Source organism: Eleginops maclovinus, chromosome 12 (assembly GCF_036324505.1).
Source record: "Eleginops maclovinus isolate JMC-PN-2008 ecotype Puerto Natales chromosome 12, JC_Emac_rtc_rv5, whole genome shotgun sequence".
Lineage (NCBI taxonomy): Eukaryota > Metazoa > Chordata > Actinopteri > Perciformes > Eleginopidae > Eleginops > Eleginops maclovinus.
In genome coordinates, this window is record NC_086360.1 from 16,789,750 (window position 1) to 16,861,838 (window position 72,089).

At 39.2% G+C, this 72,089-nt stretch overlaps 4 protein-coding genes across 6 annotated transcripts in view; 3 read left to right on the forward strand and 1 right to left on the reverse strand.

Annotated features, from left to right (window-relative positions):
* The first annotated feature begins 26,201 nt into the window (after positions 1-26,201).
* Positions 26,202-31,183, forward strand: bri3bp (bri3 binding protein). Its single transcript, XM_063898187.1, has 3 exons — positions 26,202-26,543; positions 27,662-27,764; positions 27,859-31,183. Exons 1-3 carry the CDS (start codon positions 26,367-26,369, stop codon positions 28,278-28,280), a joined length of 702 nt encoding a protein of 233 aa, XP_063754257.1. The 5' UTR covers positions 26,202-26,366; the 3' UTR covers positions 28,281-31,183.
* Positions 31,184-32,191: 1,008 nt separating this feature from the next.
* On the reverse strand, positions 32,192-42,539 carry wdr31 (WD repeat domain 31). 3 transcript variants are annotated; one of them, XM_063898185.1, is made up of 11 exons: positions 42,271-42,539; positions 40,428-40,511; positions 36,923-36,993; positions 36,428-36,560; positions 36,127-36,201; positions 35,889-36,033; positions 35,477-35,577; positions 35,204-35,271; positions 34,351-34,492; positions 33,799-33,961; positions 32,192-33,707 (listed from the first exon to the last, which is right to left on the reverse strand). In XM_063898185.1, the coding sequence occupies exons 3-11, from the start codon at positions 36,967-36,969 to the stop codon at positions 33,505-33,507; spliced, it is 1,077 nt and encodes a 358-aa protein (XP_063754255.1). In that variant the 5' UTR covers positions 36,970-36,993; positions 40,428-40,511; positions 42,271-42,539; the 3' UTR covers positions 32,192-33,504. The 3 variants fall into 3 exon arrangements, with proteins under 3 accessions (XP_063754255.1, XP_063754253.1, XP_063754254.1); XM_063898183.1 differs by lacking the exon at positions 40,428-40,511; XM_063898184.1 differs by lacking the exons at positions 40,428-40,511; positions 42,271-42,539 and adding an exon at positions 37,647-38,093.
* Positions 40,388-54,905, forward strand: LOC134874159 (guanine nucleotide-binding protein G(q) subunit alpha). Its single transcript, XM_063898186.1, has 7 exons — positions 40,388-41,480; positions 48,092-48,276; positions 50,045-50,199; positions 50,457-50,585; positions 51,215-51,344; positions 52,288-52,441; positions 53,250-54,905. Exons 1-7 carry the CDS (start codon positions 41,345-41,347, stop codon positions 53,438-53,440), a joined length of 1,080 nt encoding a protein of 359 aa, XP_063754256.1. The 5' UTR covers positions 40,388-41,344; the 3' UTR covers positions 53,441-54,905.
* A 7,729-nt stretch (positions 54,906-62,634) lies between these two features.
* gna14a (guanine nucleotide binding protein (G protein), alpha 14a) overlaps positions 62,635-72,089 on the forward strand; it is a 9,624-nt gene continuing 169 nt past the window's right edge. Inside the window, exons 1-7 of the mRNA XM_063898132.1 lie at positions 62,635-63,043; positions 68,841-69,025; positions 69,268-69,422; positions 70,335-70,463; positions 70,544-70,673; positions 70,775-70,928; positions 71,460-72,089. The exon at positions 71,460-72,089 is cut by the window's right edge and continues 169 nt beyond it. Of these exons, the coding sequence (XP_063754202.1) occupies positions 62,923-63,043; positions 68,841-69,025; positions 69,268-69,422; positions 70,335-70,463; positions 70,544-70,673; positions 70,775-70,928; positions 71,460-71,650 (1,065 nt within the window). The 5' untranslated portion in view covers positions 62,635-62,922 and the 3' untranslated portion in view covers positions 71,651-72,089. The remainder of the gene's footprint in view (positions 63,044-68,840; positions 69,026-69,267; positions 69,423-70,334; positions 70,464-70,543; positions 70,674-70,774; positions 70,929-71,459) is intronic.

Genomic DNA, 72,089 nt, shown 5'->3' on the forward strand with positions numbered 1-72,089 from the left:
CGTATGTGATCTTTTCCTCGAAGCAATAACTTAGAGAGCATCATAAAATCTGAAAGTGCTACAAAGACAAGTTCTCCATCTGTGCCCTATCACACATTTTAAGACTCACTTGTTCGGCTCTCTCCTTTCTCCGTCTTTCCCTCTGTTGCTCATGCATGCATGCTCATTTTTCACATTTATTACGGTCGCTCAAGCTGTCCTTTTACTGTCTACGTGGTTATCTACTTTCACTTATCTTTCATTTTACCGCCCCTACCTCTGCCAATGGTGTTGTTGTAAATCAAGAATGATTTGAGATAATGCACCAGTGTTATTAAAATATTTCATTAACATTAGATATGTATCACTTAATAGGTATCCATCCCTTTAAAGTCAGGAAATTAAGCTTACAATAACTCAATTAGAGAGCAGGTGAGGCCAGAACTTAATGTCAGTCTGTTTAGCGAATGATAAATGAAAACATATTGTAAAAGATTATAATTCAAACCATATAATAGACAGTTCTTCTCACAAAACACATATAGGGAAGCTTGGATATCTACATCACCAGCTCTACAGCACTGCATTGTATTGTTGTTGTTTATTAAGTGTTGATTTTTTTTTGTCGTTTTCAAAATGACAATTTGCTGACATAATGGTTCTGCATATTTCTTAATTCCAGCCTATATTATTCTTTTCCAGCTTCCAAAAACAATATTTTTGTTTAACAGTTTTTTGGACATTAGACATTTGTTTATATTATTGTTTTTGGTAACTCCCTGGGGGTTTTACACTCCAAATAGCCACCGGGCTAAGTGAGCTGCTGGCTTGGGCTGGAAAGATATCACACTGGCACAATCTATAGGAGTGCAGTGCAAACCATAATAGCCCTGGGTTTAGGTTAACCCTGGGTTAACAACGTGTGTGTGAAAAGGGGCTAAATGATCCCAAGGTCAACTCTTGGCTCAGAGCTATCCTTAGTGTGAAAAGTCGAGCAGACCTTTTCTCTGGTATCACTGAAAGGTAACAATTGATTAACTGAGCACATTCGTTCACAAACAAATATTGTTTTGGGGCATTTACAAAAAAAAACTGAGCTGCTGTTGTTTTTGCAAGGACGGCCCCCAAATTGCTGTTCAATTTGTTGAGAATAGTCATGCTCCTAGGGGGATAAACTTTGGGTTTAATGACCCCATGGCCCTCCCGGAGCACCCAAAGATGTTACGAGTCGAAAAATAATTTGTGTGTTAGCCTCGTGCAACTCTTAAATCTTTATATTTCATGGTTCATGAAAAATGCAGCCTCTAGTCTCGGACAAAACTTCAAACTTTTAGTCCTGCCCTTTTATCTGTGGGTTGATTGGGCTATTATATCATCCAGTATCAGATTTCACTTAGACGCAGCAAACTGTATGAATTAAAGACTTTCTTATTTAACCAGCCAGAGACTTACATCTTTTAATGGACAGCAATCTCACATCTATTTCATTGAAAAAAATGAAGCAGAAAAGAGAACAAAAGCCCAGACATAGGCGCTTAAAAAGCCAGACAATGGCCTCATAGAGTCAAGTAGGATTTGCTTGTGAGTAATAGGGAGACATACAGTATACCTCAGGTCAAAAAACTGCAGCTTTTACTTTAGACAAGGGATGGACCAATATCATTCTTCCGGGCTGATACTAACACCAATTACTTGTAATCAAAGAGTCAGATCATTCATTTTTGTAACCAATACACATTTGTAGTAATTGTTATTACAACTAAAATCTTAGTGTCAAAATATAGAATAAAACACACCTCCAACACAAAACTAAGATAAATGATTAAATGTAGCATATGTTGGAGTGATTTGCTGCAAAAGAGAAATTCAACATTATCTTCCAAAAGACAAAGAACCGTTGCTCTTCCCATGCTGAAATGTTCTATGCTGTATAGAAAACAAGCTGCCCTGGTGTTGGTTGAGGATAATACTCCCATATTGACTTGTAGACATTTTCTGTGGATGAATTCTTAGGACAGTAAATCAGAAGAGTGCATGAATTACACTGCAGAAGGGATTCTCTTCTGTGGCACATTAGCTTTTAAGTACAGGCTATTACTTGGGACGTTTCACAGACCAGAAAATGCATGAATTTTTATTTAAAACTATTTCGATAATCGTAAAAATGCTGCATATCACAGCGGATAATAAGTCAGACTGATGATTTGTCATAGTCTACTTCAGACTCTTGTAGTAACTGTAAAGGGACATTAATTTCAGACCCTGAATGGAGACACATGGTGCACAATATGCAGAACAAAGCTGTAAATACAGGAACATTACTAAGCCCTGTAATAAGTCAGCCAGCACCTGTTGGCTTTTTTACATCAGTAGCATTTTGTTTTCCTCAACCTCTGCATCAAGAGATGTGCAAGAGACCTGCTTATGGTGGTACTGATGGTGTCAGTGTCATATGAGGGAATAGATTTATTTTGTTGATTTGACCCAAATACCCATAGATTATAAAGTGCTTGTTACTGATTGTAACTTTGGCTAAATGTCGAAAGGTGGAGCCCTCACTGACCTTGTTGCTCCGTAAATTGCCCAAAACGTACTGTGTTTAGAACGTGAAGAAAACTTTTAGAGACTGCAGTGTGGTAGCAGTAGAGATTGCTGCCAGAGTCGATAGAAAGATGTAATTAGGCACAAATTAGCCCAGGGCTAAATGTATCTACTTCATAAACAAACAGAGACAACTGACACAAAAGGAGAGACAGGAGGGAAATAACGAAACTAACTGGAGTTCTACAGCGTACAGCTGGCATTCAGTTTGCACATTGGCTGTTTGGAGTGAATAGATACAACAGTGGTTCAGTGGTTGAATCAACATTAACGAAACGCACAGCCTTTAAAGCCACGTTAAGATGGACACCAGAAGTACAGTCATGATATTTATATAACATGGCCTCTGCTCTCACAAACCTACAAAACTCTAGCACTCCTATCCACTAAAGCAAAAACGTTCAGTTCTATTTTACCCACTATGGCAACACTTGGACAAAAACTTAACTACAGGAACATGAAGGAACAGTCAACGAAAAAAACAGGTAAAGAGAAGGACAGACAAAGAGTGCTGCTGTGTGCAAACAGCTGTTTTTTAGTGCTCTGATAGTGATATAATATTTAGTGAGGGCTCTGATTAAATATATTCTATGATAAGGAAACAGTAGCCTTATGTTGTTATTTAGTCTTTCTGACCTAGGTGCTGCTACGATGGTCCCTCAAATATAGAAAGTGCCACTCCTCACTACAGAGGTGTCCCTGAGCAAGGCACCATTCCCTACACTGCTCCCCGAGTGCCGTACATATGGCAGCAAACTGCTCCTAACACTAGGATGGGTCAAATGCGGAATGTAAATTTCCCCTCTGTGGGACGATTAAGGGTTCCTTCTTCTTCTAAATGGTGATTTCCACATGCACAAGGAGGAGATTGATGAAAACGACTAAGAAATGTCAAATCCGTTACTCACAGTATTATTAATAGGCTAATATTAATAACAAATTCAGCGCCCCCATAGCAGAAATAGAATAATCCTAGATTCCTATGTTGTTGTTTTTTGCTACAGCGTAGATAAAATTTACAATCGAACCAGCATCATTTCATCAAATTTAGTCAACTGTTTTGAAATCACTTAGTATTGACCAATCGAATACGTACAAGCGCAAAGTCCTGTTCAAGCAGATTTCTACTGTTTATCTCCATTTCAATGAAGGAACAAACAATTGTCTGTCAACTCTCCAGAGCCATTATTTTGGTTTATTGCTGAGAGCAAATGAAGGGGTGTGTAAGTCTCCGGTGTTTGTGGTACTACAATATGTGTATATATTCATAAATGCATGTGCCTATATGTATATTGTATGCACAATACGTGTATAGTTGCATACATTTTTGGTTATCTATGTGTTCATGGGCATTTTTTGAGTGAGTCCATTTTTCAGCATGTGCACTATGTATGTGGGCGCGCTTGAATTCTCAAAGGCACTCACATCATCATCATTACCCTGACAGCTGACAGTAAAATCCATATCAAATCTATAACTTAATTTTCCTGTTTTTGTTCCTTTCTTTCATCTCCCGACTCCCCTGTCTGCCATAAATAGAGGCTGCACCATGAAATGCCATTAGCTGTCCATGGATATATCAAAATAATGTAATGAAACACAGAGACAAAAAGTCAATAAGTGACAAACCGTGGGTCGCTGTATATTCTACTATTCCAGATACTTCAAAATATCTTGTCTATGGAATTATTGTCCATGCTACACTCTTTGTCTATCTCACTAAACCCACAAACATCAATGCCTCATCGCTTCTGCATTTCCATCATTCTTTGTTTTCAGGTTTCAAGCTTTTTTTTCTATCACTCCCTCTTTTTTGTTAATTACTTCATCCGTATTTCATCTCACTCCCCATTTCATTTTTAGTTTAGTTTCACATCCTGTATTTTTGTTGTTTGGCTCATTCTACAAAGCAGGGGGGCAACGCTGTGCTGCAGTTTGATAAATGTATGTTCAGCAAACACACACAACCAAAGCTAATAGGATAGATGATTACACGTTACACACAGAGGCTCTCTCTCTTCCACTTAGTCTTTCCTTTACTCCCTCCAACTGTTTCTAACAATCAGTATAATTTCTCTTGTCTTTCTCAATCGATTTTAGGGATCATTGACGTGTTTCCATGTTGTTATTGACATTAATGAGGTTTTCTATTGTGAATAGTCTTATTCTGTGTCAATGGACCATAAATACAATATAGCTATGAATATGATGATATATTGATTTCCACATAACTCCCTCTGAAGTACAATGAAGATACCTTGGCCATTTATGCTTCAAAGTTAACTACTTCTTCCACTAAATGAATGTATTCACATTTTACCTGTCATCCTGGTAATAACTGTTCAAAATGAGAAAGAAAAAAGAAAGGGCACAACGAGTGACTGTGAAAAGACAGTGTGTTACCTCCCGAAAGCAGCAGCACAAGTGTTCTTGCGAAGGATGTGTGAAGTTTTCCTTTCTTTATTTGTTTTTCATTATTATTTTCCCTCTGTTGCTGTATTATGAAACCTGGAATAATCACTGCCAGTGATACCTGTAATACAAGCCATGTATTAATATTGTCTGACTGATTCCATCCAGCCAGTTACACACTGTGGAAGTGGATTTATGAATGGTGGCCCGTTCATTGTCAGTGTAACAGATATTATTGCAGATAAACTAAATGTGTTTGACTGGCAGAGACATTATTGCTTTGTGACATCAGTTTATGAGTCGACTAAAATGCTTTTAGTTTGTTTTTCAGAAGTTACTATCAGAGCTTTTTAAAAAAGAGTTGATGTCATGATCCTTGTTTTCTGTCTGTTTCCTGTTTTATTTTGAAATGTTTTCCCTCTGTTGTGTCATGTGTAGTTTTACTTCCTGTCTTTTGGTCTTCCTTCCTTCCTTGATTGTTTCATTGTTGTCACCTGTTGCCCTCTTGTTTCTGACTCCCCTCCCCAGCTGTGGCTTGTGTTGTGATTAGTGTCTTTGTATTTAGTCCTGCTTTCCCTTGTGTTCTCTGTCAGTTCGTTAGCGTCTTTCATGTGTTCAAGTCAAGTGTTTTTCATGCCCTGGATTGTCGTCTTTCATGTGCTCAAGTCAAGTGTTTTTCATGCCCTGGATTGTCGTCTTGCACGTACCACGTCAAGCGTTTTTCATGTCCTGGATTTTTTCCTAACTTCGTATTTTTGTAAAACAGCTTTTGGAATAAAGCTTGCCTTTTGTTCGTACCCATACCTGCCTCCCTTTGTTGCTGCACTTGGGTCCTATTTCCCCAAACCCTGACAGTTGAAAGTCATTTTGGAAGACTAAGCACACTAAGAAGCTATGAAGGAAATCCATATATCAATTTGATCAATTTACCATGGGTCAAGAACACTTTTACATCAATAATAATAAATATATTAATCATTTCTGCACTTCCACTTTGGTCAATTCCACTTAATGACATGTTATCAGGTGTACGTAAATATCTAGCAAACTATGTTAATGAACATGTTACTTTTCAGTACTTGCCTGTGACCATGTATTTATGGGGAACATACATGTTTTGCAATGGCAATGAATTAATGCACTCCCAGAAGCCTACTCATCTCATAACATGGATCAAAAAAGCTTTTATTGACTAATGTAATTAACCCAATTTATGTGAAAGCATGAAAAGTCACACTTCATGCTGATGTTAATTTTGGACAGTTTATGTAGATTAAAATCAATGTTCAAGTATACTTCAGAAAATTATGCTGCCTGAAAAAAATTGCTCCTGCATTCATTTCCTGAGGTTTTTCCATTGCCATGGTTACACAGCAGGTAGCAGTAAAAAAAGAAAAATCATCAGCGCTCACGTCAAAGTAATGTTTGAACAAAGTGTCCTCGGAAACCTCTATCTGTCTTAAAAGTACTTTGATATAGATATATACAGTATATTGTTTTGCTTGTGTATCAAAGTATCTAAGATCATCAACAGGTAATGAATTCCCTATTAGTGAAAGTGCACTTCTCATTAAAGCCATTGCTAACACCTCATTATTGAACCAGTGCACTTGCCATTGACATTCCCTCACTCTCACTGAGTATAACAATAACCATCCATCAGATTCTAGACCTCTATTCATCTCAACGTCATTTGAAAAAGAACAGATTGACAGAGGCAGACACGTATTGGTAAAAACCGACTGACAGACCGACAATACACCATGTCAAAACTCCCTCTATCACTTCAAGGGACAGGGTAATATTTCACTTATCTATAGGAAAGGAATTCCACTGCCTTGGGGTAAAACATAGGCCCAAATTAAATTCCACACTTATTCTCTCCCAGCGCAGCCTCGGGGTATCCCACGACCTTAGCAACAGAAAGGTCATTATCAAGAAGGGTTGGGTAGGAGGAAGGAAATGAGAGCAAGAGATTGAAAGCTGCGCATGTGGAAAGTGGGGTAGGAGGAGGAAAGAGGGTTAAAAGGAAAACAGGAGAAAGAGAAGAGGGAGGAGAGATCAGAACAAGAGAGAGAAAGATGAGGATAAAGGGAAATAACACTGAATATCAAACCCTCACTTAAGATATGCTCCACTCATAAACATCTCTCCCTGGATATCTGACATTTCTCAACCACATGTCTGGTTCTTTCTTCTCCACAGACAGGTAATCAACTCCTATCAGATTCAGACCTGCAGATAAAGTACATTTCCAATAAAGCTTCAAATATTTGAACTAGCTGAGTTGTGTTTGATGTAGACTGTCAGAAATATAAGTATTCTTTGAATGAGGGTGCACCACAAGATAAGAAAATCTACTTCAATAAATCATGCCATGTCTTTTATTGAATGTGTTTTTAACCACTATTCGGATAGATGGTTGCAATTGAATAAATAAACTGCAACTGAATAAACTGCACTATTCCTCAAAACATAACAAACACACAAAAGATCTGGATAATAAAAAGCAAAGCAGCTATTATTAGAGACAAAGGGAAGACTGTAATAAATGTATTGCGGTCTGATAGCAGGTCTCCCCGTAGTGTTTAATGCTCCACACAAGACAGCTTCTGTAATTTCAACTCATGATACGTCTTTCATATTTCAGATTGCAAGCCACAGACTGTGAATCATTTATCCCATGAAATGTCTACCTTTACCACTAGATGAAGCTTTTAAGTACAACAAACCTAAACTCCCAAACATGAAACAGATATCAAAGACATACATTTAGCCTTTATTCTTCTTTCCCCTTTCTTTCTTGTCTTTCTCCCTTTACATGATCATGATTGTTTTCCGATTAAACACTTTTAATATCCGACCCAGTGGGAGAGGGGGCGTTACCAGGGATACAGCTTAGTCTGCAGCGCGGCATGTGGCTAACTCTTAAAGCTAAAGACATCCCCGGGTGATTTTTCATTAACTGGTCATTATGGAGGCGCTGTGTGAAGTCGTAACAAGTGGCCTCAGAGCTTCTCTACAGAGCACTCAGAGAAACTTTTTTTTTTAAAGCAAGGAGAGAAATATGGATGTTATATTGTGTATCTAAAGAAAAGAGAATATTCTGGGGGTTTTTTGTTGCATTTTTTGTCAGATCTGTCCCAATTTAGAAGGTCTCAACCCTGTCCCCTACAGTCCCTGTCACAGCTAACCCTGCTGTTTGCCAAGGGGTGCTGCAGACAGACATGTGCTGCGTCTGTGTCACATTGTGCTGCCAGCCGTTTCTCTTCACCTTGACCTTGCTAGCTCAACCTGCAATAGCAACCAATTATGTTTGTCAGAATACAAAACCAAGCTGAAGGTGATGCCACTGGGAATTGAACAAAGTTTTAACCATTGTTAAATATTGAATCCCCTGTGTGTCCGGCAACAATGAGAGCACCACTGCTCATTTAAAAAATAGCAGACCTTTGATATCCAGATCTACAGATATACTGTAGCTGCACAGCCTTGGTAGATGACAATGTGAAACACAGACATTATGTGGACTGTGTATCGTATGGCTGTCAAGTTTTGCTGTCTAATGTCGAGCACACCAAGGATTCTGGGTGAGCTGGATCATCCATCAGCACAATATACTGCAGCCTGACAGAACACTATGCAGAGCCATTGTCATGAAGAATGGCAAAAGTCATAGTCAGATAAATGATGAAAAAGAAGAAGTACTTTTATTTATCCCTTACAGGGAAATTGATTTGTTGTGTTTACATACACAGGGAGGATATACATGCATAAACACAACCACACACAAGCAGGGAGGCTGCCAGGTACCCGGCACCAGGTGACTTGCTCAAGGGCACCTCGGCAGTGGCTCAGGGGGCACCTCTCCAGCTACCAGCTCACTCTGTTTTTTTGGTCCAATTGGGACATGAACCGTCGACCCTTTGGACCCAAGTCCAAGCCCTTACAGACTAAGCCACTGCCGCCCTTAAAGGCGATCGGCACCAGCGTTTCTATTGGATCTTTTGAGTCTCACCTCATTTGCTTAAGTTAAATTGCCAATGTGAGTGTTCCTCATTACACAATAAAACAATAGGACATTACATTAATGTACATTTATAAATACAGACAAGTTGGGGAGTCTTTCTACACTTGCATACAAACTTCCAACAGTGTACATTATACACTGAAACTGTAACAAATGCCATGCTCTGCACAGTGGTTTATTAGTTGCAGAAAGAACTCAAAGAAATATTCCCTACCATGAAGATACTATCAAGAATCTACTGTGTTGGGCACAGCAGGGTGGCACTAGGGACCATCAAAGCTGCCCTCTTCCTCTCCCAGTGGCAAACGCTGATGTATAACATAGGAATGCTCATTTATAAAGCAGATGTATTTAGTGATATATTCAAATGTAACACCTGTATATTCCTATCTCAATCGTTGTGGCACTAGTTCTCAATCCTGATGCTTTGGACACAGATTCCTGCTGGTTTTTGTCCTACCAGGTAACTAATTGCATACACTTGTCCGCGGTAGAAATAACTCCCTGATTGAACAGAAGGAACAAAAACCAGCAGGGGCACTGTTTCCTGACGATGAGGGTTGATAACTACTGGGCCCAGGTGACGTAATATAAAGAAAAGAAAATGTTTTTCATGATTGCCCTAGTGGAGAGAAGAAATCTGATTTGCATGTAACTGGGATTCTAAAAAGGGTGTTGTGCCAACCTACTTAGAGTGCGTGGAAACGTTCTGATTGAGGATACCCCCTGCTGTGATATCACTGTAAGGAAGTTAGTCATATCAACGTATAAAACTGAGATGATGAATCTAAACCAATGGATGTTGAGCAGTAAACCTACAATGTTTATCCTTCTGTAAGTTCGGATTTACCCTTTAAACTCAGTCTTTCTGGAGACCTTTGCCTTGCGATTCAGACAACACTTACTCTGAGTTAATCAGAGTAAACACCAGATGGTACCCAAAAGGGTACTTACAAATACAAATTGTGTATTTTGAATATTTATATGCTCTAGTATACACTTTAGCAGGAAATTAACATAGTTTTCTCCTAGAACACTTTTTCAGTACTAAAGCAAGTAAGTAACTGCCCTCACGTCCAGCTGTTTCTCTATGTGTCTTCATTAGCATACTATTAAAATGCAAGTAAACACCTTCCTGTGTCATACAGGGCAAAGACATACAGCCTGCACAATACAAATGTTTGTCACATTTTCAAAAGTACAATCATTCACTTTGGCTGCAACTGTCTCATAGAAGCTAAAGATAGTTAAACATTGTCTTAAGATAGGTGCCCAGTGGTAAGATTGATACTACAATAACACAAATATTCAAAAGGAAATATGAGTAGTAAAAGCATGATCTCCTTTTATTTTAGATTCAGGAGAGATTCATGAAAGATCCTAAACAAATGCAAAAACAACATTATTTAAATACAACTAAATAAAGTTATAATTCAAAGTAAAAGGAGTCACATATCTAATCTGTATTACATTAGGTGGATGGAAAGTGGGTTAAAGTGGAACAAGGAGGATTGCATCAAATTGCAAGGAGCATTGCAGAGGAACAAGAAAATAATTATCACCAATGTTGACCTGTTTTATTCAGCATCAATGAGCATGAGGAGGAAGTGGAACAGATGAAAAGAGGCAGTCAAACACAATTAACTGCTGGAAAACAAAACCCTGGGCGTAGTGGGTCCTGTAGTTCTTGACCAGGTTTAGACACACTGCAGCAGGGATTTTGGCCCACTCCTTCATCCAGATCTTCTCCAGATCCTTCAGGTTTCGGGGCTGTCGCTGGGCAATACGGACTTTCAGCTCCCTCCAAAGATTTTCTATTGGGTTCAGGTCTGGAGACTGGCTAGGCCACTCCAGGACCTTGAGATGCTTCTTACGGAGCCACTCCTTAGTTGCCCTGGCTGTTTGTTTCAGGTCGTTGTCATGCTGGAAGACCGAGCCACGACCCATCTTCACTGCTCTTACTGAGGGAAGGAGGTTGTTGGCCAAGATCTCGCGATACATGGCCCCATCCATCCTCCCCTCAATGCGGTGCAGTCGTCCTGTCCCCTTTGCAGAAAAGCATCCCCAAAGAATGATGTTTCCACCTCCATGCTTCACGGTTGGGATGGTGTTCTTGGGGTTGTACTCATCCTTTTTCTTACTCCAAACACGGCGAGTGGAGTTTAGACCAAAAAGCTCTATTTTTGTCTCATCAGATCACATGACCTTCACCCATTCCTCCACTGGATCATCCAGATGGTCACTGGCAAACTTCAGATGGGCCAGGACATGCGCTGGCTTGAACAGGGGGACTTTGCGTGCGCTGCAGGATTTTAATCCATGACGGCGTAGTGTGTTACTAATGGTTTTCTTTGAGACTGTGGTCCCAGCTCTCTTCAGGTCATTGACCAGGTCCTGCTGTGTAGTTCTGGGCTGATCCCTCACCTTCCTCATGATCAATGACGCCCCACGAGGTGAGATCTTGCATGGAGCCCCAGACGGAGGGAGATTGACCGTCATCTTGAACTTCTTCCATTTTCTAATAATTGCGCCAACAGTTGTTGCCTTCTCACCAAGCTGCTTGCCTATTGTCCTGTAGCCCATCCCAGCCTTGTGCAGGTCTACAATTTTATCCCTGATGTCCTTACACAGCTTTCTGGTCTTGGCCATTGTGGAGAGGTTGGAGTCTGTTTGATTGAGTGTGTGGACAGGTCTCTTTAATACAGGTAACGATTTCAAACAGGTGCAGTTAATACAGGTAATGAGTGGAGAACAGGAGGGCTTCTTAAAGAAAAACTAACAGGTCTGTGAGAGCCGGAATTCTTACTGGTTGGTAGGTGATCAAATACTTATGTCATGCAATAAAATGCTAATTAATTATTTAAAAATCATACAATGTGATTTTCTAGATTTTTGTTTTAGATTCCGTCTCCCACCGTTGAAGAGTACCTATGATAAAAATGGCAGACCTCTACATGCTTTGAAAACCTGCAAAATCGGCAATGTATCAAATACTTGTTCTCCCCACTGTAGGTGTGAGTATAAGAAGAGTGAGACAGAGTAACCACAGGGCATGCTGAGAGACAGAGGGAATCAGACTTACATTATCCAGCAGTGGAAGATGTTCTGAGGCTGATTTTAAGAACGATTGTTTTTGTAGTTCCTTTCTGGCTGATCGAAACACACAACATTCACACACTTGGGTATGAATGTGTGGAGCATTGTTTGTGGTTGTTAGTAAAGCGCACTGCAGTGACGCCAAACGGCTTTCTTCACTCCCGTGGTTCTCTTTTAACCTCCAGGGCACAGCGTGGGTCATTATTAACACCAACACGGGGCGACACGGCTTTTGCAGGGGTGAACCTCTAACGGGGAGATAAAAGGGGAACGAGATATACTGAAATCAGCATTGTATTAAAATGCCTTAACATTTGTTTCTCTGACCAGTGCCCAACTGGAACACCAAAACAAAAATAGCTGTGAATATTTGCTTTATCCACAGCAAAAAAACATGAACATCACAGATGATACCAAGCATAGACAACAGACAAACAAACGCAGCCCAATAGCCTACATGTACACTAACATTAACAGTCTATTATCACCATATGAGCCTTCCCATGATTCACTGCTCATAACACACCAGGAAGCAATATGTGGACAGATGGATAGGTTATGTAAAGGGTTACGTTTATCTAGTGTTTATTTTGGGGGCCATTGTAGGACATTTATCTAACAGATTCAGCCTGACCATTGCTCCTAAGACATACAAATAATTAAGGGGCTGTTGATTTAAGCTACATGCAACTGAAAATGTAAAAGCAGACAAACAGATGCCATTGTTTTCGACAAAGCTGTAATGCTATTCTGCTCTCTGCTTTCCTAATTGAATGAAGAAATGCTTAAAAACTAGGAGAGAACACAACAACATAAATAGAGACCAAGAAAAACTAAAGATACATTTAAAAAAGTAAGTAAAATACATACATAGCAGTGACAGGAGAGCTAAAATGAGATGGGGTAAACAGCATCTCCCACTCAAGGATAATGATGCACACAATCAGGTTTGTGATGTTCTTTGACTTGTTTGCTGACATCAGAGCTGATTCAGCACTGCAAATGCTTACCAGCTTCATGTCCAGGGTATAAATGTGTTCATTTGATTACCTTTTATAACAATCACAGGCAATTATGAGGCTGGGGCAGATGGGTTTCCTTTCAGTCAAAATTAAGGAATGTGAAATGTGATTCCATGTAAGTCCAAATTTCACTTCAGCCTGAACCATTTAGCTGGATCTTATTATAAGAAATAAAAGAATAGTACTTGATTATTTTTATTAATGCCATGCCCAAACAGACACACACATACACACACATTATGATTTTCAGACTATAGGAATGGTTTTAAACGTACCCCGTTTCGGAAACATACCAATCATTGATTTCCAGTTTCAATTTAGATATATTTGCAGCCTATATAAAAATTTGTTGTGGGATAACAAAAAGGTTTTTTAGTAGTGCCCACAGTTGAATTATTGAGCTTTTAGTAGAAAAAAGTCTGCAGCTGGCAGATGAAATAGAGACAAGAAACCGACTGAGAAGGAAAGTGTTTGGGATAGAAAAGAAAAGAGGAGCAGGAGTTACAAGTCATGCTGTTTCAAGGCCAAAACAAACTGTGTTCATCCAAAGTCAGTTGTAGAGCTGGGATTTGTGGCCATCTGTCAATCCAATGCTGCCCTTCTGGCTTTGATAACGTCTTATTCAAGGCCACATTTCCTCTTAAAGTTACTGGCTGAGCTTTGTTAGCATTTCACACACAGCATGATAGGAAATGCCAGCCAAAATGTCGTCCATGCAAGGTGCCTCTGTGGGTACCTCAGTGACAGAACGTCTTATCATCTGTTAATGTGGATTAATGAAGCCTCGGAGTGAGGAATCAAATAATTGCAATAAAACCCCACTTTCACTGTTAATATGAGTTTATGTTGAGGAGCAAATACACAAAAAATGGAATGAGTTCGCTGATAGCTCCTTGAATTGTTCATCATTTGCTGTAGCTATCTGCGCCGTCTTAAGGTTCGATTCACAAAAGATATTACACTGCAAACCGTCCTGACACATTGAGTTGTCATATTTAGTCGATTTTATTTTTTGTTTATTTTTTCTCATGTATTCATTTATTTTCATGACACAACGTTCATTACATCCTGTCACTGTGTCACTATGCCACCACAGTGACTGAATCCTAAAATAAATGAGGTGGAGCCGACACCCTTTATTAATGCGCTTCAGTTACCATCAATTATCTGAAGACACTAACGTCACTGTAATTGAGTGTGGCTATAAGCACTGATCTTTGTGAAAAGGCACTGTTCTTGCAACAAAAGAGGATGATTTGGCTTTAAATGTATACATATTAATGAATAGAAGGGACAACAAGAGCATATAAAGTAACAGACTGCACAGAAAAGGCAATAATATGTGTTTGTAAAATCTGTAGGATTTCAGTTACAGAAAAGTGAAAGTCACGGTTTGTACTTGATGGATTCAGTTTGTCCCACCGAAAACAGCCCATATTAAAGTTGGCCCTTTATGAACGAAAATAGCCAATGAGCTTTTGACAAAGGAGACACAAACACTGCCAGGTTAGAAAAGAGCCCCGATGGGGAAGAGACCGAGCACGGACAGCATGAAGCAGTGGCAGTGGCAGAGTAACACCAATCAATGACCCGAAACCGAAAAGTTAAAAAAGTTTTTTTTTTAAAAGCACAGCGGACGGGCTCTCTGCATATACAGACACAAGAATACACAAATGTAAATGTTACTGCCTTACCTTTTGATTTTAAATGCAGTATAAAAAACTGTGAAGCACCAAGAGCAAATATGGTCTCCAGGGACAAAAGGGGTTCAAGGATGAAATCACATGTGAAATTAAAGGATGGAGTTGAGAGAAAAATAATCATAAATATGAAGAAGGAAATGGAAACTGGAAAATTGTGTGATAGGTAGAGGAAACTAATGACCTTAAAAAATATCAAGAATAAAAAGAGGAACAGAATGGAAGCTAATGGAGATATGGAAACGAGGGAACAAAAATAAGAGGAATGGGGATGGCTGAGGGAGCAAGGGCAAGGAGGATCGAGGGTTAGGCACATTTTTAAGTCCAAGAGTCGGATTGAAGCTTTGATATTAGGAAATTGGGAAGTCAAAGGGAGGAGAGACAGGCAAAATCCGGAAGATTCCAGCTGTTCCTCTTATCTTTCCCTCCCCTCCTTCCCTTGCTTCCTCTACATCCGTCCACAGGGTAACAGTGTCAGATGGATCCGGACTCACGGGGAGAAGAAGATCTAAGAAATGTGTCGTTCTTAGTTCTGCATGGGAGATTACTTGTGACACTGGTACACACACACACACACACACACACACACAGATTTCCTTGATGGGCGTCAGTGACGACATCACAACGTCGACGCACGAACACAGCATGTGGCCAGGAAAATTAGGTCAGAGCAATGACACACACACACACACACACACACACACACACACAAATCTTGCATCAGGAAACTGCCAAGATGTTTTATGTTTCACACATCCTGATGTGATTTAAGAGACCAAATGTGTATGTATTTCTGTGTGTTTTGTGTATACATGACATGTGGGTGTGTTCATTTGTATGCATGTCAGCACCAACCTATGTCTGGTTTCTTATCTGTCTGCAAAGGAAATCTGCAAATGTGTATGTCTTGATTTTAATGTATGTGTGAGAAAACACTGTGACATTGTGCATGTGTGTCAAAGCGATAATTAAAACATCAGTCGGAGAGTTTCACAGGAATAATTCTGTGGGGCAGTGCCACAGAGGAGTTCAGCTATTCCTGAGACGTAAAACTACACATTTTCACATCCTTCATCTCTGTTCCTCTGAGCCTCTTAATAAACTCATCTTCACACTCTTCTAAAGGAACCTTCCGATCCCATCACATCAATTAAACAAGGAAAGCCTGGCTCCATGTCTGGGATCTGTAACTTAATTTGAAATATTCCTTATTAAAATCCAGTCTCCTTTGAGAAATTGTAAATGTAATACATTTGCCTCACATAGATTATGTCTGAGAAGTCTTTTCAATATGATGTGATTGTTTTTTCTGTGTATACTGCATTATGTAAAGTAATCCCACTAAATCTAAGAATCTTGATTTGTTTATTTTAGCCGGTTAAATATATAATTGTATGCTGATGTGAAGGTTCATTGGGGTTTGGAAAAAGCAACTGAGAAATATTAGGACACTTAGAAATAAACCTTTATGTGGTGCATTTAAGAAAGGAATCTGGTAGTATGATAAGTGTTTATTTGGGTTAGCCCCTCGTCGAGACTGTACAGATTTAGCAGGTTCTAAAATGAAAAATACCACCCCTGTCTAATTTTATCTGGCCATATTTCTGCCTTTTAAGTCATGACCAACTTCTTTTTACTTTTTGAAGGCTTTTATTCAAAGCCATGTATCACACATATCATATATAAAATATATACATTTGATTAAATCTAGTCATGAATGACAAGAACAGATGACATTAAGCAAAAGCATTTACATTTGTTATAGTAAACTGGTGCTTAAGTGCCACCAAAATAAAATACAAATACATTGTAACTTTTCTACACATTAATCCACACTTTGGAAAACCAGCCTATCTCCAGTGCATAGAGTTAGGTGTGGGGTTCAGTAAAAACACATAAAATGGATGATTGTGTGATGCTGCAAAAAAGTATTTCAAACTAAGTTGAATATGTACATCTTGTTGCTGGCATTCTTAAAATATTGTGTTAAAAACTCTCTCTCTTGACTAAAACGAAAACTATTGGATTTGTTTCCTTACATCGGCCATAAGGTTGCATAAGTAAATGTCCGTGCTAGGCCAATTGCACTTCATCATTGCAAGGCACAAATATATGGGCTTTGAGAGGGGTCACAAAAGATTTCAAGAAGTATAACTTACATACATTTTCCGGAATGTGTAGAGCCTGTTTGAGTTGCTCAGTTTTACACTAGAAGGTGTAACAGTTCACAGTGCAATGTCTTTCTTCTTCTTTCATTTTCTTTCCCTGTGGGACAAATACGGCTGCCCAGTTTATAAAATAACAAGTGCTGCCAATGTAACATCATCATCCATTATAACGTTGACATGGAATTCACACTTTATTTTTTAAGAAGACAGTAAACATAATATTTACACAGTAATCTCACGCATTGCACTGGTACAACTCCACCTGCTTGGCTTTAGATTGAGAGCGTACATGAGATAATGGTTTGTTAAAGTGAAGTGCTCACCCGTTGCCCTTGCCATGTCACAGTGCCTATTTAATGGGGAAATCCTACACGTAGACTCATATACTCAATGGGACACCAGCAGCCCCCAGCCATTAGAGGTAGAGTGTCTGCTGATCCCTATGAAGTAAAGGTGTGTGTCCCCTCTGTGGGTAATGATCCATATGGTCAGTGTATGTGTGAGTGGGAGTACATGTGAGTTGAGGTGTCAGGTACTAATGATGATGGGTGGCGGTGCAGCCATCATAGGCCAACCAAGTGGCAAACGTTTTGAATCAAAGAAAGGATCATTCAAAACATGTCAGAAAATGATTGTGATCATTTAAGTACTAGCCATATTATACATAGAGGCAGACCAAATGCAAAAAAGAAGCAATGTATAATGAAGCTTTAACCTAAAAGAGAGGAAAGGCAGTAGAGCAAGCTGTTCAAGGAAGTAATGGACAAGAAGAGAGAAAGGCGTAGGTACAAGTCCTTGACTGACGGCATACGTTCACCTCTCTTCACAGAACAGACCTACATTTCAGACTCTGCATCACGCACTCCACCCCAACGACCCGAGAAATAAGGCATCAAAAAGCACAACCCTGCCAGCACGCTCAAGTTCATATGCAGGTGAGTAACTCCCCTCGAACGTATGTTTGTATATGTGTGGTTGCTGGTCTGTGACTAAAGGTTATGTTCTACTGCCCTCTATGGGTGAATAGATGAACTGATTAATTATTCTAAGACAGGAAAGGAGGGGTTGAATAATTCCCTCTTTTATCGACTCTATTTGAATAAATCAAGAATAAATCCAAAGTACTCCTTGAATCAGTTCTCTCTGTAAATCATTGTGCGCTATCATGACTCATTCTCAATCTACAGTTTTTCAAATTCAAAGTATTTATCAAAGTGCAGTGAAGAAAGAGGACAAGCTATTTAACTGCCAAAGAAAATATTAAGTCTTCTCAAGCATTTGTAATACACCTGATACATGTCAAGGCATCACCTTTTAAATATGGGTTGTGAATGGACCTTTTTTTATTTCTGTTGTATGTTAAAATAGACAAAATGTTGCAGAACCTGTTTCAGTCACTACAGTGGCATACAAGCAAATATTCAACACATTGCTATGCAAAACAACGCTGGTAGGAAATAAATACTGGACTTCCATTCACCAGGGGGCCAGAAACCTGAACAACTTCACCATATAGACATTTATATGGTGATAATGTGTCAATATGTTGCCTACAGCTTGTTGCTTGATGCAGATTTAATTGCCACTTGCGGTCACAGTGGCCACCATTCAGCAAGTTACATAGGCTCATTTCAAAATGACTATCCTCTACAGGCACATGGACCAAATGGACATAAACACATAGACTATAGTGTACTCGCCTTATTTTCCTCTGGCTTGGGCAACAGTTCATGAAAGTGAGGGATGAAAAACTCAGCTCTGCCTTTCTTCTCTTTTTGAAGATTCTCATAGTGCAGTTCCAGGTTTCTGAGACAGACAGAAACAAGAATAATGTCTTTGAGCATAGAAGACACAGACAAACAAACAGAATGGATTCAAAGAAGGAAAGAGAGAAAGAGAAGTGTTTGGAAAAAAAACAAAGGAACTAGAAAGGAATAAGGTAGGAGAAATGGTGTATTGAGGTACAATATATTAAATAAAAGGCAAAAAGAGCAATGTGATGGGAAAGTAAATAGGAAGCGAATGCTAAGACAGAGAGAAGGGTAGTAGTTGAAACAAGAACAAAACAGAGGGAAAAGTCATTTAGTCATTTTACATTGATTGAAAACGGACATGGGTGGGTAACCAAGTACATTTCTGCCTACTACCGTGTGTGTACAGTATCATTGCTCACAAGTACACTTTACCTGAATTACTAAGTCGATGCCTTTATGCATTGCTGAGTTTGGTGTGTGCCCACCAATGCATGAGTGCTGAATAAGGTCTCTGCTAGAAATGCTATGTGAGAATGACAAACATGATGCCCTGGCTGTATCAAAGCACATTTCACTTAAGTGGAGAAGCTTCTCTGTTCAGTCGCACTCTCTGTACATCACAAGAGTAGTTCTAGAGCATCTGATCTAACTAATACTTGTTTAAAATGTAATTGAGGTTTTCTTTATTTCTATTTCAAAAACATGCATTGATGGTTATTCATCAAGTTTATTTAACAATATCTTAGAATCAGAGCCAATACTACAAACTTAATATTGTTACATGACATGTTACACTTACTTCTCAGGGTAATATCCTGGTCCTCGTTCTTCTTCCACTCTTAACCTGCCTTTCTTCCCTGTCATGTTGCTAAAGCGGACTCCTTTTTACTTCTGTGCAGAAATCTTCTCCGACTACAGAAAAAGAGAGAACAGACAGACTGTTCAAAAGAGAAGTGAGGGTAAAAGAATGAGAAAAAGAAGATGGCAGGAGGAGAGGGAGAGAAAGGATAAATGGATGAACAAAGAATAATGATCAGGATTGACCCATCCACATTTATCTGGTTTCTCTTCAAGCCAGAGCTCATGAAGCTGGGGTTGAATGAACTGTGAAGTTCAGACAAATGCCAGAGTATGTCAGAGATCTAGGAGAGACCCTCCGTTCTTTCTTATCTCTTTGAGTTTTACAGCCAGCTCTCCTTTGCCTCCGGTCTTTCAGATAGGTCCAGTCCATTCTGCAGCTTAACTACTGACAGAGGCTATGTCTGGAAATGAGTTGGTCAGCTGTCACCAAATACACTTTATATACTATTTGTGAGATTTTCTCAAGTACAATTTGAAATAGTTGAAATCATTCTTCAAAAAACAGGTAAGTTATTCAATTAGTTTTTTCTCTTATTCAATTACTGACCCTGAAAGAAGTCTGCTGCCTTTCCTTCAACGAACCTGTACTAAAATGAAACAGCCATGAAAAAAAAGCTTCCCTCACTGAATAAAAACATCAAAGTCCCCAACAAATTCTTCCCTTTCTTTTTTAACCATTCTTGAACCAACTGTCTGTGTCGTCTTTGAGGCCGATTATGTGAGGATTGGCAGGGATTGTCAAAACATTTTTAACTCCATATAAGGCCTTTCTCCCTATCTCAACTTCAACAGTTTTGAAGGAGGGAAATAGAAAAACAAGGATGTTCAAATGCTTGAAGTTAAAAGAAAAACATATCTGTTTTGCATGGCATGCTGGCATTGCAAATTTATTTCAAGGACAGCTTTTAAAAGCAAAACAAAAACAGAGCTGGCAGGTATAAACCTTTATCCAGCTTTAATACAATGGAAAATGAGGCTATTTATTATTTAAATGAGAATACATTTTTGTCAGTATGGTCATGTGTGGGGCACATCCTGCATGCTGAAATGGCTGTGGTTCCCTCTACAAGTAAACACACAAAACCAAATGGGTGGGAATTTGATTCAGGTTCTATTGAGAGGAAAGCATTGCCAAAATGTCCGTTTATATCTCATATTCTCATGCCATTTACGGATTTGGTGAAGAGAGTAACCAATGCTTCAATAATCAAAACAACTGTAAATGACTGAATATACACTGCCTGGCCAAAAAGAAGGTCACACACTCTAATATTCGTTGGACCGCCTTTAGCTTTGAGTACGGCACGCAAGCTAAATGTTTGTACGAAGCTGTTCTGGCAGCTTATGGTGGCCCAACATCTAAATAAAATACTTTATATTCCTTTATTCTGTTATCCATCTTTACTTCCTAGATAATCAAATGAAGAGTCAACATAATCAGCTTTCCAGCATGCATTTTAGCATTTACATATCACATTTTGTAAAGTTTAAAAATATTAACTTTCTCTCCTTATTCAATCACACTCAAGCCTCACAAAGCTGTGATATATGTAGAAAGGATTTAAAGTGGGCCTGTATGCATGTTGTCTTCATATTAACTGAGAAGACTCAACATGATTTCGAGTTGAAAGATGTTGCTTTTTTATTGGCCAAAAAGAAAGTACTTCACTGTTTGTTCTTCAAAATTTCAATTTCTAAAATGGTTTGGCAGCTCTCTCTAACACAGTCTGTGTTCCATGTTAACATCTGGCCAGCTGTGTTATGCTCATCTAAGAAATAAAAAAAATATACAGTTTGAACTAAGAAAATATTTCATGGTGATACTGTCCTCCCTGCTGGACAACGTGTCCCACCCACTCCAGGACACCCTGTCTCCACTGTGCAGCTCCTTCAGTGACAGGCTGCTTCCCCCTCATTGTCTCACGGAGAGATACCGCAGGTCCTTCCTTCCAGCAGTGGTCAGGCTGTATAACCACCACGGCCCCTTGTAGACCCCCACACACATTACAATAGAGACTATGATACCCCGTTGTGAAATTACGCCGATGTGCAATGATGTATAAACACGAAAACGAACACAGACTACGACACCATGGTTGTGCAATAACACTTGTGTGCAATATTTTGGAAATGTATTACGAATGTTATTTGTAAATTGTTTGTTTGTTATGTGCATGCCCTTTCTAATAGTGTTTTATTTTTCTGTCTCTATGTTCACTTTTGTTGTAACAATGTAAATTCCCCTCTGTGGAACAAATAAAGGTATTCTGATTCTGTTTTTAAATCAGCATAAGAGTTTTTTAGTGCATTATTATGTCCGTTTTTAGCTATCATATGTGCCGTATAAGCCAATAACTACACACAATTAAAGTCCTAAGTAGATGGAGCAGAGTAATTGCTAAGTCAATACAGACGTGAACCATAAGATTAGGGTCAACCCATTAAGATCTTTTTGTTTTCCTCAATAACATTCAGACGGAATAGTTCTGCTCTTTTGATTTCTCTCTAATGTCTTATCATTCAAAGGTTGCCCCAGCTACTTTGAAGTTATATCCTCAGACAACTACTTGATTCTCTCTCCCCACACTTTTGAACTCAGTCAGAGCATTGGGGTGGTGGAAGTGTTTTGGCTTAAAGAAATGAGTGTGTCAGATGGAGAGTCAGAGGGAAGAACACAGACAGAGTGGGGCTGAAACTTCAAAGGAAGAGCAACAGAAGTTTAAACAGAACAAAAAGAGCAGAGGATGGATGCACTGCTGATAACCCTAAATCACAGTGCGCCTCTGTGCCTGCGCTGGTGTGTTGACACAACCTCGGCCAAAACTCAAGGACGCTGTTGACTTCCTCTGGTCATTAACAGATGAAAAATGACTTAATTGAGAGCCAGACTAGCAGGCGTGTGCATTATTTTAAGTGAATATTGTAATATGGCTTAAAGAATAATTACTAACGGCTCTCTTTGTTGGCATGTAAAATTGATGAGCATTGGTGCACTGGCTTTTTTAAGTAGAGCTGCATTCATTAGCTATGGAAATGGGTTTTCAGCCAATTGAATGGGTGGGTTGGGGGTTCAGCTGTGCATTAGATCTGACTAGCACTAATGGACCATACCTCATGGGCAGAGTAAGTACACTCAGACACACATTCGTACAGTCTAATGAAAGCACACAAGTGTGCACAATTGAACACTTCACGTTCTCTGATGGATGTACATTCAAACAACATGAGTCTGGATGTGTGCCAGTGTGTGTGTGTATCTGTCCTTACCAGCAGTGGATTGTAATAGGCTGGCCCTAGGGTTGTGTCCCTGGAAGGAGGCGGCTGCTTAAGGAGCAGACCTAGGGCGTCCTTCTTATAGGCCTGGCCAGGGGAAGGAATAAATGGGAACCTGACTGACGAACAAGTTGGACATTTTTTGCCCGCAGTCACTGCACACACAGAAAAGGCAAGAAAAAGACAGGGAGAGTGGGGAGAAAAGTCAGGGTTTGTGATGGAAAGGCTGCCCAGGCTTACAAAGTAGCTTAGCCTGGGGCCAATAAAGTGTGAGACTCAGGGAGGGACAGAGTGAGAAGGAGCAAAGTTGGGCAGAATACAAAGGAACAAAAGAGGGAAAAGTGAAGGGAGGAAAAAAGAAAGCAAGACAGAAGTGAAGGTGCTGGAACAATATATGCTGAGGGGACTGGTAATGAAGGCCATCTCCGTCAAAATGCCTGAAAACTATTCAATTTTTTAAATATAAAATGGTGAGCAAAGTTTAAGGGGCTTAAAAGGAATAGGGGTTAAATGGACAAACTACTGTCTGTAGTCTGACTTTAGTTTGAGTCTGACTGTCCAACAGAATGAAGATAGAATTTTCCACTGTCATCGCTAATAAAGGTAACACACAAACAGGCCTATTCAACCGAAATATGTTTACTGTTAAGGTCGCACAAAAAACTATACGTGTCTGATCAATTCCTTGTTTCACATTTCCACGTTCAACACAGTTAACAGTTAAAATCAAGTTACAGTTTTAGTCCTTATTATTTCCACTTCTCATCGTGTTCCTAAACTTCCCTTGTTCCCTTATATTTATAAAAATATTTATACATACTGTATAAAAGCCAACCTACTGTAGATGAAAAACATATTAAGCTGGAGGGAGAAAAATCTTTATCAAATAATTTCATGCAAACTGAGATCTTATTAATTTGCCCTCATTTACTTCTTCTCAGCCTGTCCTGCTTGAGCACTTATGGCCGTGTGCGTGTTTCCCGAGGCGGGTAGGCAATGTCGGCCCTGGGGCCTGGAGCCTCTGATACTACCGCCTCAAAACCTTTGCAGCGGTTCGGAAGACTGCGCCAATCTTGGATGTTTAGCTAAAGAGACGTGGGATCAACAGAGAGACAAGCAAACACTTAAAGAGAATAAGGAAGCAACCAGGAAAGATATCCCTAACAGTCCTCAACACATTCTCCCTCTTGCTTACATCTAGTATTATACGCTTAATCTCTTGCCTGACTTGAATGATACGTATTACATATTTAGTTAATAAATTCAGCTTCACCTGACTCAGTATATGGCTCTCAGTTGCACTCAGCTCTGGTTTAATTCTATGAAAATGCTTATCTTTGACCATCAGTACGTTAACAGGTGAAAGGTCATGCTCTCACTGGACCTACTGAATATTGACTTTCTCCTGGTCAAAGATGGGAATGGATCAAAGCCATCTTGAATAAAGACATGTGCAACTTGTTAACTGATGCACTCACTATATAATATTAGATATTGTATAATATGTTTGATTTGTTTTGTATCAGTTATTATTGATGATTTTTTAACTAACCACAGACACTTGTCTCATTCATGGATTAATGGTAGTGCTCGGCAGAATTTCATTTTTACGTACAGCTTTAGGTTAGGCAGCTAACATTAAATGTAATGTAATGGTGTGAGTGTTGGGCTCTATTTTATTTCGAAGAAACAAAAGAAAAGATGCGGGACGTTTTTTAAATGTAATCAATGAACAAAAATGTATTTGCAGTATCACCCTTGATGTTATTTTTATAATGCCGGTATAATCCATGAACCTATGGCCTTTATTAAGGGCATTGGTTATGCTCACATGTTTTGCATAACGAAACCAAGAATCTCATCAAGAGCAATGCTTCACAGGCTACTTTACATTAGGTCCATTAATATTTGTAATGGTTAGTTCTGTAAAGATGCCACATAAGACCATTGAAAAAATATTAGATTTAGTGTTATTATTGTAATTATTTTTATTATTATTATTATTATTATTATTATTATTATTAATTTTATATTGAATGTGTACATTAACCATGATTCCTATGTGTATTCACTCATCATTTTTGCATACACTCCACTGTTAATAAAATATTTTAACAAAATATAACTGTAATACAAGCAACACTGCTTGCAAGCAAAAACAAAGTGTTGTTGCACTTCTGTAACGCTTGTCCCCACTGCTGTTTTCATCCTTTGCAGTCTTGACCTACTTCATCTTGCACCATTACTGCCTTGCAATGTAGTTATGATATGGATAATGAGAACTCAGGGGAAAGCTTTCCAAGTAACGAGTCCATCTCTGAAACACCAGTTAACTGCGTCTTACATTGAATGTCATGTCTTATGAGCTGGAGGATCAGTCTGCATACTGGCCTATCATCTAACAATTGTTATTAATCTTCAGGAGGGACAGTTGGTAGAAACAATATTAATCATATAGGCAACATTATTCAATTTTTTAAATAACATGATTGGAGTAACTGTTAAACACTTCTCACATGTGTACAACATTACAATGATTGGTGTTACCGTTATCAGGCATGTATATGCTGTGAAATCCGATTTTCCGGCAAACGTATTCATATCTTCTCACCTACAATAAGTCTGTCCTCACATCAATGCCAAGTCTGTAAAAAACTGCACAACTGAATGATGTACAACAGAATAAAATATGATCCATATATTTTCCCAGCACAAAACGTTGAAAAACAAGGCATGTACACATTTCTGCATTCAATTAGTTAATTTCAAAATGATATCACGGGCTGGTCCATGAATACTTGCTTTCCTTAGGAATTAGAAAAATGATCATTCATATTGAAAGTGTGTAGCCATACTTAGGCCTACACAGTCTGACAAAATATGGTACATTTGCAGTAAAGAAGATACAAAGATATAAGGAGACTGAAATGTACAGAAACGCCCCAGCGAGATGGAGTTGAAATGAGATAAATAATAAACCTTGCTGTGCAGTGAACAATGCGGTTGACTAATTTACCACTGGAGAGCAGCAACATGCTGCAAATGCATCGTTTGAGTTTCAAATTCGCATGAGGAGGGCGATGCCTTTACTGTTAATCGGAACAATTTAAATCAGAGAGACTTGACGCCTATATGTTTCAAAATGCAATGAGTCATGAGTAATAACTCACTCTAAACAGTGTGGATTCGTATGAGTCGTTTACACAGCTATCCAATTTGTATAAAAACACCCTATGTATTTTGTAATAAAACCAATTCAATTGCTCACATGAAAAGCCAACAAACGGAAGTTAGCGGAGTTAACGTGCGTCTTTGAACGCAACACGGGTTGTAACCACCATCCTATTCAGTGTCAGTGGCTCATCATCCCCCACCAAGGTGTTAAGGCAGCAACACCCATTCTTACCTTGCGTTTGTTTTAACCATTTTGATACATATTTTTTTGCTTCACATCTCTGGGGTTTGCCACCATGAAGGGAATCCAGGTTTTCGTGGTTTTCTTGGTCCTTTCTGCGTCTCTGCTGAGCACAGCCGAAGCGGCCAGGAGCAGGACCAGCAACCAGAACAGCTTCCGACGGGCAGCCAACGGCATCTACCAGACCCTCAGCAGTGTTTTCGGAGAAGACAACATCAGAGGGTTATACAAGGTCAGTGTGAGACACCCATGGTCTTGAAACGGGCCTATTGTGTCTCGAAGAAGCTAGCAAACAGGCGGGTTTTTTGTCAGGCGAACAGGAAACAAGCACGCCCGGGCCTGGACAACTATTGCACGGATGCCATTTTGAAAGATTAGCCATTATCCGATATTGTATCCATCTATGAAAGATATCACTTGATGTAGAGCTGTCGTGTACAGTGGGCATTAGTTGTGTTTAAATGCAGTTACAGTTAAATACTATAGGTTTTTGTTGTATCAATATCGTCATTCATTGTTCTGAGCCCGTCAGCAAGTGCATTCTGATGTCACCGCACAGATGGCATGTAGTAGCCCCGTTGGTCCAGAACATAATTGCTGCTATATCCACTTCATGTTCATATTATACCATAGCATCTCTTGCTAAGGAAACACATTAGCTGCTGTGCTCTCATTGGCTCAGCTGCACTTCCTGTATTTGGAAATATAGTGTTATTTCCCGTATGTAGGAGCCAAACCGAAGTGACATAAGTGAGACTCAATGTTTGGTTATTCACTTCTCAGATCATATTGAGCTCTTTTCCCCCAAAAAATAATAAAGGGCCACATTCAAATCATATGAACTTTTGTATGTTAATGTAAGCCATGTTTCTCAGTTTGTCTGCCTTATCAGTATCCGTATGCAAACTAAGAAATATTAAAGTAGAAACAGTGGGGATAATTTGCATACAATACATATTTAATACGTTTGAACTGATTATGGTTGGTAATCAGTTTTTGTTTATATATATATATATATATAGCCACAAAAGCCATTTATAGTCAGATACTGATGCTAAATGGCATGATGTTCTACATGTGTTGTGTTAAAGAAGTTAGCCCTGTTTGGATAATACTAAGAACTTTTTGTCCGACATGCTACTGCAATGGTTCATTGATGAAGTATTACTACCTTACAGTTCTCTTGTTGTATTGTTTGACAACCCTCCTTTTCTTTTACAAGACTGTAGGACTTTTCCATTTCACCGTCTTGAATGATTTTTGTGAATAAACAATAGGAATTAACTAAGAATACAATGATACAATTCAAATGTCTTACGCTTTTTTTCTGCATTTACTTTATTTCTGTAGTTTTTCTCAAAAACAACGGAGCGTTTTGTGCATGGAGTGGACTCTTTTCTTGACACCATCTGGAAGATCTGGTCAGATTTGCTGGATGTGATGGGCATTGACTGTAAGTTTTAACTGTATTATTACATTTCTAACATAGAAAGATGAGTGCAAAGTGAGGTACAAATATGTAAGAGTTCTCTTTCTCTCCTATGTAGCCTCTAACCTCAGCCACTACTTCAGCCCCACATCCCTCACCAACTCTCCGGCCCGCGCCCTGCTCCTGGTGGCCGCTGTTCTTGTGGCCTACTGGTTCCTCTCCATGTTCCTGGGGGGTTTCTTTTACCTGCTGCATGCTGTATTCGGCCGCTTCTTCTGGCTAGCACGTGTCTTGCTCTTCGCCCTGTCCTGCCTCTACATCCTGCAGAAGTTTGAGGGTGACCCTGAACGCGCGGTGCTGCCTCTTTGCTTCATCATGGCTGTTTACTTCATGACGGGGCCTGTGGGAGCGTACTGGCGCCGGGGAGGTGGGGCAGGTTCACTGGAAGAGAAAATCGACCACCTGGACACTCAGATCAGGCTGCTGAACATCAGGCTGAGCCGTGTCATAGACGGCCTGGAACGCACCGCGGATCAGTAGGTAGCAGCAAGCAGGAAGGGGAGGGAGGGGATATTTTACAAGCTGCTGCACTTGATGTCCGCGTGTTTCCTGTACACATCTGCAGCTACACAACTACTGGGTATTTATAACTCTATTGTAAGATGGGGGACTAAACTAGATTTGAAAACAGTATTTTATCTGCTTTAGGTGATTTTAGTCAAAGAATAACAAAAAAGGTGGACAGTTGACTTGAGCATACGCAAATCAACCAAACAACTATTTTGCTTTTATGATTGTCTCAATGATTGAAAGGTTTTTGCTTAATTCGTGAGCAAGATGTATGACAAATATCAAATGTTTTCTATATGAGAAGTAGAAGTAGAATCGGACATGCTGGCCTAATTCAACACCTCGGCTACTTTTAAAAAACGCCCATAATTGGGTTTGGATTTTTGGTATTTGGATAAGCATTGTCAATGCTGTTCCTAGATCAGGAATCTTATCTTATGTATATTTGTTTGTTTCTATCCTTGTGAATAACCAGGGATTTTAGATTCTTATACAGGTGTGTCCACAAATGAAGTAGCGAAGGGTTTGGCTGTATGATCCGAGGGACCGATACAAACATTGTATTACTAATACGTAAAAATCATCGAGACTTTAGGTAGTTGTTTATAGTAAGATTTATTTATTCCATATTCCATCCGAAATGTGTAAAACATTTAGATCTAGTTGGAAGTCACCGTCCCATAGTGGCAAAAGTTGAGGTCAGGACCTCTTTTTCATTGTGTGTTTGTAAACGTGAAAAGGAGCATGAGAAACACATCTGGGTGAACTCTTTGAATGTGTGTGCAATGCATATGTGTATGTGTATGTGTGTGCGTTTCAAGTTTGTGAAATGGAAAATCACTGTCAAAAAGTCACCATCAGACCAGCAGAAAAGGCAGACAGGCAGCAATATCTCAGGGACTCAACCAACACGGATAGAATTGGAGAAGAGATATACAGTATATTAAAATCATGTCTTGGTCTGTTTGAGTCAATGCTTTTTCAGATATTATTTGAAATCTGTTTCAGTAAGTTACAATATTGATAAATCTGGTGGGCAATTTGTGTTCTTGTTAATGTTGAAATTGCAAAGACTGGTTCGTACGATGTGAAGACCAAACCCAGCTTTTTGATACTATCATGGACTTGTTGCAGGGATTTTAAGTGCAGCTAGTGGTAAATAGTCTGTTTCAAATGGGGGGGGGGAAACATTGGTTTGATTGACTCTGCATTAGAAATGATGCATATGAAAGATTTACAACCAGCTGACTGATGCTTACAGTATAGCGTTGTATTAAAACTGGCTCTACACAGGTGTACGTTACAGTAGCTTACGCTAGTTTGTCAGGTCAATAAGGCTTTTATGTCTTTCTTCTGCCAATTTATTTTTTAGTATTTCTCATCATGTGCCGTCCTAAAACACTGGGACTTGCTATGCTTCTCTTTGTTTTACATTGTATATCTTCATCTTTTGATTTCCTCTTTGCAAAGCTTTTTGTTATTTCAATTCTTGGAATCTGCACTCTGTAAATGCACGTTTTATACACAAGTGACCCGAATACTGTGCAAATTTGGGGGAAAAACATTGCATTTAGTTAGTTTTTTTTTAGGAAGATTGACTTAAAAAGGAGACATGTAACACGCCCCCCTTATATCAGATACAGTCACATAGCTCTGTGGCTATGTCTAAGCACACTCAGATAATTACCAATTTATTGGACTGATTGCCTTTCATCCTGTCTTACAAATGACGTCTTATTAAATCTGCAAAATGCAACAAAAAAAGTCAGATTTCCGAAGACATCTTAATCTGTATCAAATGACTGAAAATCTCACCTCAAACACCCAGTCTCATCATTGCAGTAACTCCCCCCAACCCCCCAGGTAGCCCATATAGCCAAAGTAATCCGGGATTTTCTTGCATGATGATTTAGTGCTGATAATGTTTTGTTGTTGACTGCCTAGGTAGAGGAACATTCCAAAATGTGATTAGTGATGTGATGGGTTTGATAGAAGTTCATTATTTTAGGGATATGTATTATAAGTCTTATTTTTCCAACTTTTGCACTGATGGCTGTACTGTAGAGACCAAATTATCACATGTATGTGGTCTGTATTTTATAAGACCTGACTGGACAACAATCCACTGAATTGATCTTTAACATGTTGGGGAATCTTAAAATACATGTGATTTATGAAGGTGGCTAGTAATACCCATTTATGTTATAATTAAAGGAAGGTATTAACCTTGTTTTTAAAGCGATTACGGCCCTAAAGTTATGATGTAGAGAGGTATTTATTATATGTTAGACACTGCAAACTGAAGGATGTTGACTCAAAGCTTTTTTAGCTTTTTTTCAAACTATTTGAGTCCTCTCTGGCAACCCAAAAGTGTTAGTTTGTGAGTCAAAACAGTTCAAAACACAGAAACTACATTGCTACTGACTGCAGGCCTGCTCATGTACTACTTTACATTTCAACGTGGTGTTGAAAGATGCCAATGGATCTTTCTGTTGACATCTCTCAGCAGTGTATTAAATACTACGTTCTGATATTTATTCTGATGAAACTGCCTGTTGAATGGCTAGTCATTCTTTTATGTTATTGTACTGTATCCTACTTTGAACTATGATTCCATGTTGCCCGATTAAAAATGCTGTGCCAATGATGTATATATTTTTGTTGATTTCAATGCATATTTTTTTTATATCAATATGTTTAGGTCTTTTTTTTGTCAATATTAGTTAACTTCAATGATGTGGCAAGCACCAAACTGTTCTGCTTGCTGTTGTCTGTGCGACTGTCTTAATCAAAAGCTGTTGATGGCTAAGTGGTTCTTTTTGTCAGTGAAAATGAGGTCCAGATTTGAATAAATTACACCGCAGTATGACAAAGTTGACTTTATGATTCATTAATACCTTCCTGCAGATGTGAAATCTGTGCTATGTGCATTTGTGTGTTCATTTTGTCATGATAAACTGAATCTTTTTTTAAAAGGTTCAAACGTGTCATCATTCACTCTACAAGTATAGCTAAGTCATAGAAACCAACTTAAACAACACAAGTGTGTTTTGAGATGAACAGTCCATTAGATTTCTGACAGTATTGATCATTCGTTTTTAAACCAGGCCATTTATGGCACTAGGTGAAACTGATCCTTAAAGCCAATTTTAGAATAATGACTTTTTTTTTTTTTAACAGTTTGCCTGTCAGAAAGAAATTCAACCAAAATGTATTGTAATGTCATATTAAATAAGGGTCAGTTGCACCATGAGTTTGTATGTATACCTACACTGAAAAAACGTTGACTTTAAATGTATTATGTCAATAGATTTCACGTAACTATATTGGGTTAGTTAAAAGCAATTATATTGATTAAGTTGAACCTAATCATTTTAAATTAAACTTAATATTATTGCTTTCGCCTAACCTAACAAAGTCATGTGAAATCTGTTGACATAATACATTTAATTAGACGCAACTTTTCATTTTTTTCAGTGTGCACGTAGACCTTTGATAAATGCTTTATCAATAATTAATTAGTAAATCTGTGCTTACAACAATCAACAATCCATCCATGCATTAGTTCTTGCCTGCTGTTGTAATATCTTGTAACGGTTGGAAAACATCTGTGCAGGGGGAGACTATTATTTAAGCATATTGTGTGCTTTAGCATAACAATTACCCCAAGTATCTGAAACGTGTTTCTACTAGATCTTTTCTCGTAGTAGGCACAAAGTACATGTTAATGATTTTATTGGGATACATCTCTCACAGGTTGGAATACTTAAATGTACTCTCCTGAGCGAAATGAAGCAAGCATTCATATTAAATGACACGTTTGTAAGAGGCATATTATATATATGTGTGACCAAGTTAAAGATCTCAGTTGATGCAAGGAGTGACTAGACTACCAAGATTTACTAAGACAAAACATTATTCATTAATTGCTTCATCATAGTGTCTGAAACGCAGACAGATACAGTTAACTGGTGTTCAGAGTGACGAACACCGAGACAGTACATTCTCACAAAAAAAAGAATGACCTTCGGTTTGTCACTACTTGTAATGATCACTGTCTTTTACAAAAATAATTAACCTGGATATCCACAAACCAAAAAGGAAAATTATGCAATTCTTAAAATGATCCTCCATATTCAATTTGCACTTCAAATTCAAGTGTTTACACTTTACTCATCTTCTGACAATAATCAGTAAAGGTAGGAATGTAACGCGTGTCCAAATGTCACTTACTTAAGGCTGCTAATATTAACATTAGCATTTGCTGGCTAAACAAAAGCAAGTCTGGATTGCTAATCCTAACAAAGTAGTCAAACAGCTGTTAGTATCACAGTAGAGACACCATATTAAAAAATGTTGATCAGAATTACTGGTACCAGGTTTAATGTTAACCGGTTGTCGAAAAAGCTTTCTTTTGTATTTGCAACAATATATTTGATTCCCGTTTATTCATTATAAACAATACTTAACTAAGAAGCGGATCTTTAAAAAAATGTAATTCATTGAATTCTACCTGGAAACAAAACCTAATTTCTTAACTTTCTTGTGTTGTACTGTAGGTAGGCATGTGTTCCATTAGGTTAATGCTACAGCACAACTAAATATTTATCAACATACACATGTCGCACATTATTCTGTTTTGGAGATAATCATATCTTTCAACACAGTGATTGACTAACAAGACTGCTAGTCTGATTGCACATACTACAGAAGTAATACCTGACCAAATAGTGGATTATTTTGGCTCTTTTTCTTTTTGGATTGCTTCCCCTTTTACACGACTTCTTCTGCATCAAGATATCGTCCAGACATATACTGTATATCCAACCCCACCAATAATATCCATACAACCTGTCCATGAAGCATCTTGTCGGATCCTCCTTGCTGAAGAAGATTATGAAACTGAGAATAATCCCCCGTCTTTCTGATTTGGTAGAGAAGGCAGCAATCCAAGCAGGGCCACCTGGGGGGTTTGCGGGACAAGAGATGCATGCACGACATTGTCACCCTCATGCACTCCTTTACTCAATGGCCTCCTTTGTCAATCTTCACAGTATGGCAGTCTCATTAAGTACAACGTGCCTGTAGAAATAGGTCAAATTGTGAAAATATATTAAATGAACTGCCATATTGTCCATATCCAGTGATAGCGCTCACTGTGGCGTTGGCTGTGCACAGGTCAGGGTTGGTGCTGTCAGAAGCGTGCCACAACTTTTACGTCCAGTTCACCAGCTCCACCTGAACTTGGCCCAGAATCCGGATCCAAGCCTAATCCGTGGCCCAGCTGGATATGATGGAGGCCGTTGTTGAAGCTGGCACACAGCAGATTGGCAGTGTCGGTGGGAGCCAGACAAACCAGTGGACCAGCACCATCCAGAGACAACGTCCCTAAACAGACTGAATGGATGAAAAGTGTCAGAGAAAATCTGTATTTGTTTTTATATCAATGGTTTTTATATCAATGTTTCCATGCTCAAACAGATGTTACCTGCGGTGTTCTGATCCCAGACTTTGACAGAGCTGTCATGTGAGGATGTTGCTACCTGAGCTGAACCACCAGGAGTCGTAGGCAGGAACATACAGCAGGCGGTGGTCTGGAGATGACCTCTGTACTCCACCACCTTACAGCCGGGCTGGCGCAGGTCCCAGAGCTAATAATACAGACACAACTCCACTGACAACAAAGGACTGTCAGCAGTTTTAAAACTATCTACATAAGACAGTAGCTGAATTGGAGATTTTCAACTTAGAATTTCATTGGGGTGAATAATTATTGCTATATACTGTTGCTAACACACCAAAAGGACACATAAGACCAAATATTTCAAACTGCTAATGAAGAAGCAAAACTCAGCCCATATCTGCACAACCTTAAGCACATTCACAGACTGACACTTTTTTGCAAAACCTTTGTTAAGACATCTCTCTACATTAGAGACAGCAATCTGATATGTCATCACTTTGTCATTTGTAGATACTTCTTCTTCTTACTGTATATCTATACAAACAAAAATCACAAAAACAACAGCAAAGGTCTCACCGTGGCTTCACAGCCCTGGCCTCCGAAGCCATTGCTGCTGGACAACAAGTAGTGTCCGTTTGGAGAAACGTCACAGTGGGTCTGGATGTATTGCTTGGCAGGAAAGGTATTGGTCACCTGCCATGCACGGCTATCCCACACTCTGTCAACATACACAAACACTTCATGTAGAACTACATATTTTCCTCTCAATATTTGTTTGTATCATAACTTGATGAATTAATACAGATACAAAACTCAATCAAATAATGCCACTTACAAGGTGATGGAGTAGACGTCATGTCATTGTTACATATATACTGCTTAAATACATTGCAGGATCTGTCTCAATATTGAAGCGAACGTGTCTATTGTGGTATTGTTTGATGATAACCCTGTTTATAAAAAGAGAAAACACCTCTTCTATTTACATCTCTATTTACAACATCTCAGTTTCACAGTTCAAAAGGCCCAGCATCTCCTCACAAACAGTTGTCTTCATGAGGTGATGTCAGGGGTCAAGGGTTTGAAGAGGTTAAGTATAAGATAGTTATACAAGTAGATTAAATGACCTACTCAAGTCTTGGTAAAGATGACCTTTTAGTGATTTATAATTACATAAATACATTACCATTTGCAGAAAAAGTGGATTTCTATTGAATGTTCTTTCCCTGCTGCAGATGGCACATTTTCTTCTACAGTAATATAGTTGCAGTAGTAAGTCAAAAGTCAAAGTCCACTTTATTGTCAAAGTTTCCACATGTGTTATACATACAGAAAAATGAAATACCGTTTCTGGCAGTCCCACAGTGCAAATATAAACAAAAACATATAACGTAAAAAGATAAGAGCATAGATTATAGTCTTTCTGTACCTTATGGTCTTATCCTCAGAAGTCTGGACTAGGGAGGAGCTGCCTGGTACCCAGCACACATGAGTCACCTGGGCAGAGGAGAGAGGACAGTGGAAAAGTTTAAAGCCTGCAGGGCATGAACTCAGGAGGAACAGTCAGATTGAATGGCTTATTGATTTGATTGTTTTTCCTTCATGTTCAGGTAGACACATCAGGCGATCCACCGTGCTGGAAACAATTCGTAGGTTATGGTTACATGGTTATGCACACAAAAGCACATACGGTTATCCTCACCAGGTTCCTAGAAACGTTCTGTCTCTGTTCACATTTTGCAGATTCTATATCCCACAGGCACATCCAGTTGTCACGAGAACCAGTACAGAGCTTTCTCCCTTCTACAAACCAGCGAAAAAAACAATTCAATTTGATCATTGCAGATCAGGAAAGGAAGACTAAAGTTACTAAGTTGCAATCTACATCATGTTTTATGAGCTCACAGGGACTTAACCTTTGACCTTAAGTTCATCCTTAAGACCAAATTTAAAGAAATGTCTTCAAAGAGTTAACTCAGACATCACGTTTACGAGAAAAAGGCGGACCAAGGCAACACAGACCTCCGTGTGTGTGTGTGTGTGTGTGTGTGTGTGTGTGTGTGTGTGTGTGTGTGTGTGCGCGTGCGCGTGCGTGGGTGCGTGCGTGCGTGTACCAGGACTGATAGCTAGTCCATTGACCACCAACTCATGCCCACAAAATTCCTGGATAGGTTCGTCCCCCTGGTTCAGGTCCCACATCAGTACAGTCTTGTCCCGTGAGGCACTAAATATCCATGTGCTGCCTGGATAACACACCACCTGGCAGATAGATGGAGGCGAGGAGAAGATGTGTCACGGTTCTCAACAGAGTCACACCTTTATCAGTCTTTGCACACATAGTATTGACGTTACCTTGGTAACCTCTCGGTTGTGACCCTGAAAGGTCTGGCACATCCGGCCTTGTTTCCAGTCGTACACCACCACAGCCTAAAGGAGCGGACACACACATGCTTATACACTAAAATATTTGCACACAATAATCAAGTTAAATAAAAATAAAAATGTGAACTGTGCATTTTTAGTTGTTTCATGTATCAGTCATTATAATTATCTTCAAACTGGTACACTAGTTTATTTATCACCCTGAAGCCAAAAAAAAGACATCGCCAACTTTGCATTATTTTGGATAAATGTGGTACATCGAATAAATTACCTGGTCACTTCCACCGGAAACACAGAGATCTGGGCTCAGATTGGTGACAGTGTTGGTGGACCCTTTATGGGCAAGTTCATACTGCACCACCTGACTGTCAAAGGTGTTATCTGACTTCTCCCCCTCAGTTGTCCTGCACATAAAACATCAATAAAATAAGAAAATCACAATTTAAATATATTCAGCCGCAATTTTAGCCTGTGGTATATCTATCTTTATTATAATCACATTAGGTTCCTTTACAGGCTGCGCTGCTGAAAACCCATCTGCTTAAGAAGAATTATTGAGATGAATGCAATGACCTGTACCACATTTGTGAATTACATGTCCCACGTTAACACATAAGTGTAATGCTACTGACTAAAAAATGAGTAAACTCTACAGAAAGCTATTTTTTTTGCTCTAGTCTGAAAGGCCCATGAACAAACACTCTGGATCTCATTAGTATGAAGTAAACAGTGAAAGGATAAATAACCTTATATAAAAATGTCTCACCTGTAGATGACAGACCTCTTGCGAAACTTGCTCTGTAGTTTTCCCATTTCTGCTAGGAACCTACAGCCACACTGAGACACAGAAAGAAATACTATAAAATTAGAAGAAACATAGTGATTTATCCTAAACTGGACTAAATTAACTGTTGATGATTTTGGGCAATGGATCAAAGCACACAAGTATACCATTGGTATGGCTAAAATCATAATAATTCAGTTTGAAACTTCAATGCTTCGAAATGTAAACAGCATTACTCGCTTCACATCTTTTGAAGGCCAATAAAATCCCTGACAATTAAATTATGAAAAACTACTAAAGACTCGCCTACACAAATTACACACCCCAATGTAAAAAGAAACAGCCTCTTGCTGAGTTTTGCATTGCATAAAAGTGAGACAGAGGAGTTGCAAAGTGAAATTAAACTACACGTCCTCACGCAAACACTACTTTCTTTCACAGAAACACACGCACCGCTAAGCTCCTTCCTCGTTATCCTGGCGTTCTCCCTAAACAATCGACAGGAAGGAGAGGGCTCAAATCCTATTAGAGCCGCATCATTACTGTCACAAGGAATTAGTCGCTCCAAAACACCTGCTATAAACTGTGCTGGCCAACATTACGTAACAACTAAGATTTTCACCCTTATGTCTTATGGTGAAATTGTTAATGGCTCCTAATTGTAACGTCCAAAAGTCCTGCAGATGAATTAATAAAGATTTCTTACCTGGCAGGTGTGGTCGCTGTGTGTTGCTGAGGCTGTGTGGCTAGCTCGCTAGCATGCTAACTAATCTTTATCAGTCATGCCAAGATAGATTAAAGTACTAGCAGCCACCCAAAGTGTATATACAAACGTCGAAACGGTTTAGAGTGGTCGTCGTAACAATCGAGAAGCATGTGCTATAAACTGCCATGACAGTAAGTTGCCCTAACTCCGTGGGAAAGTACACAGTATTTTTACTACCACAGACACATCCCTCTCTCCGTAGCGACCGTGAAGCAGCGACGCTTTGCTCGTATCTAGGCGAGGGCTTGACCACGTGACATGGGGCAGGAAGTGATCGAAAGCGGTCCCTTACAAAATAAAACTCTGATTTACCTTGGAATCAAAACGTGCACATTTTTGCTGGCCATGTTTCCAAGGTAGATAACTCATGTGCACACCACATTATTTATTATTGCTCTTTGTACATCTGTTGGTAGCCTACATTAAAATAGCATTGTCTCCAATAACAGTAATTAAACACATTCACAAATAAGAACCATGTCAGCATAATTTTAAGCCAACATAATGGATTTCATTAACTGGAATCTTACTTTTACCAAGATTATGACAGCACGTCGCAGGTTAAATGTTACTGGCCTGTGTTTGGTTGTCCCTCTACAGAGCTTGTTGGTTGACTTTCATTACAGGAGCAATGACTCCCCAAGCTAGAAATCTTGGACAAATTAGCAAGGTCCCAGGACAGCTAACATTAATTCTGCAAGAACTGTTTCACAGTTTTTTTCAATGTAATATTTTCATGTACTTCATTGTTGCTCAGATTAAGTTAGATACAGAATGAAAAGATAAGTAATGGCTTTGATATCATGAGCTGAATTTAAACAAATACATTACGAGTGATGAGTCACTTGGACATTTTCCGTTTAGATGGTCTAAATGGACGACCTAGTTAGTTAGTTAGTTAGTTAGTTAGTTAAAATGACTAGTTAAACTGTTGAAGTAGTTTTTTCAGGCATTTTAGGCCTAAACACTGTTGAGTCGAATTATCTAATGGTATAACTAATAAAAAAATACTTAAATATGCTTCAGTTACCAAATTAAGGTGTGACTATTCCAGTTACTGGTTTTACTTAGTATTTTCTTGGTGTGTAAAGGGGGAACAGTAACACAAAAGGTTTCCTGTCCTCGCACAGGTGGGGTAAACCTGATCAATGGTTTATTATGGATTAATATGACTTGACTTGCTTTCTGCACTTGCTTTGATTAACATGCATTTGTAAGGGAAGAAAGGCAAAACAAAAGCAGCTCCTGAAGACAACTGCTGGCAGTTCACTATTGAGGCTATCGCTGGCTTGATGCTGATTTACCTTACCTTACACATACTGTCACCCTGACTTGCAGAGATGTATGTCACACGCACTGCTGAAAGCACTGAGAATATACAATGAGGTAGTATGTTTATATTTTTTATGGTGCAGTTAAAAAATCTTGAACTTTTCCCTGCGAATGCCCATCTGTGTATTAGACTTAAAGCCGTGCCTAAATTATTTGAATATCAGTCAGTCTTACAGAAGGAACACAGCATGTGATCAGTCACAAAACAAAGCTGGTAAGCTTTCAGGCAGTCCTCAAGCACAAAAAGCCTTTAAACCAAAACTGTTCTGTAAAGAGGATCAACGCTCACTCTACAGCCGTGGTTCTTGAACTTAATATGACAGACATCCAAAGTACAAATTCAGTATGTTACTTGGGACCCGGGCTTATTACTGTTTTGATTAGTTTGGCAATGAGAAGTCTCCTATGAGCCCAGGAATCACTTAAAGCCCCCAAACTAAACAACACACAAAATACTGTGTTGACTTATATCATGATTGACTGACAATGAGTGGATAATGATTTCCAATTATTGAGTTGTGGAAAAGACAGAAGTAAAAAGGACACTGATTTACTGATAACACTAATGGCTCGGGCTGGAAACAGAGGAGATGATCATAATGGAACAACTGTGGATATGTGATATGGCTCCACCATCCATTCATCCACTTATCATTTCATCAATCTGTACAGTATGTGTGTGGGCCTTTTGTTAGAATAATGGGACTAACAACTGCTGTGTTACTGTCCAGTTGGTTAAAGGCATATTGCACAGAGGATATACTGTATATGATTCTTATTTTATTGTTTTATTCCGTTTTTTAATATGACTATACTATACTATACTTATATATATGTATTAGGGGAGGTATCTGACCTCTCCTGCAAAATGTTCAAGCTTTATTTTCTGTTTGTCTTTATGTGCATGCCATTGTAAGATATACAAGTTTGGAAAGAATTTAATGGGCACTTGTAATACAACTGCTTTTTGCAATAAAAAGCCAATCTGTGGAATGAAGCCCTAAACTGATTTTGTTGAGATGAAGACGTTTTATTTTGAGGCTGTCCTCGCAATGCCAATCCAAAACGATTATAACACAAATAGAATAGGGAATATTTACTGACCTGCATACAGGTGTATGTTATTGTCACCACGGTGCTATCTTAACTACAGTAGGTATTAATCTTGCAATGGGAAAAAGTTGAATGTATTGTATAAAAAAAATAAAATCATGCATCGTCATAATTATGGACATAGTGGTCTATGGTGACTGTGAGTGACGACTCTTCCCACAAAGTCAGCACAAAAACTGAGTTGTGTCCACTATTACGCCCACGCCCTTACAGAAAAAAGGGTTCAGCTTCTCCACTCATACACATTTTCTCTTCCACAGGTTGGGGTATAAATACTTGTGTGGCGTTTGTTTGACGTGACACTCCCCCCTTGTCGATATGAAGCGGACGTCACCCTGCCAGCGGAGGAGTGGATGGCCTCTGTAATAAAAACACATGAAGAGAATTGAGGAAAAGGAGAAGATTGGCCGGGGGAAAAGGCAACAACACGCCGTTTTTTTCCTTTCTTCTCACCCTTCTGGTGTGCCGTGGACGTGAACGCCTCTTAAGACAAACAGGGATATATTCTGGTCGCGGCATCGACAGCTCCGGCTGAAATGCCATGTTATGTGTGGCTTTCATGGTTTTTTTGAGCAGACAGCGAGAGATAACTGTACTGTATCCCAGCCTAGCGGATTGGAGTGAAAGTCCGCCATATTCTGCTTTACCACGCCCGGGAGTGGAGCCATTGGAAAATAAACGGACAGCTTTATTCATGTGTTTTCCCCGTTGCTCTCACCCACGGACGATTACTTGAACACAGGCGATTGTGTTGATTGAAAAATAACAACATTGACGACTTTGGAGAGAGGGTGGCAGGGCACGGAGGGCAATGCTTAACGAGATCACAACGAGCAGTATTGAGGATGTGTCTTAAAAGGATCTGTTGATCATATTGAGAAGGAAAAGCAGAATACACCAATTAATATTGTACAGATATTCAACCCTGCTTTGGACACTATTTTGAAGCTCACGGGAAGCCCAGAAAGCAAACCGAAACGGGGGAATGGTGGGTCAATAATTTCTAAACTATAACAATTTCCTTTTCACCACAAACTGTGCGCTTTTTGGGCTCATTATAAAGGGCGTCCACGCTTTTTTACCCACACGTAGGGGATCACAGGCCTCTGCTTTTTTATTTTTTACCCCACCGAATTCAAAATCTGAATGAATCAGTAAGAGGGAAAAGTGCGTGTTTGAAAAAAGGAGAGAGAATGACCCTGGAATCCATAATGGCGTGTTGCCTCAGCGAGGAGGCGAAGGAAGCCAGGCGGATCAACGACGAGATCGAGAGGCAGCTCCGCCGGGACAAGAGGGACGCACGCCGGGAGCTGAAACTGTTGCTTCTCGGTAAGCTCCCCGGGGAGAAACACGGGGCGGGAGAAGAGTGGGAAGAGAGATGCACAGCCCAAATTCCTCTCACCAAAATACCTTTGTCGGATAGGGGGCTGGGTGTCTAATAATGGGGCTCCCACCTGAGTGAAGTTGGGAAGTGGGAGGTTGAAATACCTCGGTGTTGTGAGTCGACTGCACAGATTGGCAGGTCAGCAGAGTGAGGAGATGCTATCTAGCCAGGCACAGCGTAAAAAAACCCAGTTGATTTGAATAACTGTAACCTGCTAGAAAACAAATGTGTCTACCACTGTTACCTCTCCATGCATTCACCTACCTAACAGCCACCTGTGCAACCAGGCCTACAGGGCCAGCACCAGGTGCTGTGCTTGCAAGTGTGTCAAACATCGGCAGGGCCAAAGTCTAGCGTTTTATTGGGGAGTAATCAAGGCAGCATTGCAGCTTAACACCTAACCCTGGCAGTGATTATATCACTGTGCAAGTGTATGGTGCAAGGTTACAATCTTTTAATGTAAAAAGAGGCTTATGTGATGGTATGCTCATGCACAAGCCTTCTTATACATTAATCCATTTGAATGAATCTCAAATTAATTGAATCACCATTCAAAATCATACAACCGTAGCAGAGACACACGAGTTGGAAACGTCTTGGTGTGCCATAGACGTATTATCTCAGGGTATCCATGCATTTTTACAGTGTAGACTTCTGTTATGGGGCGGCTGTTAATCATGTCTAGAAGTATTAGCCATATTGGAGACATTAGAGGAAAACAAGTCATCTACTCACCATCCAGTTTTAAATTAGATTTGCAACGAAAAGCCCATTAGTTGAGATGACTGTGGTTGTTGAGAGCGGTGCGAGAAGCCTCTCTTCCTGTTCCTCTGTAAGTCCCTCAGGAAATGCATGGAGGAGAAAGTGGTGGAACAGCCTAGCATTTAACATCACATTAACCACACGACTTTCTGAAGAAGACATGCAAGGCTTTTATCTTGTTAGGGATGTTTTAGGATAGGTTTCCCCTATGCCCTCCTGTTAGTAAGCAATATTACAATGAATCCCCCTTAGCATGTTTGAAGGAGCTGACTGCCAACTCCCTATAAACAAATAATTGAGTTGTTGTTTTCCCCTAATCTCTTTTAATACCCAGTAATTCGTCTATTACGCAAACAGCCAATGAGCTCAAGCAAAAAGTTATGAAAGTTTGAGGATGTAACTAGTTCTCATAAGACATATGCTTGTTATTCAATGAAAAATCCATATTCTCCTGATACAAAACATTTGATGGGCAAATTAATGATAACGATTCTTAATCAGTATGTATTTTTTTATATTTATGATGTTGTTGCTGCTTGTATTCCAGTTTTCTTATAATAAATGTTGAATAGTAAGCAGAGTAAAATGTTTCAAGTAATGATGAACCGTATGTGTGATCTCACATCAACATGCTTGTGTCTGACTTCATACAACAATTATGATCACCCCTCTCAGTACTGTTGGAATAGTTAACCAGAAGAAATTGTGCATGCTCTTTATGGCTACATTAACCCATATGCTGTATTGTGGGTTTTAAAACTCACAAATTGCTTAAAGCCTCCTGGGATCCAGCACAAAACTCTCCCGTCAATTTCAGAAGATTCTCAATTTGTTCACTTTTTAAACATTTCAAGCCTTTAATCCGGCCTTCCTGTGCACCACTATCTATCGAGGCATTCTGTAATAGTAATGGAGTTTTAACTGTCACTCACTTGAGCTCTGCAGGGGACCAACAATACAAAGACAGTAGAAGAGTTGTTGCAGTAAGAGGAGGTGAGAGGGTTTAATAGTGTAGACTCTAGAGCTTTCCGGAAAACAGACATAAAGAGTGATACCAGTTAATGAGTCAGAAATAATACAATCATCTCGATAAATATCCCTACCAGCATTGTGAACATTACACATTCATGGAAAATGAAACCACTCGTGATCTTTTTACAAGGAAATAAAACAAAAAAAGGCTTTTTTTCCACCTGTTAATGCTCAAAGTTTTAGGTTAATCAACAAGGCCAACAACTTTTCCACACAATGCACTTGCCAAAATGTAGCTGTATTAACACATTTTTATATTTTGCAATATATACCAACCTTGCCAAAAGGTTAATAATAAAAACTGAATGAAATAAGATACTGTAACTCAGTGGTACCAAAACTGCCGCACAAAACAAAAATCGTTGTCTGAAATAAGTTGACACAATTGTGACTAATAACATTGGTAATTGCTGCATTGCAGTGCCACCTGTGCTCATCTTACTATGTCTGCTCTGAAAAACGTTGGATTCATTTGGGAACTAAAGCAAAATTAATGTTAGCCAGAATTATTCATAAAGCAAATGAAACATGTTTTTATTTCAAAAACATGCGTGACAGAAACAGTTTTTGAACCACTGCCATAACGGATGGACACATGTAAGCCAGGGTAGAACATTAAATACCGTTTATTGAGTAAATCTAAAGCAGTTAAGCAAAACTGTTCCTCAACACCCACCAGAGCAGTAACTGAAATTTGGGCACACCTCCAAACAAAGTTACAATTTGTCAGATTAAAGTGCCGCATATAACATCAAGAGCCAGATACGACCTTATATTTGTGTCAGAGAAATTAGTCTGCTGTTAGGACAGATCCTCTCACAATGAAGCAAAAAAGCGAGTAGGTGCAGTCTACACATTTAGAATTTTCTTTAGGACAAAAGTCTGCACAAGTGACCTTGTTTCTTTTCCAATTGAGGAGGAGGAGTGGCCAATGCTTAGAGGGCACTTGACTAGTTGTTGAGATAAAGAAGAGCACTTCTCCTTTACTTTAGATCATTCTTAAATGTGCAGACGATAAGGACATTCAGCTTAAAACGTGGTAAGACATTGATGGTTATGTTGAAAATGATAAACACCACTAGACTTTGAATGTTATGTTGTTGTGACATTTCTAGGAAAGTGAACTCTTTGTAATGACATTAGGTCTAAAGAGGTGTAAACAGCGGGGAAAGGCTCCATGGCATTAGCTGAGATTCTACACCTTTGCAGTCATGGGAAGTTCAAGATGAATGGAGAGGAGTAAAGCAGCAGCTTAGCCTGAGAATGGTTACACAGTGTCTGGTGACTTTAAAGTCATAGGGCCATGTTTTTGCACATTAGCCTACTAACTGCATGCTTTAGGATGCTGACCATCCTGAACATGCTTTAGCCTAGAGGGATATTCTAATTTAAAGGCTGTCATGTTTTTTAGTTGGTTTCGTATAAAAGACATTTCTGTGGATGGCGACAAAAATCATATCTGTCATGTTTGTTGATGTAAATTGAGTAAATAGCTTTTACAACTGTAGTAATTGGAACTCCTTTCAGTGAGCTTATAGTGCAACACAATTTAAAGGATGCTCTGTCATCTAATCAACTGTCTAATTCAACTCTCAACGTGTTTGTGTTTGTGTGAGGGCAGTGTTTCATAAATACAGTATTTGTAATTAGAAATGTGTTTCCTCACTTGAAGACGTTTACTGAACATAGACAACACACTGAACTGAAACTACTGAAAGAGAACATGCAGGGCGGAGAGTTTCATAGGATGGCAGTGTAATTATTGGAACTTTACCTGTCTAAGTGGATTCAGATATTGTTTTACGCTGCATTCCCACATGCATTGCACACATGTGACTTCTATTTATTTAGCACTGAGGACTGAAACATCTGTTGTCAGTCAAAAGGGTTAAACATTAAAAGTTTTTATGCTCTTCTCCACCTGCTTAATTGATTTAACATGTTCAATTATGAAAGTGGCACAGCCTAGCTCCAATCCTCAGGAGACCATTGGATCTAGTTTATGATGCCTGTCTCCCTTAACACACTTACACAGAGAAAATCAAAGGCAAATGGGACGGCAGGGTTGAAGGTAAATCTGATTTAAATCATCAGAACAGTTATGAACAGTTGAGTTTTTGAAATTAGGCTACCTCTTTAATTCACAGAAAATGTAATTGTGTTCAACTTTCACAGCTGGATACCTTTTAAGAAAATCATTGCAGCATCACAACATGTTTGATCTGCACTGTTAACTGTCATATTGTTTATATCAACTGCCAAATACATTTGCAAAAGTGCAGATCTACCCAATCACTGTCAGCTGCACTTATCGGCCCAATTAAAGCTGTGGGAACTTTATCAAGGCTTGGACTGAACAAAGTCCACCTGCAACTTTTAACAAGCCTTTAGCAAACACATGGTTGTAATTGTAATAGGAAGCACTTAAGATGTCCTATGGTTCCTGACTGAATGCAGCCAAGTTAAGTGGAACTATACACATTGCAATTAAAGATTAAAACTAAAGCCAATTGTATGATATATTATGATTCAATTTCACTATAGCAAAAAATAAGACAGTGCAGTGGAGTTAAATACTTTAATAGTATCTGTATTTGCTCAGGTATTATTCAGGTTTTGCTTGGAAATGACCGGATATAAACAGAATCCATTTTAAACTTATGACTTTGTTTCTTATTTACATTAATTTATCCTTAACTTAAATAACTCACATTAAGATATAGAGATATACTGAATGCTGAGGAGCAACAACAACAACATTTTTCTAGTAGCGATCTTGGTACACTCAGTATTTTTAATTCAATTCATGTCTGCCTTTTTATTTGGCTGATAATGGCTTAAGGCTGCCTGCCATTAACACTGAAAGTATTTGACACCCACAGGAGTGAGTTTCTTAAGAAATTAAGCAGAGTTGACACATTTCACTGAATGAATGTGCCAAAAAAAAAAAAGATCCTGCTTATCTAACTGGGCCGGAAAGAAGCTAAATTCATTGGTCACACCTATATCTACAAATGTGATGCCATAATGACTCTGTTTTTACCATAACAAGGGCTTATTAGTTCACAATAAGAACCAAGCATTGTCTAATCCTTGTAAAAGGCTATAAGAAGCAGGTTCCACAGTCCACTGATACTGTGGTGCATTCATGGGGCTGTAGAAACGACAGCGTCTGGTTGCAATCAAACAGCAGCTTTTAATGGAGAAAAGCAAATTCATGTTTGTTCTACCAGTTTAAAGTTGTGACAGTCAGGGTTGTGAACATTTGGCAGCTCACGTTTAAGTCTCAAATGTCTAGAGTAATGTAAATGCACCGCACACAGAACTAGCTTTTCTTTGCTTTTATTGTCTAATTTCTCTGAATCTGAACATGTTCATGAGTCCTGGGGCAGATCAGACATACTCCTTCAGATGCTGAGCCTTTATACCAAACTCAAACACAGGGTTAATGCTTGGTCACTGCATTTGTTTGAAAGGTGACTCAGCAGCCTCTAATGGCCAGCAAACACTCAAACCCTGCATACTTGCTGTCTCTCAGGCTTCTTAATGTCTCTCATTGGTGTAATAGAGAAAAGCCATTAAAACCCAGATGTGGTCAAATGAACCTTGAAATATTTAGAGAAATTGTTCTCCTCAATATTTTAAGGCTTTTAAATTGTGTTTTTTATTATGCTGTACTGTTCCACTTTGCATGTTTAAAAAATTGAATGTGGCTATGTTTTATGGCCGACACCATAAGTCATTAACTCTTGTGATTCACACCAGTGGGGCAACAACTACTACTTGCCATTGAGGTTAATGTAATAGTTAATTATACCGTAGGTGGACTGATCGGGGGTGGAAAGCAGGTGGTGACGAGTTCACCCAGGCTTTGGTGCTTCAATTTTAAAGTGATAACGTAACAGCATAAGCATGTAGACATAACGTAATTGAAAACCTAATTCAACATCAAAAGTGTGAGCATGTATGAACTTTGCCTAGGCCAGACTTAGAAAGTCAAATACATTTTAAAAAGTTGTACGAGAATAAATATTCAGCAACATGCATTTGGGCACATGGTAGCCTGTACTCATTGCTTCATGCACTTTAGAGAGTGAGTTTGTAATTAGGATTTTGAATTAGGATTGGACCTGAGCATATAAATAGTCTACTTATTTTAGGCTTTTATTAAAGAGACAAAAATAATGCTTTACTCTAAAGGTTGTGGTGTTTTAGCAAAATTAAAAAGTCTTGAGTATGTTTTTTAAGTGCTTGAGAGACTCATTTGTCGTTGAGTTTTATATTAAAGAATTCAAAGTCCTTAAAACAGAGAGTTAAGGTAACGCTGGAATGCCGCACACATTCCTTGGGCATTGACAAGCACAACACACACTCCTTCCAAAGTCACTCAAAAGTTAGTGGTGAGGTAGACTTTTCAGCTGCTCTGCCAAGATTCTCAATGAACCAAAGAGAAATCACACCTCAGTTCTTCACACCCAACAGTCCCTGTCACCACGGAGATCAGGGAGATGTTGTTCTTGGTCTCTCACCAGACCAGGCAAACAGGCTGAGAGGAAAAGAACCAGCACATAATATTATGTGTACTGTGTGCATGTGCTGTACTGTACATCTGTGTGTAATTTATACATGCGTGTGTTTTCCCAGATAGGATGTTGTGTTCAAATAGCCATGATTGAACTTTTTTAGCATAACAAAAAGTCCTTATAACCCTTGTAAAAATTGAACATTGTTTTGTTTTTTCCCTTTCTCTTTTCCGTTTCAGGCACTGGGGAAAGTGGGAAGAGCACATTCATCAAACAGATGAGGATTATCCACGGCACCGGGTACTCTGATGAAGACAAAAGGGGTTTTACCAAACTGGTCTATCAGAACATATTCACAGCCATGCAGGCCATGATCCGAGCCTCAGAGACACTCAAGGTGCCCTACAAATACGAGGCCAACAAGGTAAATAAGAACCTCTCGCTCAAGCCATTTCAAATTCCTCAACTGAAATAACGATTGTTGTGACTGCTGTAAATAATCGTTTGGGATAAAATACGCTACGAACTGGCCCCAGTGCCCTTGTATATTTTTAGAGTGCAGTCTATCTTATTTGGAACAGCCATCCTTAATCATTTCCTGTCCCTTTTGACACTTCCTGTGTCCTTATAGCACTCCAGTCCTTTATTGCGCCCTTTGTGTATTAGTGTTTGTCTGTGTGTTTCAGTGCACTCAGATATAAACTCAAACACACATATGCAAATACACGTTTGAGACCTGCCCTACACTGCTCACACAAATTTGACCTTACTTTTCCCTAAATAGCCTTTCAGTAGGTCCTTTTATTTCCTACTTTTCACCCTTTTAATCATGGCTTTGGAGCTGTTACAGTAACCAATACTCGCAGTTTAGTCCGTGTGAGAGTGACATCGTCTCTGCAACATTCTCCTTTTGTGTTTTTATAAATCAGATCATTTGAGGTGACAGCTGACCACACTACTTCAGCTTCTCCCTGCCTGGCCAATAGTCCAGTCACATCGCTCTTTGAAAGATTTTGTAGGGATTGGATTACGAGGGCCTGATAAATAATTGAGTATATTTGAATGTGATATCCTTAGGTCAGATTTGGGAACAGGAGCTAGTTACATTTTTATTGATATTCAAAGAAAAAAGCGGGATGAAAATGTACTATTCAAGGTGATATCAATATTGAATATATACTGTATATATTAATATTACATATTTTGGATATTATAACTGTATTAGAAATATTATGTTGTGTTAGGGCTGATTTGCTCACACTTTCAGCACTGGGTTTTTTGAAATGGCTCTTATGTGTATATAACTTGAGCAGACACTTTTTGCATCTCTGGTGTTTCGGTCTTTATTGTCCATGAGAACTTTCGCTTCCCATCAGACACACTTATGAAAAATGAAAGTAAATGTGCTGTTTCAGCCAAAGCATCTCGCGCACTTGTCACAATATAAACCAAGCACATCCTTCAAATATTTAAATACATAAAAAAAAGTACAGTTCTGTACTAAAAAAAAAAGTATATAAAATATATAACAATGCCTGTAATACTTTATATCCAACATACCTCTGCCTTCATAAACATGGGGCTAAAATGAGAAGTGGTATACTTCTGACAAGGGAATAGACTGACAATGCTAAGGAAGTGAAAATGAAATCTGTTGATCATGTTTAGACTGGCTGTGTCCAGGCACATATAGTAAATGTCATGATTGTAGGCTTATCAAGCCCACCATCGAAAGAAATATCTGCAAATTCCATTCCGTCTTATATGACATCTTAGAGTTCATTTTATGATGATCTTTTATGTTTATATTTATTTATTGTTTGAATTAGTGCAATATGCGAAAGTAAAATTCATGCACATGTTAATCTCCTGTCATGGGACACAGGAGAGTTTAATGGGAATCTGGGGCGGAACAATTTCCACTTAATTGCCCCAGTGGGATTTGGCCCTTGGATTTTAGGTCTAGGCTGAGCCTGGGGGTGTTAAGTTATTCCAGGTTATTGAATATGTGAGCCAGTGATAAAATAAACCAGATAATTAGGACTGCAAAACTTGATGTTGAATGATAGTCACTGTGTGTGTCATTGAAGTTTTGCTAAATAAAGAAGAACTTTTTGTTTGGTGTTGTCAAACAAAGATGTGTGTCTCAGAAAGTCATGGCAATTTTTGTCTTTGTTTTTTTCCCCCTACAGGGCAATGCCAACCTTGTGAGAGAGGTGGACGTAGAAAAGATCACCATGTTCGACAATCCCTATGTAGATGCAATCAAAAGCTTATGGAATGACCCAGGCATCCAGGAGTGCTACGATCGAAGGAGGGAATACCAACTCTCAGACTCCACTAAATAGTGAGTATTGTGGGAACAAACGAAGGCTAATAAAAAATCTCAGGGCAGACTTTTGAAATAAGATTAAGCTGAAATACAAAACTTCCTAGCAGCCACTACAGTTATCAGGATCATCATTTGAATTATTGCAAATTAGGTTTTCACATATATAATATAAAATAGGTTTAAAAAATGTGTGTACACGAAACATATACTCCGAAAGGTTTCCCTGATGATAAATACACACCCTGGTTAATTTCCTTACTCTGTGACCATAGTTACCTGAACGCGGTCGACCGGATTTCACTGCCATCCTACCTTCCAACCCAGCAGGATGTGTTGAGGGTTCGAGTCCCAACCACGGGAATCATAGAATACCCGTTTGACCTGCAGAGTGTCATATTCAGGTCAGTCAAGAAATGTATTCAGAATCAGAAAGCATAAATGCCCTTTGTGTACTCACCTTAACAAAAACTGCTTTTTATACAACAAATGTGCAGGAATACGGTAAAGAAATAAACCAGTTTAGACCTCATAAAAATAATAATCCTCTACTACCGACTTATAGGAGAATACATATTTTAACAATGCTTTCAGTATAAAGAGTCCATCAAATCTTACATTCCCAAACTTTAACATTTAAAAGTAAAATAGCGTTCTTTACTCAAATAAATTTAGCAGATTTAATTGTATTCACATAAGCAAATTGACCATCAAAGGACAATAAGCTTGTGAAATATTAATTACATCAATACAGCCAAAATAAAGCTTTGAAACAGCACCTCAGTGAGCCTGCTGTTTCACTTTTGATTATTTAGTATATATTACAGCAAATTCCCCTATGTCATATCAGAAGTAGAACTCAATGCTGATGTTCTGCTTTCGATCACACCCTAGGATCAACAGTCATCACATTTTAATCACTTTTGTTTAATCAAATAACTTTCCTTAAATTGTATTGAGAAGAGAATCAAGCAGATTGGCAAACATTTTGCTCATAGTGTTTTCTCTGTCCCGGGCGCTGCTGCCATGACAGGATGGTGGATGTGGGAGGTCAGAGGTCGGAGAGGAGGAAGTGGATCCACTGCTTTGAGAACGTCACATCCATCATGTTCCTGGTGGCCCTCAGCGAGTACGACCAAGTGTTGGTGGAATCAGACAATGAGGTGAGCCATAAAAACACACACACATTTCAAAATACATTGACAAATACTGAGCTAAAATGTGTTGTTATGGGGATTCTTAGTTTCACATTGTTAAAAACAGCACTTTAGTATTGCATGTGAAGTAAAAGTTGAGTTCCTCTGATGATGAAAAGCTTATTTAACAATGGAAATCAGATTCTCCTCCTGCCTGGCCGCACTCCACCTTTTTCCCTTGGAAAGCATTTGTAAATGATCAGCCAGCTGTTTTGAATACCGCCTCGGGCAAAATCACCTTCTTAAGAGGTTATAGCAGGTGTGTCAGTTTGTTAAAGTGTATTAATGAGCAGCTGTGCGTTCATTATGTGTGTGTTGTCTGTTTTTGCGCCATGTGTTTCCCTTCCTTTGTTACTGCAAGCCCTGTAAACTGCAGAAAAAGAAGACATTAGCTGCATGTCCTCCTGCATGTCATTACATTAGCTTTTATAATATTCTGGATATGTTCTTAATACTCTAACGCAGCGTACACACGGTTCCGTTGCGTTGACGCTTGCCGGTGGGCTTGTCTGGCGTTTGGGGTTAAGGCGACCAATAACCGATCACATTAATCTCCTGCCTCGGATACACATACATGCGGTTTGATTGGCTAGCGCTTGTGCTGGCATATTTGTGTGGACGGGCCGTACTGCACTCACAATGTGATATCTAAGGCTTGCTTTTTAGAACGGTTGGTTTAGTTAAATTAAACACAGAATTAAAGTGCAACAGCCATATGAAACTTTCAAAGACGCCATGGTTGTATCGTTCCGGCTCTCCCTCTGGTGCGGTGAACGTTTATTAAAATCTGTCCTTAATGAGTATGAAAGGCCATCTTTTTAATTAAATAATTAACTCTCTCTCTCTTTCTCTTTGTTTTCTCTCTCCCCCACTTTCTCTCTCCTTACACACACATTCACTCTCTCTGTAGAACCGGATGGAGGAGAGTAAAGCTCTGTTTAGGACAATAATCACGTACCCCTGGTTCCAAAACTCCTCGGTCATTCTGTTCCTCAACAAGAAGGATCTGTTGGAGGAGAAGATCATGTACTCCCATCTGGTTGACTACTTCCCAGAGTATGACGGTGAGTGACAGCAGCATGGTGTCCACTCAGCCCAGCCCAAACCTATCAAACCTCTAAGACAAGCATGAAGCTCTTCTTGGCTGCTAGTTTGCACACTTTAACTGGAAAGATCTTGCTCAATTCATATGATATATAAAAACTAAATAGATAAATCAAAGTTGATGTCAGGGTTGCACTGCTATGAAATAATATTCACTATTTACTGACACGCCATACTGCATTATGCTGGCAAAAATAACACCTAAATACCAATAGTATTATATTGACATATTTCTGTTAGAATATGAATCTGCATGATACAGTTTATCGGTCAGCTTGTCAGTATCTGACAAGAATTGCTTGAAAATGTATCTGCCTGATACTTTATGCAGTGTTTGATATATTGATGATATACAAAGTGCCTAAGTCTGATATTTCCTTCTTTACAAATATACATCATTTAAAAAGATCAAATGAATTCAAACCAATGAATTTATCAAAGGAACAATAAACTGCTAACAGGGAGGAATTAAACGACCCACTGGCGCGTCAACATGGATGCTCCAAACTTGACGTTATTTGTGTTGATTTTCAGTGAACAAAAAAGCATTTTTTAAATAAATATTTGCATCTCCAGAGTAGAAAGTAGATTGGATTTGAATTGCAATGAAAGAAATGACACTATTAGCCAATAGTTCATATTCAAACAATGTGTTATGGTATAGTTCAAAAGATGGCTTCACTTTAGATGAAAAGCACCAGCCTGCTAAAGAACCATATCCTGTCAAAACTATATTTTATTTATTGATGCATGTCTTCACCTCTGCAGGTCCCCAGAGGGATGCCCAAGCAGGACGGGAGTTTATCCTCAAGATGTTTGTGGACCTGAATCCAGACAGCGATAAAATCATCTACTCACACTTCACCTGTGCCACTGACACAGAGAACATCCGCTTCGTCTTTGCCGCCGTCAAAGATACAATCCTGCAGCTCAACCTGAAGGAGTACAACCTGGTGTAGAGCAGGGCTGTCAGCGGGAGGCCCTCGCCACACTCTGACTGAGGCAATCTGTAAAAAGATAGATCATATACACGCACGAGAAGAAAATCTGAGAAATATAATGGTTGCATAATACTAATTTATTTGCCATTTGTTGATCTCTTGGTCCCCAAGGTTAGCAAAGTTAATGTTATCTTGCTATTAAACGAGTTGATGAAATGTATAGAGCAGGAGGGGGGCAAGACATTCAGAAGGGTTTGCGGGGATATGCTGTTGAATGTTAACAGCAAAGATCTTCATTTTTAGGCTTTGCGCATTGTGAATTTTAGTTTTGATCTTTGACCTAAAGAAAGAAACTACTTTATGCACTCAAGGTTGTTTTTGTCTGTCAGTTTGATACATCAGAGCTGGAGCAAATGCAATTCGCTCCCTGCCTCCTGCCTTTTTATAACCAAAAAGAAGAATTCATTCCTTTCCCGTTTGTTAAATCCGAAGCTTGGTTCTGACCTGTCAAACTGGAAAAGATGCAACAGATCTGTAACTGCAGCTTTCATTTTCCTGCACAGGATTGATTGGCAAGTCTCTCGATAAGTAGGCATAAACTGTGATTTATTTTATTTTATTCTATATTGATTTGGTATTGATGACTTATATAATTATTATTTTTAATACATTGCATTGACTTTGTTACAATCCAATGAGTACATTTAAAGGGGATATAGCCCGAGTCTTGAGAGTCACAGGCTTTAAAAAAAACTTCTGAGCTTTGAGCAAGGAGATCAGGAGGTACACCTGCTTCGCACACATGGGAGTCAGGGACGTGATTATTTATGAGACAATGTTGTTAATTGATTATGTTAAACTGTGCCACATTAACGCTTTTTATTATGGGAATCTGTGTATTTATTGCCAATGTCAAAACAATTCAAGAACTAGACTCCACTTTGTGATGTTTACTACTTAGACGAAATGAAAAGTGTTGAGGACCGGAACAAGAAGTGTTAATGAACGCAGACTTTACCGACTGACCTATTGATTGATCGATCGACTGATTCCTGCAATTAATATTCCACACAATCAATGGTACAGCCCCCCCCCCTCCCCTTACCCATCCTTGAGCTGTCCAATCTCAACCCAATGCAAACCCCTTCTCCTAGCATACTCATTATCCTGTCACATTTAAGCTATGTCTTTATACTTGCGCATCACAACCCGGCTGTCCTGACTGTTGTAGTTCAATAGCAGTGAAGCTGATTTCTATATAAAAGGGCATAGTGTTGATGATCAGTTTACCAAAGTAAGCCCTTCTTCCTTCTGATTTGCAATTTTTTTTCTTTCCCAAGCTACTTTAAGTATTTTTTGTAACAATTCCCCAGAACATAAGCCTATTATTTACATTTATTGAGGCATAGTGCAATTATGAATACTATAATCACTGTAAATACATCTCTCTCTCTCTCTCTCTCTCTCTCTCTCTCTCTCTCTCTCTCTCTCTCTCTCTCTCTCTCTCTCTCTCTCTCTCTCTCTCTCTCTCTCTCTCTCTCTCTCTCTCTCTCTCTCTCTCTCTCTCTCTCTCTCTCTCTCTCTCTCTCTCTCTCTCTCTCTCTCTCTCTCTCTCTCTCTCTCTCTCTCTCTCTCTCTCTCTCTCTCTCTCATATATATATATATATAATGTATATGTATATATATATATATATATATATATGTATATGTCAGCATCTATGTTGGCTTTGTAATCATTACTTTTTGGGCAGATTGAATGTGCAGTATTGAAAATATGTATCTATGTAGTTGTATTGGATGTTTTTGTTTCCTTTTTTCAAGAGGAGAATGTACATTTTATGTTTTTTCCAGTTTTTCAGCAAAGAAACATTGCTCAGCTTCATAATGGCATAAAGAAGAATATTATTATCCAACAATACATTGATTGGTATGCCGGCACTTAAAGTAGCTTGTTTGTTTATTTTACTTTTATATGAAAAACTGCAGACTGGATCCAATCGACAGGGCTAATTGTAATAGTTCCTAACTGGCTTCAGGAACAGAGCACTTGTCATATAGGTGTAATCACATCACCCATCGATTCTTCTTTTATATTTAACTTTATGACACAGCGTCTCCACAAGTATTTGTTAACTTTGAGACCTCTTAGTGTTTCGCACATCTTGTGATCCTGAGCACTTCCCACTCCACAACCAACCACATCGTGTTTTATTTACCAAGTAGCTCAAAAACCTTAAAGATGAGATGTTATAATCTGATTGTTGGTGGTAACAAATGGAAATGCCATCACTTAACCACATATGAACCTACGCTCTGATAGAAACTCAGTATCGTAGTCTGTCAGTCACATTCACAGGTGCTTTTATATTTAATGTGAATGCTGCTCAACAGCATTCCACTATTGTTCTCCTGTTTTTTTATTCTTCAATTTCATCTTATTTCAGTTCTTCCGTACGTGTTTTGCCGTCCAATAACTTCAGCATACTTTCAGCTACAATAACCATTCCAATATCATAATATTCAGCCTTTTCAGCACATAATGGGAAACTTGTATTTTTTTCAAAACTTGTTCAAAAATATTCAGCTATTTCAACTTTTTTTTAAACATGTAACCTTTAAGTCCTCTTTAACCTAAACCGTGTGCAAAATAAAACTCTTTCCACATACTTTCAGCTAGAGACTTCATTCCAACTTTAAAATGGTCACAAGATATTCAGCTATTAAACCTGTATTCTGATCAAAAAATGTGTCAGGCCTGCTCGAGAACCTTCCTCATATAAAACTGACCCACCGTTCTGGCCCAATAATGATCAGCTTCCCCATACACTCCAATGTTAAATTTGTCCAGATCCTTCTTCAGACCAGAAAGGAGTAAACTTTAGATAAACTGCTGTCATGTCCATTAATACAGCTACAGACACCATTCAGCTATTCAAATAATCAGTTTTTCTGCATTTCCAGCCAAGTTCAGCAACACGTGTGCAGCTTACAGCATTCACACGCATTTTCAGCAGGAGAGGATTTTCTAGCTCCTCTTGATTTCCATCACCATTTCATTAAAATGTACAGTATTATTTTATTTATAAGACATACATAGGAGAAAATACAGATCACGTGTACATATTGCCTTATTAAGCTGTGCCTCTGAAGTCCCATACAAAGGCACCTGTGTTTTTATGAAATGTGAAGCTAATGCAGCTGATACTGTCCCGTTGTGAAGCTGCAGGATTGTTTGGTGTTGGCTTGGTGGTCCCCCTTTGTTATTCTGTGCTATAAGAAGCCCTGGCAACGGCTTTAAAAACGTAGCTAATTATGACATCATTGCAGGACAACATCATAAGTGAATTGTAATCAGAACACACTTTCTATTGATTTCACAATTTTGTCAAATCAGGTTCATATCTTGAAATCCATGCATTGTAATACTGTGTTCTAACTGATGTGATTAGAATTAAACATTACACTGTACCACAATCTGGATTTTTTTCCTGCCATATTTTACTTTGGATTGGCTTCTACCAGCCACGTTGGCAGGGAACAAGACCACCCTCATAGATCCAGATGTTTTCAGACATTTAAGCTTGCTGGTGACATTTCTTACCAGGATGATTGATTGTGGGCAGGCAACAACCATTAAGCTAAATTCAAATCCACAGTATACTTAAAGGGAATCTTACAATAACCTCTAACCAACAGTGTGGCCTAACAGGATAATGTAAGGGCGGACTCATCACATATTTCATTCAATGCTTAAACTGTTAATGTGGTGCTGGTCATTTCCAGAGAAGTTTTGAAGCTTGACTGTAGTTTCAATTTATCAGTGTTGATGATCACTTGTTGTGGAGTTGCAGTAATCAGTAACTTGTGTGCCTGGCTGCTGTTATAAAGTGCGCATTTACACTGCCCCTGCTACTTCAAAGGGACCCGGACATATTTCTAGTGTTACAAAAAGCAAAGGTGATAAAAAAAAAAGAAAAGTCTATCTTTTTACATCATAAGAAATGATATTGTACTAGCAAAAATAAAATTGATGATTGGATTTGTATAATAATTTGAAGCACAAAGAGCTGTTTCCAAGAGAGTGACGTGTTCATGTTCACATCATTTCTCTGAGGGAACAAATGTGAGTTGTATTCAAACAGGATTTTCCCTTTAAGAGAGAACTGACTCCAGCTGGATTTGACTTGTTGACACACATTGTTTTAAACCTTTGCTGCTTTTCAGATTTCCTGCAGCATGTTTAAGAGCAGCGAAATCTTGCGTACAGTTTATTGAGGACTGGGTAATGTAGAACTGCAGGGCTGAGTTTGGGAAAAATAACTTTCCATAAACTGCTCTTTTTCTCTCAAACACATCATCTGATTGCTTTCATCCTGAAGATTTGAAATTCAATCCCTAATGATTTTTGAAGTATTGCTATTATATTAATTTCCAATCATAATTGTGTAACATGTTTCCTGTAGCCATAAACTGGCACTCTTGCAACACGTTTTATGTCAAGTGTTTTAGTGATACAGCTATCATTTCTAAAATGCCTTTAAATCTATATCATTACTTCACACCATAATGCCAGATGTCTTAAGTTAAGTTGTATTTGAACTTTGTCAAGCACTGAAAATGTAATTAAAGTGCAAACATATGTGGTACTTAATTAGCAAAATCATATAATCTATAAAGTTTAATATAATGTTTTCTGTTTATAGTTTAACTTTCTCTCTTCCTCCGGTTTTCTTAAGTAATTTCCATTTTGGAATACTCAAAAACAGAAAAGAATGACAACCAATTACTTAGAAAGATAAGGGAAGTAGCCTGGCAGGAACCTGTGTTTACTTCCTGGTTTAAAACTCTTTCACCACACCGGAAGTAATGTTAGAAACGTTTGACTGTACATTATTCAACAACGCAAAGAAAATTGATCACAACTCATAAAATCTACTGCTTTTTAAATCCTCAAAGAATTGATGTTTATATACTAAATGATTCTCCCACAAAACAAATTGTCATTGGTCTGATTCACTCCAAGTTGGAACTTAAAGTATTGGTTTGACAAGTGCATTGAAGGAAGTACAGCAGCCCACAGACCCTCCCTAATGGACTCAATAGAAAAATGAAATCCCTGATGATAACGTGATCAGTCTTTCTGTTTGTGTAAATGTTCTTGTTGCAAAGCAATCATGATGATACAGAGTGGACAGGACTTCTAAAATGTAAGTATTGAGAATGTTGTTTCAGAAGAGGACACAAGTACGGATAAACAGAGTAAATTGCACAAAAAAGCTGTAAGACTGCGTGTGGTTATTTTATCAAGGTTATTCCAATACTCAATACCACATGCATTTAAATATTTCAATTTGTGAAAGACAGGCTGGTTTAGGGCATTACCGATTAAAAGAAAAAGTGCAGAGGTGTGCAACAACAACGTGGCCCAAACAAAAAAGGTGTTGAAGACAGAGTCGCTGTGTTCCTCTCAGCCAGAGGGACTCTCAGATGACTCGGAGGACAGTGACAGTGACAGGGAGGCTTTCAGTGAAAGTATGCAGGTAGACAGGGGTGAGGAGTATTCCTTCCAGAGGATCAGAGGCTTCCTGAAGGATACTAAAGGGAGGAAGGCGGTAAGGGTGCAGGATTTTTTGTTGATCAGCTGATGTTTCATGACTCTGCTAGGGCTCTCATGCGGCGCACAGGAGGCCTTGGGTAGCTTACTTTTAGCGAACAGGAGATCTACAGGCTGAGGAAATTACTGTTAAAGATACGAGAAGAAACTGCTGGAAGTCATGATTAAGTACATCTTGTTTGTCTTTTCTCCCCTTTCCTTTTCTTCAGTTATCGTTTTGACTTGGTTAGGAGGCAGCTATACTTTCATTATGGGTGACATAAAGCTTGGCTCTCTGAATATTAACAGTGCTCGAGGGGATGCCAAGACAGCATCTTTGTTTTCTTTAATAGAGAGTAAGAATCTGAATATGACGTTTCTCCAGGAGACTCACAGCACTGCTGACAATGAGAGTGACTGGAGGAGGGCATGGAGTGGGGAGGGCTTCTTCAGCCATAAATGCAGCAATAGTGGAGGGGTTGCTATTCTCTTTGCCAGAGGTTTCACACCCTTTTCCTGCACTGTTGAGGACGTCATTCCAGGTCACAAAAAGGTTTTCTGGCCTGTTATGGGTGATGACCTGCTGGATGTCGTCAGGGACAGTCTCAGTAAGGGGAGGTTGCCTCTGAGCTGCAGGAGGGCGGTGCTCACTCTCCTCCCCAAGAAAGGAGACCTGCAGGAGCTTGGGAACTGGCATCCTGTATCCCTTCTCTGTACCGACTACAAACTGCTCTCCAAAGTGTTGGCGACGAGGCTGAGGAAAGTGATGGAGCATGTCATTCATGTAGAACAGACATACTGTGTACCCAGCAGGTTGATAACTGACAACGTTACTCTGATTCGAGATGTTTTGGACCTCTCCGGTTCATTGGGCTGTAACTTGGTCTGATTTCTCTGGACCAAGAAAAGGCTTTTGACCGAGTTGAGCACCAGTACTTGTGGCAGACGCTGGAGGCTTTTGGGTTCAGCTCTGGTCTGATAGCCAAGATCCAGGTCTTGTACAGGGACATTGAGAGTGTACTGAAGATTAACGGTAGTTTGTGTGTTCCTTTTAAAGCCGAGAGAGGAGTCAGACTGGCTGCTCTTTGTCTGGGATGCTGTACTCCCTGGCCATAGAGCCTCTCCTACACAACCTAAGGTCCAAACTACATGGTTTTTCTTTTCCTGGCTGCGATCACGTTCTTAAATTGTCTGCGTATGCGGACGATGTAATGGTGATTGTAAAAACTCAACATGATATCAATGCTTTAACAGATACTGTAGGTGTGTTTAGCAAGTTGCCTTCTGCTAGGGTAAACTGGGGGAAGAGTGAGGCCTTAGCAGTAGGGGCAGGCCACTTTAATGGTCTGGTTTTACCTCGGGGCCTTGTTTGGAAGAGGGGAGGGTTGAAGTACCTGGGTGTTTATCTCGGTGAGGAGACCTTTTGTTTACAAAACTGGGACGGGCTCGTGGAAAAGGTGGAAGGCTGATTAAAGAAGTGGAAGTGGATCCTTCCAAAACTTTCTTTTAAGGGGCGTATTTTGATTTTGAATAACATTGTGTCCTCCATGCTGGCTCACCGGTTGGCATGTTCAGACCCGCCTGTAAACCTGCTGTCCAGGGTGCAGGCGCTAATGGTGGATTACTTCTGGGACCGCATGCATTGGGTCCCGCAGAGCGTCCTTTTCCTGCCAAAGGAAGAAGGGGGACATGGACTGGTTCACCTGGCAAGCAGAGGGGCTGCATTCAGGCTCCGTTTCGTCCAGAGGTTCCTGACTGGACCTGCTGACCTGGTATGGAGACCCGTGGCTCGTGCTGTACTGGAGCGCTATGGAGGGCTGGGCCTGGCTGAGTCGCTGTTCCCGCTGACAAAGAGGCTGTGGGATCTACAGTGGAGGATTCTGCACGGCGCGGTTGCTGTCAATGCCTTTGTTTCAGTGATCAACCCAGCTGTTTCGGACACCTGTCCGTTCTGTGACCAAAGGGAAACCATCTTCCACTGTTTCTCAGGATGTGATCGACTCCTTTGTCTCTTTCAGTTACTGACCCAGATGTTTGTTTTGTTTGGTGAGGTTTTTTCCCCCCAAGTGTTCATCCTTGGTTACAGGTACACCCAGAGACAAAAGGTGAAATGTCAGCTCCTGAATTTTTTGTTGGGCCAGGCCAAAATGGCCATCTACCTCAGCAGGAGAAATAAAGTTGGGGACTCGATGGCCTGTGATGCTGTGCTGATCTTCAAATGCATGGTGAGAGCGAGGGTCAAAACTGATTTCAGTTATTTTCATCTGACAGAAAATGTGGGTGAGTTTCAAAACATGTGGTGCTTTAAAAATGCTTTGGTTTCAGTGGGGAATGATGAGCTGGTTTTCAATCAATTCCTGAATTGAAGTTCTTTTGAATTGTTTTTTGTTGTAATGTGGTGTGTTTAATTTATTTGTGAATAAAAGTGGTTTGAAAAATCAAATCTCTCTCTCTCTCTCTCACTCTCACTCTCACTCTCACTCACACTCACACTCACACTCACACTCACACTCACACTCACACTCACACTCACACTCACACTCACACTCACACTCACTCACTCACTCACATAAATGTAAGATGTTGTAAAAAAAAAAAAAACACAGTTTAATTGTATTTGTAAAAAAAATAACAACATTAAGTCTGTCGTCTGCTAACTTTTGTTTTCATAGAAACTTTATCTGTTTGGCTAAATATTTTAGCCAAACAGATAAAATAAATAGTCAAATAAGATGCTTTTGCTAAGGAGTGAATGAATTATCCTCAGGGACGCAGTTTAAAGATAAACAGCCCCTTGTTTTATTTTTTTAAAGGAATCATGGCAAGAGAAAAAGCCTCTAAACATGATGGAAAACCAAAAGTGAATTGATCAAGCTGAGGATTTGTAAGTGAATAACCTTTATTTTGAGTATACATTTACATATACTTAAACAGCTCAGCTCGATCATATTTAAAAACAGATTGGTATATTTTAAGAGCAACAACACCATTTGGCTTTTTAAAAGCAAGTAACTAGCTACGTGTAAAAGTATGCAACAGATATGCAACCTGGTCCGTACCGATCTCCAGAGGTGTACTTGGTGCCCCCCCATTTCTGAGGCCATAGACATACCGTCACTGGAATGTGTTTTAGGATACATTTATATTGGTTGTGACCCAAACACTAATTAATTCACGCAATAACAGTTTGTTTTCCTGACCCCTGGTGGCCGTCAGCGGATGCACTGACGCGAGATGCTTCACTTCCCGCAACCCTATAGTGCTGTCAGACTATGGAGCGTGTTTCGCCTCCTTAAGTCCTTTCCATCCATAAAGGCTAATTACATTTGCAAAAAAAATCCAATTGAATCTGGCAAACCTGTCATTGGTACTGGTTTTAAGTCAACAGTTACTTTTCTTGGCTTTTTTATTGTATTTATCTTGCAGCTTTCTTTGATTAAATCGTACCTCTACTCAAACGTCTTCTACGGTTTGAATTATTTATCTTGTCAGCGTGCTTCGGAAGACACATCACAGTGAGCCTGTTCTGGATGTGAACTTCCCATTTTATCCCTTTCTATTTGCAGCCAGCCACGCCCTTCTGAGCAGCCTGGATAAAGTTCAACAAGTGTCCTCCTTCTTTAGACCTACAGCAGCACCTTTCCAACGAGGGTCAGTTTACGAGGTTTATTCTTATATCTGGACTTTTTCTTTTAAGAAGAATTATTAGTTAATAAACGCAGTTTTTTTCCTATTCAAGAAAAAACTCTATAGCAATAATTGTTTTAATTCATAAAGGGACACTTTAAAGATGCTCTGCGTTTTTTTCTCGCTGACCTTGTGAAGCGAAAGAGGGGGAGCAAAGGGTTCAGGATTTTCACGTCGACAGCAGAGGGTTTATTGGAGAGGCAGCAGGTCAGTGTGAACGATGGCTGGATGCTGTGTCTCTGCGGAGGACAGAGAGAACCAGAGGATCAACGAGGAGATCGAGAAGCAGCTGCGCAGAGACAAGAAGGACTCTCGCAGGGAGCTGAAGCTGCTGCTGTTAGGTGAGCACCTCTGAGCAGGGATCAAACCTGGAGGGGTTTACAATGCCTCTAACTGTCTATAATCCGTCTCAAACAAACTAGCTGTCCCTTAACCCAGAGTTAATGACATTATGGGGTACATTATAGAACCTCCATCCTCATCTCTATTGTGCAACATTTCCGGCCAACATGTAATTGAAAAAATATTTCAAAGCTCTAGAAAGAGATCCTCTGACTGAGTACTTGTCTACTTCCTGATCACACCTGGACATGAATGATCATGGCAGGTGGAGCTGCACGCAACAGCCTCTCCAATTAACTGTATTTAAATCATAATATATTTTACAATGCAGGTAGAAACAGCCGCTTTTTAAGGGACATCTGTTCTCTATATTTTGAGGCTCTTGATGGGTTGAAGAATTGTGACTGCCATCAACGATCAAAATCATGAGGAGGCCCAACTTTCATATCTAACTGTTCTTATACATTTCCTTTCTCCTCATTCCCCTTTCTGGTCTCCAGATGTGGTGCATTGCGCTCTGGCCCAATCGACACTCCGGTTGTGAGCAGCTGCGAGTCATAGCCGTGCCATTCATTGATTTTACGCACTGTGGGGAGTTTTCAACCTTGATTAATCGGGTCTACTTGAATCATTTAGTACCGATCTGCCTACGAAGAGAGAGATTTGACAGTTTAAAATGATATTGTGTTTTTTGACGATAGCTCGATTCTAGTTTACTTTTCTATGGAAACCGAAACTCGCTGCTGGCAGCAGATTATTTCCAGGTAAATTCCGACAGAGAGCTGTGGGTCGGAGTATTTCTGTGTTTGCTGAATGGTGGAGTGGGTCAATGTGGGCGTTTTATCTCTTTATATTGGCATTTACTTTAACCATATATTTTTGTTATTAGGAAAACATAGTAAAGAAAAAATACTGAGGGGAAAATGTGAATGTGATGTCCAGGTATCAACTATCAGTACAGCTGATGGACAAGGTTCAAGGGTTTGTATTATCAAATGCACAGTAGCTACAGTGTAGTTATGCCAATGTAAATCTTAGGTCCCAAGCTCCTCCAACAATGCAGCATATTATAAAAGGACATGACAAAATCATAAAATAAAGATAAGAGATGGTGCAAAATGAAACAGAGTAGTTTAAATTAGAGTAAAAAAACTGCAGTTATGATGTTAGACCAGTCTATAAAGTAGTCCAGATGAAGTATATACATGTCATTATTTGCGAGTTGTCCTGTCATCAAGGCCAAATTAGTACCTCTAGGGGCACCTGGGCACTGAGAGCTCATGGGCCCCCTAACGCCGCCCCAGAACGAAAATGCGTGCACACGTAACATCACGTAATAAGTCTGCACTATTGAATAATTGTGTGTGATTCTTACAGTAAATGCTGCACACCGCTGCTTTATAGTATAAAAATCTCCTTCACTGGTCACTTCAGTAATTCCCTCCAGCTGAACCAGGTTGCTTGGATCTAGCAACATCAGAGGCTTAGCCCAGCTTGACAATTTTGTTTTCGAAAAATAATATTAAATATATCAATAGAAGTATCCAAAGAATACACATTATGAAATGTAAGTTATTCATTTAAACTCTCTATAATAGACCAATGTACCACCCAAACAGAAACACATGGACAAAGGTTACTATATAAACAGGTGTGCAAAATAATAAAAATAAACTATGTTTCTACAGCAAGAAGAGGTTTTCCATCATAAGAATGTATTATATTTCCAGAGCATAACACTTTTAACATAGGACATACTGTAAATTTAAGCCCATATCATCTTAGGAAAAAAATTAATAATAATCTTGTCACTGAGGGCCCCCTTTTACTCAAGAGCCCCTGTGATGCCAACGTTGCCCATATGGTAGATGCGGCCCAGCCTTTCATGAAAGTGATGTTTGAACATTGTGGGAGCTTTTATAGAGATGGTAATAATGTGAAGCTTCGGATGCTCATAAAATATTTTCATTTGTGTCACACTGAAGGAGGGGAGTACACACATTACTTCCTGGTATTAGTTCACCGACTGCAGAAGGTGTGAGGTCGGTTGGCTTGAAGCTTGGGCCTGCTTTTTTTCCTTCCAGTGCTATGATACAGTGTTTAACTGCATGTCTTTGAAAACAGTTGCCGGAGCAGGGCGTTTTTGACATGGCATCAAACAGCATCCATGCCTCCAACGGTGCTCTGACACAAACTGTTTCACAGCAGTGGTGTGGGTGCACTGTAAGGCCCTTGGTCAGTGGTGTGTTAGAAAGCCATAACTAGCTGCTGCGGGCGCGCCTCATGCAAAAGTCATGCAAATCCAGTCCTGAGAAGGACATGACCCGTACAGCAGGTTTACCTCTACTGCACTCTTAGAAAGGGCTCGATCAAATGTATTATAAATCTGATTTAACTTGCTTTGAAAATGAATTTCTACACTCAAAGTGAGATGTCTCACAAATCCTTAATGAATAACATCTGAAAAAGGAGCCAGGCCTTAACATTGGGGAGATTCTGGTACAGTGAAAGCTGCTTAAGTTCATTGCTGCCAATGATGAAAGATACTTAAAAGAGTTGCTGGGGAGATCTAAGAAATGTGTGTAGTGAGATAACACAGAAACAAGTCAACAGGCTGGTGAAATTATGGACAGATGCTTAGCTGTCTGATGAGTGGGAACAAATCTGACCAGCAACTCAGTCACCAAAGCTCAACATTCAGTGTAAGTTTTGATTTTCAACATGGAAAACACACTGTTAGGCAGAACCTGAACTGATGGGCAGCCATGGTTAGCAACAATTCTGTCTAAGAGATAGATTTTCAAGGTTGCAAATAGATAAACATAGTATCAAGTAATCTCTATTATTCAACTTCTGAAAGTAATTACACATTAACAGTTATTTACCTGGACTCAGTGCTCTCAGTGGGTGTCATTAGATGGTCACACTCAGGTCCCCGGAGAGGATGAGTAGGAGTGAAGCAGAAAGAAAGATCAACATGAACACACTGTACTCTTCTGTCCGTTCAGTAAGGTGCCTTAAAAACCCGTAGGACAGTGTACACACGTCAACAATACTCTATACATACTGTATACACATATTGGTAATGTGGTTTCAGACTAATAACCATGCAGTGGTGTACATATTTAAATTAGTTTAGCAATGATATCAAATAACCAAAAATACACTTTTGCTTTTGGCCCTGTTTCCAGAAAAAGAGCCAGGACTTCTTCTAGGGACAGAAAAGTCATACAATTATCTGATGGCAACAATTTTGTGAGAAACAGATGTTGTCGAGCATTTCCCTTTACCAATATAATCCTTCAACCTGTACATGCATGGCATATCAAGATGCTGATTCAGCACAATGATTATTGAAAAGGTGTGCCTTGGACTGGTCTCAAAAATTATGTTCGGGAAAAATATCTTTTCCGTACAAAGGACAACTTTTATTTCAACATGTGAGAAATGTGAGCAAAACAAAAGTGTTAGTTCAGTGTCAATTTTATAAAACAAGCCCCACATAACAAAGAACATAAAACAGGAGAAAAGTAGGTTGCAAAGGCATTTGGTTGTTCTTTGCAAAAACAGATTTGTTTACTATTTAAACTGTTTTAATGTTTTGCTGTTACTTCTTAATGTGATTAAGAAGAAATGTACTGAAACAGCAGAGAAAGGGTAAATGGAATTTAAACGTACGCTATATTTATTTAACTGTAAGATACAAATATAGACCATGCTGAGCAAGTACATTGACAAAATGGCATATGAATACTTTGTGTGATGAAAATCAGTTGGTTAGAGTTAAGTGATTTTTTTTGTACCAGTTATTTCCTTCAATCCTCACCTGCGCTGTTAGTTTACGTAAAAAAAAGTGAGCTGGCAGAGTGTGACAGGTTATATTAGTTCTTCTCTCAACAACATTAACACCACAATCATTCACAGAGCTGGCGTGTCAGAAGTATGTGTAGGTGTGAGCTTGTGTTTATGTTCAATTGTGTTTGTTGTGTCATGTCTACTGACAGTGATGCTCTTTTTCTGTGCACAATGTGTGTGTGTGTGTGTGTGTGTGTGTGTGTGTGTGTGTGTGTGTGTGTGTGTGTGTGTGTGTGTGTGTGTGTGTAGATATATGTGGTCAGCATTTATCAAACTGTAAATCACCACTGGCACCAGTATTCATGTACATTAACATCCATGTGACCTACTCAAGCGAGCGAAATACAGCATAAATGTTATTTGTGTTTCGTTTACCCATAGTACCACACTGTATCTTTCTCATTGAGTCTTTCCAAACTCAAACTACGATGTCCCTGATCAAAGACTATATATATACTATACAGCTTTTGAAAAAATTAAGAGACCACTCCAAATGTTTCTTGAATCTTTATCTCTACATGTATGGCAGCCAGTCCCGTGTCTGTTGGATTCCAACACAGAGAACAATTGTCAGTAGTTTATAGAATACAATAAAAAATAAAAAATAAAAATTTAACTCAAAGACATACCTATAAATAATAAAACAAGAGAGAATGATAAAGTGGTCTCTTAATTATTTCCGCTGCTGTATATGTTTTATATTCATTCAATTTGATAGAAGTATTATATATATATTTACTGATAATATTTAGTCATAAAAAGGAGCTGCATAAATGCAAAGAGCGCAGTTTAGAAATGTGTGCATCAAACACTTATATGCTTGTTGCTAGTTCTACACACTGTGTATGATTCTGTATGTGTTTTACAGCATAAGGAAGTTAATAAATCAACTGTACATCATCAAATAAGCAAATAATTAATCATAATATTGACATAGTGAGGATTAATGGAGACCATGTGAGTCCATTCTGTTTCGATACTAGTGAACATCGGCTGAGTCTGATCTGAGCAATTGAAATAACTACATTCAATTCCACATAAATGTCTCATAAGAATAACTAAATAACCTCACATGACTCCTTCTAGGGACTTTAACACCGGGATGCACAGATGTTAAAAAACAAAAGGCCTCTGAGCTGATTTAAAGCTGATTCTCTTAAAACAAGTTAGACACAGCATACGTGCAGGATCATTTGCCTCCTTCTCAGAGTTTACCTGTCTGTCTTGCTCTAACCCCCCTCATTTTCAAGAAACTTGACTTGTAAACAAGATGCATTCAAATATAAACATTTGTCTAAGCCTTGTTTGCTAAGATGACTCAAGTGTTCGTGATGTCATGCAAAACAGGCAGGAAACCAGGAGACTGCTGGCATCGCTCAAAGTCATCACATAATGTAGCTCTAACACGCTTTGCTCACACACACACACACACACACACACACACACACACACACACACACACACACACACACACACACACACACACACACACACACACACACACACACACACACACACACACACACACACACACACACACACACACACACACACACGGCAACTTCAATAATTTGTCTGGTAAAAAACACACATTTGTTAAACAAATTTATTCTGCATCCTGTAGTCTGAATGAGTAATCAGGAGCTTGTGTTTTAAAAAGGAATGTGACACAGTATGTGCGTGTGGGTGTGTGTTGTAAACTAAGACAGTTAGTAAATATGAGTCAATGCAATTATAATTTATTTTCATCATAAATAGATAAGTAGATGACAGGCCTCTCTATTAAAGGGTGTGGAAACACACACGGCTCTGTTGCTCTATGGCATGTTTGAATAAATATAAGACTCTCATTGATTTCAACGTGATTTTTTAGTGACAAGCCACAGAGAAACATATATGAGTGTGGATATGACAGGATTTCATCATCACTGTATCCAACAGGCACTGGAGAGAGTGGAAAGAGTACCTTTATCAAACAGATGAGGATTATCCATGGAGGAGGATACACAGAGGAGGACAAGAGGAGCTACGCCAAACTGGTCTACCAGAACATCCTCACTTCCATGCAGGCCATGACCCGAGCCATGGAGGCGCTTGGCATACCTTTTGGTGATCCCAAGAATCAGGTACCGCAGAATGAGTTAAACTTGCTCTGCGACTTTTGGTATCAGTGAGAACTCATTATAAACGTCAATTTTTGGGCCAAATTAATATGCATTCGTTTTTGAAAACTGTGTTTAGCCCCTTTGAATTATGCGGATAAATACTGGTATATTCTGACAGACAGTATAAGCAAAAATAATGTTTCTGTTCAACTTATTACCTTGTGTCAGTAAAATCCCCAAATCCCTTCTTTCTGTGTCTATAGAGTAATGCAAGCCTAGTCCTTGAGGTGGAGGTGGATAAGATTGAGGAGTTTGATCAAGGCCTTGCAGCGGCCGTCAAATGTCTGTGGGACGATGCCGGGGTACAGACATGCTATGACCGACGCAGGGAATACCAGCTGTCCGACTCCACCAAATAGTGAGAATTAAACACACAGTTGTAATGTGTTGCTCATTATTATGCACTCAGAGACTTCAGCTCTGCCAAATATTCACTACAGTTATTCAGAAGGTTTGAAAACTGCAGGAGCAAGGTAATGCCTCGAGTGCACAGAATAAGCTCTACAAATAGGTCGGTTTAACCCCTCTCTGATGTACGGTAGGAGAGTTGCATTTATTATGATCACAGTATTATTCTGTGAGTGCATTATTATACGCATATCTGTATCTATCTTAAGACACTGAGGTTAGGTCATTGTTGTTACTTCCAGTACTATTTTACTCAACCTGCAGGCAATGTACCTCATATTCAAAACGGTTTTGAATATGTTATTTATGCTATTCCTGAATATACAAATTTAGAGGATTGTCATCTGACTATATTTAGACCAACACAATTAAGTAAAGAAAAAAAGGATTGTGTATTTCTCCACGTATTCCTTGAATTGGGGAGAAGGCTTTGAGCGTTTAGATCTTAATATTGGTATGTTCAGTATCTATGCCTTGCTCTTTCTATCTGACTAGATTACAGGAGCTGTCCCTTCTGACCACAAAGAGATGTACCTGCTCATAATGGAACACAAATTAACATAGTAAATACAGATCCAGAGCTTTGTGAAGAAAGAAAAAGTAGCTTCTGGATACCTTTTTTAGCTATGTAAATGCAATGTGTACTAAAATACTACATATTACTTCTCTCTTAAAACAAAACTCTTTTTCTACTGGTTTCCATTTTCCCTAACTCTGACTTTGCAATTTACTCTTCATGTCATGATAAGGTCAATCAGGTCTTTCTCCTTCCCCTTTTTTAATGGCCACAAATTCCCCCTCAAGTCTAGTATTATCCATATTTTATCATCTCCTTGAGTTAATTTTCTTCAAATTTTTTCAGCTATCTCACAGACCTGGATCGAATTTCTCAACCCTCTTATCTGCCTGACCTGCAGGATATTCTCAGAGTCCGAGTGCCCACCACGGGTATCATTGAATACCCCTTTGACATGGAGAATGTCATCTTCAGGTGAGATATAATATTCACTGCATTGGAACAGGAAGCATTACAGGAGGCGTTGCATACCTTTTCTGTTGTTGTTCTGGTAGGATGGTGGATGTGGGAGGTCAGAGGTCAGAGAGGAGGAAGTGGATCCACTGCTTTGAGAACGTCACCTCCATTATCTTCCTGGTGGCGCTCAGCGAGTACGACCAGGTTCTGGCTGAGTGCGACAACGAGGTGAGTATTCAGCTCAACGATGGCAGATCATGTTGCAGACTTTGAACATATTAAATGAGTCGTCCCTTTTCTTTCTTTCTATGCTGCAATATTCATCTCAGAACCGTATGGAGGAGAGTAAGGCCCTGTTCAAAACCATCATAACTTACCCCTGGTTCCAGCGCTCCTCTGTCATACTTTTCCTCAACAAGACTGACATCCTCAAGGAGAAAATCATGTTCTCTCATATATCCACCTACTTCCCAGATTTCACAGGTGAGTTCGTTTTCAGCCACTTGATCAAAAGTCCTATATACTGAATATGATTACTATTATTTGTCATTTATTCTCACCATGTATATCAATAAGGAAAGGCTACACAACATCTCTGTATAATGGAGGACAATTCAACAGTACCATCAATTAAATCCTACAAAGTTATCATGAAGTTGAATCGACACAAACGGAACATTGTAACCTTCATAAAGATGGAACGTGCACTTTTATTTTTAGACTAGTTAGTTAGTTAGTTAGTTCTAGTTTCAGCCAGGTGTACCTAATAAACCGATTGGTGAGAGGAACATGAGGTAGAAAAGGTGGCATACAAAACGATAAAAAAGATTGCCACCCTTTAAACACACCACACACAATTCTGCAGAGCAGCATGCATTTCATTGGTGACTCTCGTTCCGTCAGATATTTTAGATTAGGTTTGACTATTCATTTAAAAATCGTAATCAAATAATTTCAATGTTGACTGTATTGAACAAAAAAACCTAATGAAATAATACCGATCTTTAATTATAGGACCTCAGCAGGATCAATCAGCAGCTCAAGATTTCATCCTGAAAATGTATCAAGAACAAAACCCGGACAAGGACAAGACGCTGTACCCTCACTTCACCTGCGCCACGGACACAGAAAACATCCGCTTCGTCTTCGTTGCCGTCAAAGACACCATCCTCAGACACAACCTGAAGGAGTTCAATCTGGTGTAGAGAGGGGCAGGAGAGTTAGATTGAAGAATTACATTAAACAAAATGTTACAGTCAATTGTCTTGGCTTTCTAAACAGTTAGATCCACTGAACTGATGTATGGTTTCTTTAATCCAATGGTTTAATAATAATATTTTGTGCCTTTTAAAATCCAGCCTAAGAGAATATGAACATTTAACTGACATACCCAAACTAATGTCTCGGTAGGTTAGTGTCTCAGATGCATTGTTTGTTTTCTTGTGTACTGTAGTTTCCGTTTTAGCCTTTATAGAAACGTGTTGTAATAAGTTTATATATGAAAACGAGTGTGAAGTAATATCTTTGACCTGTTGTGTGGGCTACTTATTTTATTAGGGATCCAAGTAAATAATCTATGCTCATGCAATCGAGTCGCTTTAGTCAGAAAGTCTTTGATTTCATATTATGTAGAATTATTTTTCT

Coding starts and splice junctions, on each gene's coding strand:
- bri3bp (XM_063898187.1), top strand. CDS start 26,367: ATGAAGGGAATCCAGGTTTTCGTGGTTTTCTTGGTCCTTTCTGCGTCT. Junction 26,544..27,661: donor ACATCAGAGGGTTATACAAG/GTCAGTGTGAGA, acceptor TTATTTCTGTAG/TTTTTCTCAAAAACAACGGA. Junction 27,765..27,858: donor GGATGTGATGGGCATTGACT/GTAAGTTTTAAC, acceptor TCTCCTATGTAG/CCTCTAACCTCAGCCACTAC.
- LOC134874159 (XM_063898186.1), top strand. CDS start 41,345: ATGACCCTGGAATCCATAATGGCGTGTTGCCTCAGCGAGGAGGCGAAG. Junction 50,200..50,456: donor CTCTCAGACTCCACTAAATA/GTGAGTATTGTG, acceptor CTGTGACCATAG/TTACCTGAACGCGGTCGACC. Junction 51,345..52,287: donor TGGTGGAATCAGACAATGAG/GTGAGCCATAAA, acceptor CTCTCTCTGTAG/AACCGGATGGAGGAGAGTAA.
- wdr31 (XM_063898183.1), bottom strand. Junction 36,202..36,427: donor TTTCCGGTGGAAGTGACCAG/GTAATTTATTCG, acceptor CCGCTCCTTTAG/GCTGTGGTGGTGTACGACTG. Junction 35,578..35,888: donor TGGACTAGCTATCAGTCCTG/GTACACGCACGC, acceptor GCTGGTTTGTAG/AAGGGAGAAAGCTCTGTACT.